This window comes from Monodelphis domestica, chromosome 4 (genome assembly GCF_027887165.1).
Source record: "Monodelphis domestica isolate mMonDom1 chromosome 4, mMonDom1.pri, whole genome shotgun sequence".
Classification (NCBI taxonomy): Eukaryota; Metazoa; Chordata; class Mammalia; order Didelphimorphia; family Didelphidae; genus Monodelphis; species Monodelphis domestica.
In genome coordinates this window covers 446,454,916-446,527,004 of record NC_077230.1, presented here as the reverse complement: position 1 = coordinate 446,527,004, position 72,089 = coordinate 446,454,916, and the positions used below count along the sequence as shown (strand labels likewise).

Below are 72,089 nucleotides of genomic sequence, written 5' to 3'. Positions count from 1 at the left end.
TAGTTTTGTTTGTACAAAAACTTATTAATTTGATGTAGTCAAAATTATTTATTTTATATTTTGTGACTCTTTCTAAGTCTTGCTTGGTTTTAAAGTCTTTCCCTTCCCAAACGTCTGACATGTATACTATTCTCTGTTCACCTAATTTATTTATGGTTTCCTTCTTTATGTTCAAGTCATTCACCCATTCTGAGTTTATCTTGGTGTAGGGTGTGAGGTGTTGATCCAAATCTAATCTCTCCCACACTATCTTCCAGTTTTCCCAGCAGTTTTTGTCAAATAGTGGATTTTTGTCCCCAAAGCTGGGGTCTTTGGGTTTGTCAGACTGTTTTGCTGGGCACTTACTCCAAGTCTATTCCACTGATCCTCTTTTATGTCTTTTTGCCAGTACCAAATTGTTTTGATGACCACTGCTTTATAGTATAGTTTGAGATCTGGGACTGCAAGGCCACCTTCCTTTGTGTTTTTTTTCATTATTTCCCTAGATATCCTTGTTTTTTCTAATTCAGTAAAAAAACTTTTTGGAAGTTCAATGGGTAAGGCACTAAATAGAATGATAAATTTGGGTAGAATGGTCATTTTTATTATATTGGTTCATCCTACCCATGAGCAGTTAATGTTTTTCCAATTGCTCAAGTCTAGTTTTAGTTGTGTGGAGAGTGTTTTGTAGTTGTGTTCATATAGTTCCTATGTTTGTCTCGGGAGATAGATTCCTAAGTATTTTATTTTGTCTAAGGTGATTTTGAATGGGATTTCTTTTTCTAATTCTTGCTGCTGAGATGTGTTGGAAATATATAGAAATGCTGATGACTTAAGTGGGTTTATTTTGTATCCTGCAACTTTGCTAAAGTTGTTGATTATTTTGACTAGCTTTTTGATTGATTATCTGGGGTTCTTTAAGTAGGCCATCATATCATCCACAAAGAGTGATAACTTGGTCTCCTCCTTGCCTATTTTAATGCCTTCAATTTCTTTTTCTTCTCTGATTGCTACTGCTAGTGTTTCTAGTACAATGTCAAATAATAGAGGTGATAATGGGCATCCTTGTTTCACTCCTGATCTTATTGGGAATGCATCTAGTTTATCCCCATTGAAGATGATGTTAGCTGATGGTTTTAGATATATACTGTTTATTATTTTTAGGAAAGATCCTTCTATTCCTATGCTTTCTAGTGTTTTAATAGGAATGGGTGTTGTATTTTATCAAAGGCTTTTTCTGTGTTTATTGAGATAATCATGTGATTTTTGTTGGTTTGCTTGTTGATATGGTCAATAATGTGGATGATTTTCCTAATATTGAATCATCCCTGCATTCCTGGTATGAATCCTACTTGATCATAGTGAATGACCCTACTGATCACTTGTTGAAGTCTTTTTGCTAGTATCCTGTTTAAGATTTTTCCATCTATATTCATTAGGGAGATTGGTCTGTAGTTTTCTTTCTCCGTTTTTGACCTGCCTGGCTTTGGAAATCAGTACCATGTTTGTGTCATAAAAGGAATTTGGTAGTACTCCCTCTTTGCTTATTATGTCATATAGTTTGTATAGTATTGGGATTAGGTGTTCTTTGAATGTTTGATAGAATTCACTTGTGAATCAATCAGACTGTGCAGATTTTTTCTTAGGGAGTTCTTTGATGGCATGTTGGATTTCTTTTTCTGATATGGGATTATTTAAGAATTCTATTTCTTCTTCTGTTAGTCTAGGCAATTTATATTTTTGTAAATATTCGTCCATATTGCCTAGATTGGCATATTTATTGACATATAGTTGGGCAAAGAAGTTTTTAAGAATTGCCTTAATTTTCTCTTCATTGGAGGTAAGGTCCCCCTTTTCATCTATGATACTGTTAATTTGCTTTTCTTCTCTCCTTTATTTAATTAGATTGGCCAGTACTTTGTCTATTTTGTTTGTTTTTTTCAAAGTACCAGATTTTTGTCTTATTTATTAGTTCAATAGTTCTATCACTTTCAATTTTATTAATTTCTCCCTTATTTTTTAGGATTTCTAATTTGGCTTTCTTCTGGGGGTTTTTAATTTGTTCCCTTTCAAGTTTTTTGATTTGCATGTCCAATTCATTGATCTCTGCCCTCCCTAATTTGTTAATATATGCACTCAGGGATAAGAATTTTCTTCTGAGTACTGCTTTAGCTGCATCCCATAAGGTTTGAAAGTATGTCTCACCATTGTCATTTTCTTCAATGAAATTATTGTTTCTATGATTTGTTCTCTAACTGATTTTACAGCATCATATTATTTAATTTCCAATTGATTTTTTATTTTGCTCTCCATATACCCTTACTGATCATTATTTGTATTGCCTTATGAGCTGAAAAGGTTGCATTAATTATTCCTGATTTTCTGCATTTGTATGCCATGATTTTATGACCTAGTGTATGGTCAATCTTTGTGAATGTGCGATGTGCTGCTGAAGAGAAGGTGTATTCCTTTTTATCCCTATTTATTTTTCTTCATATATATATCAACTCTAATTTTTCTAAGATTTCATTCACCTCTTTTTTATTTACTTTTTATTTGATTTATCTGAATTTGAGAGTGGTTGGTTCAGATCTCCCACTAGTATAGTTTTATTATCTATTTCCTCCTTCAATTCTCCTAGTTTCTCCATTAGAAATTTGGGTGCTATACCATTTGGTGCATACACATTGGTTAGTGATATTTCCTCATTGTCTATACTCCCTTTTATCAGGATGAATTTACCTTCCCTATCCCTTTTAATCAGGTCTATTTTTGATTTGGCTTTGTCAGATATCATAATTGCTACTCCCGCCTTCTTTCTGTCAGTTGAGCCCCAATACATCTTACTCCAACCTTTAATTCTGACCTTGTATCTACCCACCTCATGTGTGTTTCCTGAAGACAACGTATGGTAGGGTTTTGGATTCTAATCCATTCTGCTATTTGTAAACATTTTATGGGTGAGTTCATCCCATTCATGTTCAATGTTATGATTGTTATTTGTGAATTCCCCAGCATTTTGATATCCTCCTCTTATTCAGACCTTCTTTTGCTATAACCTTTTAAACCAGTGGTTTACTTTAAATCAGTCCCCCTTAGTCCCCTCCCTTGTTATGCTTCCCTTTCTGGCCCCTCCCTTTTTATTCCCTTCCCCTCCCCCCTCTCCTTCCCTCCCTTTTTGTGTTCCCTCCCCACCAGCCCCCCTTAGTTTTCCCTTCTCCCTTACCCTTTTGGATAAGATAGAATTAAATATCCCAATGGATCTAGATGCTCTTCCCTCTCAGAGTTGATTTCACTGAGAATAAGGTTTATGTAATACCAATTATCACTCTTTTCCTCTCCTTCCTAAAAGAGAATTCTTCCCCTCCCCTTCCTGTGTGTATCTTTGTGTGACAAAGATTGTTCTATTTAATTTATTTCTATTTCTTCAAGTATATCTTAGTACCATCATTGATTTCCCCCTCCCTTTTTCTTTCTGTTTTTTCCCTCCAAATCATGTTAATGCCCCAATCTTTCCCTATGAGTGATTCTTCTGATTACTCTATTAAAGCATACAATTTTTGAAAGTTACACATAACATTTCCCCCATATGTTAGTATATATAATTTGATCTAATTGTGGCCCTTATTGAAGAGAGTTTGAATAAAAGAAAAAAACACTTTTCTCCCTTTCCCTTTCTTTCATATTTACCTTTTCATGTTTCTTTTTCTCTTTGTGTTTGGATGTCAAAATTTCCACTGAGTTCTGCTCTTTTCTTTACAAACACTTGGAAATCTTCTATTTTGTTGAATTCCCATACTTTCCCCTGGAAGTATATAGTCAGTTTTGATGGGTAGCTGATTCTTGGTAGTTCTCTTGCATTTATGAATATCGTGTTCCAGGCTTTGGGGTCCCTAAGCATGGCCACTGCTAGGTCTTGTGTAATCCTTATTGGCACTCCTCTGTATCTGAAGTTTCTCTTTTTAGCTTCTTATAAGATTTTCTCCTTAGCATAGAAGATCTTGAATTTGGTGATTACATTCCTGGGGGTTGTCTTTGGGGGATTTAGGTAGAGGGTGTTCTATGAACTCTTTCGATTTCTATTTTGCCCCCTTGGTTGAGAAAATCAGGTCAATTCTCTTTGATGATTTCTTGTAGTATGGCATCGAGATTTTTGTTAATCTCTGGTTTTTCTGGCAGACCAATGATTCTCAAATTGTCTCTTCTTCCTCTGTTTTCCTGGTCTGTCACCTTGTTAGTTAGATATTTTATGTTTTCTTCTAATCCATTAATTTTTTGACTTTTCTTTATTAATTCTTGCTGTTTTGCAAGATCAATGTCTTCCAGTTGCTTAATTCTGGTCTTTAAGGACTGGTTTTGCTTTTCAGTTTGATCTACCCTTCTGTTTGAGGCTTCTAGCTGTTTCTCCAATTGGGAGTTCTTGTCTGTCAGGTTATTGACCTCTTTCTGAATTTTTCCCCATTTTTCTTGCCAGAACGTTTCCATCTTTTGGATAAGCTCCATTTTGAGTTCTTCCAGAGCTTGTGGATAATTTCCATTTGGGGGGGGGGCATGTTTTGATTTTGTTTGAATTTCATCCTCTTTTTCCTCTGTAGCCTGGGTTTTCCCTCCGTAAAATTTTTCAATAGTCACTTTTTTCCCTTTCTTTTTGGAGGGTTGATCTTGGGGAGTATGAGCCATCCCTTTGGTGGTTTTCTCTTTCCTTTTTATTCAGAAGTTTGAGTGAGATTGGCAGGTTTTCATGCTTTTGCCTCAGGCTGGTTCTTCTTCGGCAGCCTCCACAGTTTGTTAGTGCTCCCGCCCGCTTGGTCTGTGGTCTTTTCTCTCCCATGCACAGGAGTCTCCTGTAAAACCGCTCTGAGGGGTAGTTCCCTGGTAGACCTTGTCAGTTCCCAAGGACACTGGCATGCCCCTGCCACCCCTCACTACAGCAAGGAGTGGATCTTTTGCCCCAGGCAGGCTTTCATAGTTTGCAAGAGCCCCCGTGTTCTGTGCACTCTCCAGTGTGTAGGGGTCTCCTGTGAAACTGCTCTGAGGGGTAGTTCCCTGGCAGTCCTTGTTAGATCCCAAGGACCCTGGTGTGCCCCCCAGACAGAGATATTCCTCACTCACTTGCTGTCTGTGATGAGCATCCTGGTCCCTACTCTGGTTCCATAGGTGAGGTGGAGGAGGGTAGTTCAGCTCACGTTTGGGTACGTATGTTTTCTCCTTATAGTGTGGAAATGCTCAAACTACATGTACTTTCATTGCTATGCCCTACTTTAGAGTACCTCTGTTCTCCCAAAGATGACTTTTATGCTCTTTTGAGGTAGTCTATTTTGTTCTGTGCCGGGGTAGAGGAAGCAGTTTGCGTCTAGATTGCAGCCATGTTTACCCAAAAGTTCTGGTTTTGGTTTTAAAAGATTGTTGTGTTATAAAAATGAATAACATAGAAATAAGTTTTGAGTGATGATATAAGTATAATCTGGGGGAGGGAAGAGGGGAGGGAGACAACATGAATCTTGTAATTATGGAAAGAAATTTAAAAAAAAAATTTAAATTAAAAAAATAACCTAGAAAGATCTATATAAACAGATACAAGTGAAGTGAGCAGAACCAGGAGGATACTATACACCGTAACAGCAATATGGGATGATGATCAATTGTAAAAGACTCACTCTTCTCTGCAGTTCAATGAACCAAGAAACTTCTGAATGGCTTGTGATGAAAAATGCTATGGACCTTCAGAGAAAGAACAAATGGGGTCTCAATGCAAATCAACACAGACTGTTCTTCACTTTATTTTACTTCTATGTGTTCTTATTTTAGAACTTTAGCTTTATAGGAGTCTTCTCACACAAGATGACAATATGGAAATATATTTTGTATGATCATACATGTATAAGCATGTGATGGAGGAGAGGACACGGTTTGTGTAGGATTCCAGCATCAGTCTCTGATCTGAGTCACAAAAGGCTTAGCCCTGGACTGGTCTGACAACATTCCAATGTATAATTTATGAGCAGGCCATACAGTCTTTGTTCTGGGAGTTTGAAAAGAGTGGACTGTACTTACCACGCCTCTAGCTTGTACGTCAAGGATTTGTCAAGCCAATGTAAATCCTCTATATGTATTACCTGCCTCTGACGTCATTGCATCAATAAAAAGTTAGGAAGGACACGACCCTCCCCCTTTTCCTCTCTTCCTCTTTCTGTCTCTCACTCCTACCTGCCTGCTGGCCACATGGATCTCTCAAGTGATGGAGAGCCAGCGTACCTTTAAAGATTTTCCTCTTTATTCTCCTTCTTCCTTCTCACCTCACTCCTGATTCCTTATTCATGTATTCTGGTCAATTTCTGGTCAACAATCTTCCTGTATTGTGTGCACAGCAAAGGAAGATAGAAGGGAAGTCGCGTCCTTCCACAACAAGTTATGATCTGGTGTCTATCTCTATTCATCTACCTCTCCCCTCGATGAGTCTCTTCTCCTTAAAATCATAATTCCTTTAGTTATTCCTTTTCATATAGCAATTGCAGGTAAATTGCTTCAGTTTGGATCTCAAAACTTTAGAAAACATGTTATAAATGGTTATTACATTTAATTACAAAGATCTGGCAGCTTCCACACTAAAAGACCACAAGGCTTGGAATATGATATTCAGAAAAGCAAGAGAATTGGGTCAAATGGGGGTATGTAAAAATGGACTCGAATCCAGGACTTCAATCCCCAGAATTCCTTGCTCTACTTCCCCAGAATGCTTTGTAATCTCACTGAATTCTCACCTGGGCTGAGAGCAGGTTATGATTGAAAGGGTCTCCACCCATGGAAGGCTCTCTTCTCTTCCTGGCTCTGCTGGGAAACAGATGCGGCTCATGATGTGAGTGAAATTTGGGTGGGCCTCATATCCCACCTAGTACGTGCTTCTCTTGCTTGTACTTTCTTTAATCCTTGACCTTTAATAAACCTCATAAAAATAATACTCCTTGCAGAGAGAAACTAATTTCTACCTGTCTCAGTTTCCCTAAATTTTAATCTTTACAGTACAAGAAGTTGAGGGATTGCCTAAGGGAGACAGACCTGGGCTTCCAAGGCAAGCAGCTAGAAAGCATTCAGTTGTTGGTAATGTAAGAGAAAGAGGGATTTATACTTTCCAAGCCTCTGGAGAGAGACTCCAATCAGCAGCAGTAACAGCAGCAGCAGGAGGACAAGGAAGAGGAGAAGGAGGAGGAAGAGGATCAGGAACAAGAGGAGCAGGAACAGGCAGCTGGGACCACCCAGGGAGTTAGCAGCAGGAGTCTGTATCGGCAGCAATGAGGAGCACTGGCTCAAGAAGATGGCAGCAAGAAGCAGCTTATCCCTTCTCTGCCAAGAGCTCCGGACTAGGTCACTCAAACAAAAGCAGAAGCATATATGCTTAAATGGGGGGATATCTGCAACCTACATGATAAAAATGGGTAACAACTCAGAAACAACGGACTACCTCTTGGGCAGTCCTAAGAAAATTATAAAACTGTGATTAGTCCCCATTAAGTAGGGGTGTGTACTTTTCTGGTGATTAAATCTAAAAGTAGGCAGGGGAGAGTTAATCCCTCTTCACACATAGCATTCAGAGTTTAACCAATAAAAAAAAATATGAGGGCACTTCTCCAAGGGTATCATGGTTTATTAATGAGGGCATGAGATTTCCATGAACAGAAAATGAGCCTCCTTCATCAGCCCCCTGAGGAAGAAGCTTGTATCTTGCCTCTTGTTTTCAAGGGAGTTGTGTCCTGTGTCTGACTGATCTGACAGCTCAAACTTACGACCACTACTGTGAGTCCTCGTTGGTCCATCCTACCAGAGACCAAGTGGACTTGCAGAACTCAAATATTCTCTCATTACTTCATCACAGAAGGGCTGAACCTCAGCTCAGACCCATAAATCAGCCAGCTGCATTGTGAGACTCAGTCATTGCATAAAATGGACTGAGCAGCAGGGATCGGGGCCCCTGTCCATTCCATATCTTCCCCATATATTGTTATTTTGGTTGTTTGTAAAATCCTATGTCCCAGCAAACCTCAAAAAACAAAGCAAGTATCAATTCACTGGGGAACTGCTGAAGAAATTATAATAGATGAATGCCATGAAATAGTGAGGAAGCATGATGGCCCCTCTGTGTGAAAGCCTTTCCATGCTGTTTACATTGATAGTTTATTTTCATTGTGGATAATCTGATGTGTGGCAAGCTCAGAGTTCTGACTGAAGGCCATCCCATCTTTATTGCTCCCAGAAACCATTTCTAAAGGATTATTCTTTGGCTGTCTAATGAGGTCTGAATGCCACTCCATCTAGATTAACTTGAAACATGAGCATTTCAGGAGATATCCATAGGATATCCATCTCCAAATGAAATCATGAGGAGCTGTAAATGCCCCTTTGGGTGGGGCAGGACTGGACCAAGAGTTCCCCAGGTAAGGGTAAGGCAAAATAATAAGAGGAAAACAAAGGTTGAAGGACCTTGCCTATAGGTAAGGATGAGGGGAGAAGTTAAGAATCAAAGATAAGAGAGCGAGGTTGGAAGGGTCTCACCACTGGTGGCAAATGAGTACAAATTTATTGTAGGCTGTTAAAGGAAAAAACCACAGAAAGTAAAAACAATCATCTGTGAGAAAAATCCATGGAAAGGTGTAACAAGAATGAAGATAGGGCAGCTGGGTAAAAGATAATGATTCCAAGCATCATCCAGGTTCATGTAATGGTCAGCAATATTATTTTTTTTTCTGAATTCTTTTTTTTTCTTTTTTTATTTTTTTTTAATATTATTTTATTTGGTCGTTTTCATACATTATTCACTGGAAACAAAGATTGTTTTCTTTTCCTCCCCTCCCTTCCCCCCCCCCCCCGCCTTTCCCTCTCCCATAGCCGACGCATGATTCCACTGGTTGTCACATGTGTTCTTGACTCGAACCCATTTCCCTGTTGTTGGAGTTTGCATTATAGTGTTCATTTAGAGTCTCTCCTCAGTCTTATCTCCTCCAACCCTGTAGTCAAGCAGTTGCTTTTCAGCGGTGTTTTTACTCCCACAGTTTATCCTCTGCTTGTGGGTAGTATTTTTTTTTAGATCCCTGCAGATTGTTCAGGGATTGCATTGATACTAATGGAGAAGTCCATCACCTTCGATTGTACCACAATGTATCAGTCTCTGTGTACAGTGTTTTCCTGGTTCTGCTCCTCTCGCTCTGCATTACTTCCTGGAGGTTGTTCCAGTCTCCATGGAACTTCTCCACTTTATTATTCCTTTTAGCACAATAGTATTCCATCACCAACATATACCACAATTTGTTCAGCCATTCCCCAATTGAAGGGCATCCCCTCATTTTCCAATTTTTGGCCACCACAAAGAGTGCAGCTATGAATATTTTTGTACAAGTCTTTTTGTCCATTATCTCTTTGGGGTACAAGCCCAGCAGTGCTATGGCTGGATCAAAGGGCAGACAGTCTTTTATCGCCCTTTGGACATAGTTCCAAATTGCCCTCCAGAATGGTTGGATCAATTCACAACTCCACCAGCAATGAATCAATGTCCCCACTTTGCCACATCCCCTCCAGCATTCATTACTTTGCATAGCTGTCATGTTAGCCAATCTGCTAGGTGTGAGATGATACCTCAGAGTTGTTTTGATTTGCATCTCTCTGATTATAAGAGATGTAGAGCACTTTTTCATGTGCTTATTAATAGTTTTGATTTCTTTGGCTGAGAATTGCCTGTTCATGTCCCTTGCCCATTTGTCAATTGGAGAATGGCTTGATTTTTTGTACAATTGATTTAGTTCTTTATATATTTTAGTAATTAAACCCTTGTCAGAGGTTTTTATGAAGATTGTTTCCCAATTTGTTGCTACCCTTCTGATTTTGGTTACATTGGTTTTGTTTGTACAAAAACTTTTTAATTTGATGTAATCCAGATTATTTATTTTGCATTTTGTAACTCTTTCTAAGTCTTGCTTGGTTTTGAAGTATTTCCCTTCCCAAAGGTCTGACATGTATACTATTCTGTGTTCGCCTAATTTTCTTATAGTTTCCTTCTTTATGTTCAAGTCATTCATCCATTTTGAATTTATCTTGGTGTAGGGTGTGAGGTGTTGATCTAAGCCTAATCTTTCCCACACTGTCCTCCAATTTTCCCAACAGTTTTTATGAAATAGTGGATTTTTGTCCCAAAAGCTGGGATCTTTGGGTTTGTCATATACTGTCTTGCTGAGGTTGCTTGCCCCCAGTCTATTCCACTGATCCTCCTTTCTGTCTCTTAGCCAGTACCAAATTGTTTTGATGACCGCTGCTTTATAATATAGTCTGAGATCTGGGACTGCAAGACCCCCTTCCTTTGTGTTTTTTTTCATTAATTCCCTGGATATCCTTGATCTTTTGTTCTTCCAAATGAACTTTGTTATGTTTTTTTCTAAATCAGTAAAAAAAATTTTTGGAAGTTCCATGGGTATGGCACTAAATAGATAGATGAGTTTGGGTAGGATGGTCATTTTTATTATATTGGCTCGTCCTATCCATGAGCAGTTAATGTTCTTCCAATTGTTCAAGTCTAGTTTTAGTTGTGTGGAAAGTGTTTTGTAGTTGTGTTCATATAGATCCTGTGTTTGTCTCGGGAGATAGATTCCTAAGTATTTTATTTTGTCTTGGGTAATTTTGAATGGGATTTCTCTTTCTAGTTCTTGCTGCTGAGCTGTGTTGGAATTATATAGAAATGCTGATGACTTATGTGGGTTTATTTTGTATCCTGCAACTTTGCTAAAGTTGTTGATTATTTCAATTAGCTTTTTGGTTGAGTCTCTAGGATTCTTTAAGTAGACCATCATGTCATCTGCAAAGAGTGATAATTTGGTCTCCTCCTTGCCTATTTTGATGCCTTCAATTTCTTTTTCTTCTCTAATTGCTACTGCTACTGTTTCTAATACAATGTCAAATAATAGAGGTGATAATGGGCATCCTTGTTTCACTCCTGATCTTAATGGGAATGGGTTTAGTTTATCCCCATTGCAGATGATATTAGCTGATGGTTTTAGATATATACTGTTTATTATTTTTAGGAATGACCCTTCTATTCCTATGCTTTCTAGTGTTTTTAGTAGGAATGGGTGTTGTATTTTATCAAAGGCTTTTTCTGCATCTATTGAGATAATCATGTGATTCTTGTTGGTTTGCTTGTTGATGTGGTCAATTATGTGGATAGTTTTCCTAATGTTGAACCAGCCCTGCATCCCTGGTATGAATCCTACTTGATCATGGTGGATGACCCTTCTAATCACTTGCTGGAGTCTTTTTGCTAGTATCCTATTTAAGATTTTTGCATCTATATTCATTAGGGAGATTGGCCTATAGTTTTCTTTCTCTGTTTTTGGCCTGCCTGGCTTTGGAATTAGTACCATGCTTGTGTCATAAAAGGAGTTTGGTAGGACTCCCTCTTTGCTTATTATGTCAAATAGTTTGTGTAATATTGGGGTTAACTGTTCTCTGAATGTTTGATAGAATTCACTGGTGAATCCATCAGGCCCTGGGGATTTTTTCTTAGGCAGTTCTTTGGTGGCTTGATGGATTTCAATTTCTGATATGGGATTATTTAAGAAAACTATTTCTTCTTCTGTTAGTCTAGGCAATTTATATTTTTGTAAATATTCATCCATATCACCTAGGTTGGTATATTTATTGCCATATAGTTGGGCAAAGTAGTTTTTAATGATTGCCTTAATTTCCTCTTCATTTGAGGTGAGATCCCCCTTTTCATCCTTGATGCTATTGATTTGCCTTTCTTCTTTCCTTTTTTTAATTAAATTAACCAGTACTTTGTCTATTTTGTCTGTTTTTTCAAAGTACCAGCTTCTAGTCTTGTTTATTAGCTCAATAGTTCTGTCACTTTCTATTTTATTAATTTCTCCCTTAATTTTTAGGATCTCTAGTATGGTTTTCTTCTGGGGGTTTTTAATTTGTTCGTTCTCAAGTTTTTTTATTTGCATTTCCAATTCCTTGGTCTCTGTCCTCCCTAATTTGTTAATATATGCACTCAGGGATATGAATTTTCCTCTAAGTACTGCCTTGGCTGCATCCCATAAGGTTTGAAAGGATGTTTCGCCGTTGTCATTTTCTTCAACGAAATTGTTAATTGTTTCTATGATTTCTTCTCTAACTATCCGATTTTGGAGTATCATGTTATTTAATTTCCAATTAATTTTTGATTTGGGTCTCCATGTACCCTTGCCGATCAATATTTTAATTGCCTTGTGATCTGAAAAGGCTGCAGTTAATATTTCTGCTTTTCTGCATTTAAGTGCCATGTTTCTATGACCTAGTGTATGATCTATTTTTGTGAATGTGCCATGTGGTGCTGAAAAGAAGGTGTATTCTTTTTTGTCCCTATTTATTTTTCTCCATATGTCTATTAATTCTAATTTTTCTAAGATTTCATTCACCTCTTTTACCTCATTCTTATTTATTTTTTGATTTGATTTATCTAAATTTGATAGTGGTTGGTTCAAGTCTCCCACTAATATGGTTTTACTGTCTAATTCCTCCTTCAATTCTCCTAGTTTCTCTATTAAAAATTTGGATGCTCTACCATTTGGTGCATACATGTTGATTAGTGATATTTCCTCATTGTCTATATTTCCTTTTAGCAGAATATATTTACCTTCCCTGTCCCTTTTGATCAGGTCTATTTGTACTTTGGCTTTGTCAGATATCATGATTGCAACTCCTGCCTTCTTTCTATCGGTTGAGGCCCAAAAGGTCTTACTCCAACCTTTAATTCTAACCTTGTGAGTGTCAACCCGTCTCATATGTGTTTCTTGAAGACAACATATGGTAGGGTTTTGTGTTCTAATCCAATCTGCTATTTGTCTGCGTTTTATGGGTGAGTTCATCCCATTCACGTTCAAAGTTATGATTGTTATTTGTGGATTCGCTGGCATTTTGATGTCTTCCCCTAGTTCTGACCTTTCTTCTTTAGCTTTCTCCTTTTGAACCAGTGATTTACTTTAGGTCAGTCCCCCTAGTCCCCTCCCTTGAGATGCTTCCCTTTCTAGCCCCTCCCTTTTTATGCTCCCTTCCCCTCCCCCCTCTCCTTCCCTCCCTTTTTGTACTCCCTCCCCCCCCCTCCTTGATTTTCCTTTCTTTCTTGCCCTAATGGATAAGATAGAATTTAGGATCCCACTGGATCTAGATGTTCTTCCCTCTCAGATTTGATTTCACTGAGAGTAAGGTTTAAGTAATTCCACTTCACGCTCTCTTCCTCTCCTTCTCATATGAGAGTTCTTCCCCTCCCCTTCCCATGTGTATCTTTATATGGGAAAGTTTATTCTATTGATTCCCCCCCTATTTCTTGAAGTTAATCTTAGTATTATCACGGTTCCCCCCTCCCTTTTCCTTTTTTTGCCCCAACTTTCCCCAAATCTTCTTAATTCCCCAATCTTTCCCTATGCATGTTTCTTCTAACTACTCTTATGATGATACAATTTATAAGAGTTCCACAAAACATTTTCCCCACATATTAATATATATAATTAGATGTAAATGTAGTCCTTATAGAAGAGAGTTTGACTTAAAGAGAAAGATAAGATTTATCTCCTTTTCCCTTTCTTTCATATTTACCTTTTCATGTTTCTCTTGCTTTCTGTGCTTGGATATCGAACTTTCCACAGAGCTCTGGTCTTTTCTTAGCAAATGCTTGGAAATCTTCTATTTTGTTGAATGCCCATACTTTCCCCTGGAAGTATATAGTCAGCTTTGCTGGGTAGTTGATTCTTGGTTGGAGACCCAGCTCTCTTGCCTTTCTAAATATCGTGTTCCATGCTTTGCAGTCTCTTAGTGTATTAGCCGCTAAGTCGTGTGTGATTCTTATGGGAGCCCCCTTATATCTGAAGCTCTTCTTCTTGGCTTCTTGTAGGATTTTCTCCTTTACTTGGAAGCTCTTGAATTTGGCAATTACATTCCTAGGCGTTGTCTTTTGGGGATTTAGTATAGAAGGTGTTCTATGAATCCTTTCTATTTCTATTTTGCCCCCTTGCTCCAGAACGTGGGGGCAATTTTCTTTTATAATCTCCTCTAGAATAAAATCCAATTTGTTGTTTACCTCTGGTTTTTCTGGGAGACCGATGATATGGAGATTTTCTCGTCTTCCTCTGTTCTCCAGGTCCGTGACCTTCTCAGTGAGATATTTTCTGTTTTCTTCCAATTCATTAATTATTTGGGTTTGCTTTATTGATTCTTGCTGTTTTATCATCTCACTTTCTTCGAGGTCCTTAATTCTGGTCATTAGGGACTGGATTTGCTTTTCAGCCTTGTCTGCCCTTCTATTGGATGCTTCGAGTTCTTTTTCCAATTGAGCAGTCTTATCTGTCAGACAGCTGATCTCTTTCTCCCATTTTTCTTTCCAGAGGGTTTCCATCTTTTGGATAAGTTCCAGTTTGAGATCTTCCAGAGCTTGTTGATAGTTTCCATTTTGGGAGGCGTGTTCTGAATTTTTTTGGATTTCCTCCTCATTCTCCTCTTTTCCTTGGGTACTTCCACCATAAAAGTTTTCAATAGTCACTTTTTTCCCTTTCTTCCTGGAGGCTTGATTTTGGGCCATGTGAGCCATCCCTTTGGTGGTTTTATTTCCCTTTCCTTTTTGGTCTGGGGTCTGGGTTATAAGAGCGGTTTTTCTGTGAATTTAGGTTGCTTCAGACTAGTTCTTCCCAGCCTCCGAGCCCAGGTATTCAGCTCCGCCCAGATAATCAGCGCGCGTTGTTCAGCGCAGCCCACACCGAGTCCAGGTCCGCTGGATTTTCCAGTAAAAGCGCCCTGAGACGTTTTTTTCCTGGCAGTCCCCAGATCCCAAGGACCCTGGAGTGCCCCCCCAGACAGAGACGCTCCCCACTCACTCGCTGTCCTGGTGAGCGCTCAGGTAGCTCACTCTGGTTTAGTGGGGGAGGTGGGGTGGGGGAAGGGCGGCTCAGTTCACTTTTCTGTGCAAGCTTTTCCTTCTTGTTTTAGTGTGGAAATGTTCAAGCCCCACGTACCTTTGCCTCTGTGGGGTACTGGGGAGTCCTTCTGTTCCTCCAAAGGTGATTTTATGCTCCTTTGATGTAGTCTATTTCGTTCGGTGCTGGGGAGAGGAAGCGTGCCACGTCTAGATTGCAGCCATGATTACCCGGAAGTCCAGCAATATTATTATGAGAAGCCAAAAGAAGGTGAAGGAGAGGGCACTTGGACCTGTTCTCAGACAGACTCTGAGTTATCTACCTCTTGACAAGGGCACTCAGATCTTTATCCAAGATGGACTCTGAGTATATCAACCTCTGACATCTCCTCCTTCTCTATTTATTTTAAATGTAGTTTTAGACTGCGAACTGTAGATCAAGATACCCTTGAATCTGATGGATGATGGAGAATACTACAATATCAGAGGATATGATCAGGATTAATAATTTTAAGAAATAATTGATAATAAGTATGCATCTTAACAAATGACTGATAATAAGCATGAGTATATAATATCAAAATGAGTATTGTCAGATATACTGTTTGAAATACAAAACAATCAAAAGCAAGCTATAATCTATGTTATACATTACAATAAGCACAGGGCAGAACATTGACATTATCTGCAAGTAGCAGGAATTAAATATCTTCGATCATACCTGCCTTTTTTCCAACTCCAAAGCTTAAGACTTCCTTTTGAATTACTCCACTTTTCTCAGTGGAATAGTCACTTTCAAATCTAGTTCTTAAATTTGAAATAAAATGAAATGAAATTTTGTATAAAGCAAGGTTTTTGTTACCTTCACTCCTTAGTTTCTGGCCATCCTTGGGATTTCTGGGGTTAATTCTTGCTACCTAAGCCCATTCTTGCTACATTTCTTCAACACTTCTTTCTTGAGATCCTCACCTATAGAGACTCCCTCCCTCATATCTGTCTCTGCTCCCAATTTAGGGACTCAATTCCATTCACAGCTAGTTTTTCTATTCTGTTCTTCTGCCCTAGTTTCCTCTATAATTTTTTCTTCTTATTCAAAGATATTTTACTTTCTCAATTATATGTAATAACAATTTTCAGCATATATTTTCTGAATTTATATGTTCCAAATTCCCTCCATTCCCTTCCCCCCTACCCCAGAGATGGTAGGCAATTTTATATGAGTTATTTATGTGTTGTCATGCAAAATATAATTCCATATAGGTCATTGTAAGAGAATACTCCTATACAACCAAAACCCCAATTAAAACTGTAAATAAACTAATGTGAAAAAGAATATGTTTTTGTTGGGAGTCATCAAAGTCTCTGACTGACAAAGTCACAGTTTGGGAAATGGGGGCTTCAGGGCAGCCCCCAGAAAATGAGGTCCCCACTGATCCCCTTCTGTGAATTCTCTCTTTAACTTCCCTCACTAATGAATGATTATTGTTCTCTCTCCAAAACAAAAGAAATGATATAACGGCAAAGACTTATAGAATAAACATATATCCCACTTTAATCCCCCCGGATTATTATTGCATGTTTTGATATGCATCTGACTCTAGCAGTTCTTTCTCTTGAGGTGGATAACATTCTTTATTATAAATACTTCAGAATTATCCTGGATCATTGTATTGCTGAGAGAAGCTAAGTATCTCTCAGTTAATCATCATAGAATGTCGCTGTTAATGTGTACAATGTTCTCTTGGTTCTAATTATTCCACTCTGCATCATTTCATTTAGGTATTTCCAGCTCTTTCTGAAACAATCCTGCTCATCATTTTTAATACTACAAGAGTATTCCATCACCAATGTAAACCACAATTTGTTCAACCATTCCCCAATTGAAAGACATTTCCTCAATTTCCATTCCTTTCTACCACAAAAAAATAAACATTTTTGTACTAGTAGGTTCTTTATCCCTTTTGTGATCTTTTTTATAATTCTTTAAGCATAGTTCCAAATTGCCCTTTAGAATGGTTGGATCAGTTCACAACTCCAATAACAATGCATTAGTGTTCCAGATTTGTCACATTCCCTTCCAGCATTTATCATTTTCCTTTACTTGTCATATTGGCAATTCTGATAGGTGTGAGGTGATACCTTAGAGTTATTTTAGAATAGAACAACAATTTGTCAGCTCTTTAAGAAATCAAATTTATAAAATGTTACCAGATAAGATGAGGAAATATCTGTACTCTTTGGAAATTTCCATTTCTATCATGGAAGAACACAAAACTGTAATTTTCATCCAATTGGAGCAATAAAGCCTTCATTTTCTGTAACCTACTAAATGCCTAATATAGACCACAATAAAAACCTTGGTTTTAATAAAATAGAGTGAAAAAGCTTTTGGATGTTTTCAATTTCATTTAGATAAGAGGAGATTTACAAGCCTGAAAATTTATAAACTCAACCTGTAGAAATTCTTGTTTCCTCCTCAGAAAGTTAGAGCTACTTTTGATTTTCATTACTGGATAGTGATCTCTCATTGCAATCCAAGAATTGGTAGATACATGATTTTTCCATTTAAGATAAATCAAGAAATATGTTCTACTAGATTAATATAATTTGACTAGCCCGAAGGTTTTTGTGTCTATGTTTTAAGTCCATGGTACTGTCTTATGTGAGTATTATACTTATTTCTCCTATAGCAATTTTGAGAAATCATTTTATAAGAAATGTTGCTATTCTATATCTAGAGATCTTTGTAGAGGGCCCTTCTAGTTAAAAGGTATGTTTTCTATTCAAGTAGGGATAATCTAGTTGGTCAAAGCTAAGTTGTTACTTTGAGAAATCTCATTGGACTTTGCATTGTCTATGGGACTTTTGCTACCCTCAGAACTCTGATCATGCTAAAATTTTCTTTGTGGAAAAAAGGAGGAGGAGAATGACTTGGATACGGTTCTCTATATGAGAGCCTCTTGTGAGTTCCAACCTGAGATTAATCTATTATTCAATGATAATTCAGTTTGCATAGAATCTCTCAGAGTTAGGACACCTGGGACCATCTAGTTTATTTTAGATTGAGACAAGAATTACCTCTATACTTCCCCCCACCCCCATGGTCATCCAGCATTTGCATGAACTCCAAGCAGAAGGAACCCTCTACCACCTGAAGCAAACCACTACAATTTTGGATAATTCTGATGCCACCCCCTTAATGAAGCATCAATTGGCTTCTTTATAACTTCTACCAATTTGTCCTAATTCAACTATTTTGTGGCCAACAAGAATCAATTGAATTCTTCAGTCATGTGGTTTCCTTTCAAATACTTGTATTGAAAAGCTATATCCACCCAATTCCTCTCCAGCCTTAATTTCCCCAATTTGGACAATTGGTCCTCATAAGGTCTGTGTTCCTTCCAGGCAGCTGGATGGGTGAGCTTGGACCTTGCCCAAGTACACTATTCATGTATGGGCCTTGGCGAGGGGCTTCCATAGTCCCTAAAGTTGGAAAACATGCTGCCCACCTCATAGAAGGTTAATGACTGGGTCCAGGAGGCTAGCTGCCCCGCTGATATTGGCTCATTCTCATTCCTTATCTATGAATCTGGGCTGATGATACGTGATCCAACCCACAACCCACTCTGAGTCCTGGCAGTTCTACTGGGACTGCTGCATACAAGTTTCCAAGATTCAGCAAATGTCCTTGAGGCAACAGGTTTGTCTGTTTCCTTTGGGTCTTTTCTGGGAAGAGGGAGAATGATTTCCTGACATATTTTTCTTTGGGTTTCCCTGAGATGCAGGTGCAGAACCCCAGGCAAGGATGCTCCCAAGAGCTCCTCCATGACACATGCACCTTTACCACCTAGGGACCATTCCTCTTCCCAGCTTTCCCAGGATCATAAATAGAACATAATTCCTGCAGCTTGGCTCCTGCACTAGTGTCAGGAATAGACCAGTGGCTGGGATTGGCACTCTGTCCAGAGAAGGCAGCTATCAGAGAAAGAATAATTTTCCCTTTGAAGCATGAATCAAGTCATGGATGTGGAAATCTTAGACACTCCCATGCTCAGAGTTTGAGGCATTGCTTAGGATGCAGGTCCCCTTGCTCCTTCTGCCAGTCCTCTTCTTGCTCCAGCGCATCCTGTCTACTTTAGCCAGGAAAGAAAATTTCCCCTGCTTTGAGCAAATCAAACCGCGAGACCACAGAGAGGGAGACCTGATCATTGGTGGGTTCTTCCCTTTGTACTTAATGGCGGTGAAGAGTTTCCCAGGAACTGAGCATCCACACAAGGAATGCAATTCACACCAGTAAGTGGCTACATGCCAAACTTTCCTCTTAGGCACTAGATGAACAAGCCTGAGTATTCAACCCCAGCTCCTGGGTACTTTCTCCACACTCTTGTCTGTGACTCTTTTGGTAACATTCTTATTTCTTGGTCAATTCTTAAGCTATCCATACAAAATAATCTGTTCTCATTTAGGATGCAGTGGGGGCCACCATATTGCTATTTGCATCTTCCCTGTGGTCACTGAAGTCCAAAAAGGAGGAAGACCCTGTCCTTTATCCAATGGCCTGGGACGAGGCTATTGTGTGTCCCTGACTCTGACCGCCATGCTACCAATGTTGAAGGGAATGAAGAAGGTCCTTAGATATGGGGAAAGCAAAGCAGGATGTTAGCTGGTCCTAAAAGTAACAGCAGCATGTTCTTGAATGCTGGACTCAGAATAAAGAAATTCTGAGTTTAAATACAGCCTCAGACAACTATTACAACAGAATAAGAGTATTGATGACCATAATAATAATAGCCTTTAAATAGCGCTTTTAAGTTTCACAATGAATCATATATTCCTTTAATTTTGCGGAGGTTCAGTTTCCTCATATGGAAATGGGAACAATAATAGCCCCTATTCCTGAGGGGATTTTAAACATCAAAGGTTTTAATGCATATAAAGCTTTTTGGTCATTCTAATTCTCTGCCATGTCCGTCTGTGTCATATAAATAGCATAAAAGATGTATTGATTTTAACTTAAAAATTCTTTTTTCATTCTGAGGAGAAATATTTCATATGGATACTAATTCCAGGGAATAAACACTTTTGCCACATCATTGGACGTAGCCAAGCTGAAGGGACTCTTTATTTTCCTGGTCGCATCTATTTCCCAGCAATAAACCTCTCTAGAAAAGTCAACAGGCCAGAACTGCTCGTGTGTGTGAGTGTGTGACAGACAGACAGACAGACAGACAGGTAGACAGACAGACAGGCAGACAATGTTAAGCATTCCCTGTGAGGTGGGGAAAGTGTTTTTTTTATTATATATATTTTGCAGATGAGGAAACTGAGGCTCCAAGAGAGCCCTCTCAGATAGAGCTTCTGATACTGAGACCAGGGTCCTTTGGAGTATTCTGGACTGATTTACAAATATTGAATAAATGCTTTGAATAACAGGTGATTGTGAAGTAGAGGGGAGTCATGTGCCTACCTTCGTTTAATAAGCCGAGATGATGGAGGCTTCCCTTGCAAATCATCAGAGGCTACAGTCTCAACTGGTGAGGGTGGATGGACTGACCCAGCAGACTCTTCTTTGTGACCAATGGAGCTTATAATTAGGGCTGTGATAACACAGCCAGGGGAACTAGGCACCTGCACTAGTCTTCTTGTCATTGGTGCTCTCTAAATGAGTTTCTGAAATAGTTTTATCCCCAAGAGTCCTCCCTGAGCCACAGCAACTAGGAGCACCAGGAATAGATGGATGGACTCTATTCTGGGGAGCCACACTTGGCCAGAAATCAGAGGATGTGGCTGCTTCAAATCCTGCCTCTGATATTGATTACTTGGATAACTTTCAACAAATCACTCAAGCTTGCTGAGCCTCAGTTTCTTCACCAGAAAGGAAGAGGTCTAGTGAGCAGTGGTCTAGTGGTCAGGAGGCTAGACTTTTAGCCAGGAATACTTGAAAACAAATCTTGCTTTAGATACTTAGGAGTTGGGTTACCCATGGCATATCATTAAGATTTTCTCCAGTCTCAATTTCCTCACCTGTAAAATGGGGATAACAGTGCTGAACTCCCAGGAATGTTACATGGATTAAATGAGAAATTCTGCTCAAAATGGTAAAAGGACCACGTACATTCTAGCTATTATGACTAAAATGAGGGGGTCAATCTACATGGCCTTATTATAGCTTCATAATCTTGTTTCAGGAATCTGAACTTAGAATTTTCAGAGGCATCAAGAGCTCTGTGCTTTCTCTTTGTGTGACTTACAACTTGGCACAGAACCATCTCATGTGCCTTTAGCTAGGCTGGTTGTCGGCTGCCTGACTTTTTCTCTGCATCTTTTCATACTTTGTCCTCAAGTGGCTGGAAGCTTTGTGTTAGAAGAGAGCAGGACTTGGTCTGCTCTGCCTCTGATGGCAAAACTCAGGATGACACGCAGGGACCGAACTTCTATCACAACAGATTGCAGTGATCAATCACTAGACATTCTCTCAGTAGGAGGCATGTGAGTTAAGAAGGTCCTGGGTCCCTCCCTGGGTAACTCTGCCCCTGCCGGTCTCACCATCAGGTCACTGAAGACTAATGGTACTAGGACTTGACTTTATGTGCTCTCTCCCCCCGCCCCCTCTCTCTCTGTCTCTCTCTGTCTGTCTGTCTCTCTCTGTGTCTCTGTCTCTCTCTCTGTCTCTCTCTGTCTCTGTCTCTGTCTCTGTCTCTCTCTCTCTCTCTCTCTCTCTCTCTCTGTCTGTCTCTCTCTGTCTCTCTCTCTCTGTCTCTGTCTCTCTGTCTGTCTCTGTCTCTGTCTGTGTGTGTGTGTGTGTTTGTGTGTTTTCAGAGGAATCAGGCTTCATTGGGAAATAATAAATCCTTGAATTGGCATGGGATTTCAATGAAATAAGGAGCTCCTAGTCAGGAATCCTCCTCAACTGATGCTAAGCAGCAACAACTCTGTAATTAGTAGGTTGCTTGGGACTCTGCAAAGTTCTGTTCCAGTGGAAAAAACTCAAAAATGTGTCTGCGTAGCATCAAGCAGCATAGTGGACAGAGCTGAGGAAGTCAGGAATTCACAATGATGAAATCATAGTCCCATAACTCCAATATCTCCTGGTTCCTGTCTGTCACTTACTGTTCCCTAATCTTTCCTATAAGTCCAACAATGCACCTTTTCTTTGATAGATGGGAAGAGAAAAAACATGGCATGGCAAAGTGTCCCAAGTGGGTCACTCTTCCTATCTTAGTGGTCAGTATGCTCAGATTCATTCCCTAGTTCCAGATGTGGAATGCATGTGGAAACAAAGCAAAAGGCTCTGGGTTTGGAAATCTTTGTAACAAAAGGTTGCTTCTTTGAAAGACCAGGATCTATAGTCAGTTCTAGGGAAGTGCTCAAGACCAGTGGATCATGAAAGTCTCCACCAATTGTCCCAATTATATGTTTCGGCCCTGTGTTTCTGGAATCTTCTAAAAGGAGAGTCTTTCTGGATCTGAGTTTAGAACTATAATTTGTCTGTGGACTAAGACTGGTTATGTGTGACATAGACTGGGAAAGTTTAGCACCTGCAGTGGTCATGGTGATGACACGAAAGCCTGGGAAGCCTTTGGATCATCAAGTATGTACCAGAATGAGTGGAAAAATTCTATATACATTGAAAAGTTAAATGGAACATGCAGGGAAGGATGAATCTCCTTCTATTGAGTTTATCTGGTGGTCAATAAAACCTGGCAAGTGCTTGATACATAAAGGGGTTGAGCTGCCTTGCACAGAAAACTTTACTCTCTCTAGTGCCTCTTGAGAGGTAGAGGTGAGGAGGTGAGGTTAGTGCCTTCTCACAATGATGTCCTCTTAGCCATTAAATGTCTAGGATGTGACCATTTACAAAATCTCAGTGGCTAACTGGAGATCTGGGTTTCACCTTTGTATAAAAGTATGCCTCCATGTTCCCATTTCTCTAGGCTCAGTTAACAACACATAGGATATTTCAGTGGCTCTTCCCTGGAGCAGGAAAGAAAGGGAAGGTCTCAGACCACAATTTCTCCCTTGTAAATGCTATAGTAAAGACTAACCTGGCCTGATTAAGCCAAAGGCAGTAGGAATCTCTCTTTCTTTTATGAAGAGCCAGAAATAAAGATTGCCTTGGTCAAACCAAGGGTCCACTCTCCTAATACAAATACAGAGTAAACACTAACCAGAGGCAGAACCCAGAAAAAGTTGGGCATTGGACTGGGAATGGGCTCTTAAAGAGTAATACAAGAAAAGATGATGTGTTAAACAATAACTTAAGGAACTAAGGCTCCAGATAGATTGAAGAGCACACTAAGAAGGCCAAACTTTTTTTTAAAGAATTTAATTAATTGATTAATTAAGAATATTTTCCCATGGTTACATGATTCATATGTTTTCCCTCCCTTCTTCTTCCCCCCACCCTCATAGTCAATAAACAATTTCCCTGGGTTTTACATGTTTCATTGATCAAGATCTATTTCCATATTATTAATATTTGTACTAGGGTGATTGTTTAGAGTCTACATTCCCAATCACATATCCATTGACCCATGTGATCAAGCAGTTGTTTTTCTTCTATATTTCTACTCCCACAGTGTCACAGGCCGGGTCCAGCCTCACTTGTGACTCCAGTCACAAGGTTTCCCCACAGGTGGCAAATGGTCAGTCAAAAAAATAACAAATGGAAGACAGCTTAATCATTATGGCCATGGGACTGCTTTGCATCTGATAGCTGCTCCACCATTCCCAGGCCTGGTATTTATTTTTATACCCATTTTCTTGGCACATAGAAACATTACCCAATACACATGTCTGAATGGAGATAATTGGAAAAGTGATACATTAACTTTTAACAAATCACTTGATTAACATTCTATATTCTTATATTGTGATTACAGACAGCATATAAGATAAATGATTTTGTCACAGGTGGTTTAATTTTCTCATTACTCTGTGAGAATTTTTGAGTTTACAAACAATCAAGGAAAATTACTTATTGCTTTTAATAAAATGGAATAATTAATCATCAGTTCTTAAAAGACAATTCCACAATCTTACCATTGTGGTTGAGGGGTACTGGGAACACAATTCAGATTTAATATTAGACTGGTCATTTTTCAGGGTTTTTACTAGGGAGTTTCTGACTGGTGAGTTACTGGTTTGTGAAGTCAAGTCACGGAGGCATATTAAAGCTTGATGAACTTGTACTTATTGTATGGGCATTTATGATTGATTTGTGTGTTGGCTGCTCAGGGAGGAGTAATATCTTTGGTATGGAGGGCTTGTCGTGCCCTCCTAGGGCAGCTCTCCAGCCTCTGACCCTCACCTGACACCCAGCTCTCACTTGTGGCTCCCAGTAGCTGCTAGCATGCGGCAGCGGCCACACCCCAGGCAACGGCTTCCACGGGCCGGCTAAACCTTGTGAGGGTAGCCATCGGGTCGTCGTGGACCCCTGGTGAACTAGGGCTTTGCTCACCCAGCATGTGAAGACTGCTTCGGCTGAACAGATGGAAGAAACCAATAAGAAGGTTCAATGGCTGAGATGGCGACGCAGCAAGGCACTGTGGAGTGCTTCAGGCATGTTGGAGCACAAAAGACAACACGGCCATCCAATGCAGCTGAGGAAGTCTCCAGGTGTAACGACTTTTCGTGCCAGTGGACCCAGGCTTTCAATGCCAAGAGAGTGGGACTGTCTCTGTGCATCAACTTTTCCACTTAAATCTTCATGCACAAGTGTCTTTGTGCACAAAAACGCACAAAGACAATAGTCATCCTCGGTTACCGAGAGACTACTACTACTACTATCTGTGTGTTGGCTTCATGAGAATAGGTTTCTGTGAGTGGGAAAGTTTTGGGCTTGGCCTGTGGTTTCACTGGGAATTATGTATGTAAGTAAAAGTAAAAGTTTTGATAGTCTTTGGGGATTGGATTTGAGGGTCTGATCTTTTGGTGATGTTTTAGGGAATTAGGGTACAGGTGTTTTGCTCTTGCATTATTCCTTCTGAGATTAGGGGGAATAGTAATCATGTCAATTCCAAAGGTAAGGGATATTGATAAGAAAGGTCATTCAAGGGGGACTGAGTGGGAAATCACTCAGGCCCAGTAGAATTCTGAAGAAATTGTCTCTCCAGAGCCCATAACCTACATTTGAGGAGGGTCAGTAATGCAGGAATCCTATGAAAAAGAACTGTGGTGATCCAAAACCAGGCTGCCTTAGTGATCTGGTCTTGGCATGGCTGCGGGGGTTGGTGGAGGGTCTCCTTGAAGCCTATGAGCCCTCCAGGATTTACTAGCCTCTGATCTCCCCACTCCCTGCAGGTGGCTACACAAAAATTACCAGCAGGTTCTGGCCCTGATGTTTGCTGTGGAGGAAATCAACAGAGACCCCAGCCTCCTCCCTAATACTACCCTAGGATTTCACATCTACAACAGCTACCACAGTGACGCCAGGACCTTGGAGAGCTCCCTGAGATGGCTCTCAGGACAGGGCCAGACCATCCCAAATTATAGTTGTGAGAGGCAAGACAAGTCCCTGGCTGTTATTGGAGGAGCCACTTCTGCTCTTTCTGTCCAGATGGGGACCCTTCTGGAGCTCTACAGATTCCCACAGGTAGGGAGTCCTGGACCTGCCATCTCTTGCTCCTTTCTTTGAAGTGAAGTGACTTGCCCTTGGTCACACAGGACAGAAGGGAGAACAAAACAAATATTTACTTAGTGCCTATTCTGTGCCACTCATCTTGTTAAATTCTTTACCAATAGGATGTCATTTGACCCTTACATTCACCCTGAGCAGTAGATGCTATTATTAATCCCCATTTTACAGTTGAGGAAATTGAGGGAGGCATAAATTAAGTGCTTTGCCTGGGGTCACCCAGCTAGTAACTGACTGAGGCTCTAGTTGAACTTGGCTTCCTGACTCTAGGCCCAACAATTATCTACTGTGCCACCAAGATATAACTGAGTATTGAGACAGGATTTGAACTGAGGCCTTTCTGACTTCAACTCCAGCTCACTATCTGAGATAGGGCAGCCAGAATGGAAGACATATCTCCATAGATCTGGAAAGTCATTGGCCTAATAGGCAGTGCCTCAGTCAACCACCACACCACATATTAGTGTCACTTATGATCAAGGGTTGTTATCAAGAAAATTTCTTACCCATTTAAGGGTTAAAATAAAAGGATTGGACTAAATATGTGAGAAATGTGGTCGCCAAAAATTATTACTCAAGTCAGAATGACTTTTTATGGTAGTTTATATACAAAAGGAAAAAGAGTAAAAGAAAGGAAATCAGAGAGAGGTAATAACTATGGTCTGGTCTGAACCAGGCAGGACTTTAGAGGCTATAGCAAAGGGGGACCCAGAGGTAAATTAAACAAAGGTTTTAGCCACAAGGCCTCCTCCAAGATGAGTGGCCTCTGCAGAGGCTAGTACCTCCAGAAAAAAACCAGGGAAAGGGAGTCAGCCTTTTTCCCTCACCCACATGGTAGTTCTAAGGGAAAATGGAAGTACAGTTCAAGGTCCCAAGCCAGAGCTCTTTCATGGTCAAGTTCCAAGGTGAAAGAGCTAGTCAAAGGAAGCTCTTGTCACTTTTAAAGACCCTTCCTTTCCTCACTTCCTGTGCCTTCTTTCCACTTTATGTGGACCAATTACAGTTTTTACTTTTGTTTAGCACTGCCAAGGCAGGGAGTCCATTCTGATTCATTACCCACTATCACATATGTGGGTCACAGACCTCCCCACATTAAGGATATGTGGGGGTGTATATGCTACTGATGATTAAGTCTAAAAATGAGCAGGGGAAGAGTTAATCCCATCTTCACACCCAGTGGCCATCTTTCTGGTAGTATCTGTTCCAGTTTCAGTCTTGTCTTTTTAATTTGTTGTCATGTTCTTGATAGCTTCAAGGTTGCCATCCCCATAAGACATGGGGAAAAGACTCTAGTCTGTTTATAGACCATATTATAGTCACTGACTTGTTAGCTCTGGAAGAGATTCAAGTAACCTGATTTTCTCATTTAAAAAATAACATCAGGGAATTTAAATGGCTTGTGTGAGCTGTTACTTTTAGTAGTAAAGCTTGGGTTATTCATTGCTTTTTACTGACTCTTAGAGGAATGTTTGAGCCAGCTATTCTTTTTATATTATCTCACTAAATAATTCTTTCTTTTTTTTTAAACTTTGACCTTCTGTCTTGGAATCAATACTGTGTATTGGTTCCAAGAGAGAAGAGTGGTAAGGGCTAGGCAATAGCAGTTAAGTGACTTTCCCAGTCAAACAGCTAAGAAGTGTCTAAGGACCGATTTGAACCCAGGAACTCCCATGAAATGAAACTAGGAAAATTGGGTAATACATTGAGTTGGTATGCACCAGTACCACTTTCATATGTCCTAATGATACCCATATTTCTTTCCCATCCAGGTAAGCTATGGCCCATTTGATCCTGCCCTGAGTAACAAGGTCCAGTTTCCATCTCTCTACCAGATTTCCCCTCAGGATTCCTCCCTGCATCTAGGAATTATCCAGCTGCTATTGTATTTCAGCTGGACCTGGGTGGGGCTGGTTGTCCCAGATGACATGAGAAGTGAGAAGTTCCTCTGGGACATGGGAGAAGAGATGAGAAGGAATAAAGCCTGTGTGGCCTTCACAGAGAAGATCCCTGTGAGTGAGAGATGCCATGAAGAATCCCAGGTGGCTTTCATGCCCAGGATCATGGCATCATCAGCCAAAGTGATCATCATTCATGGTGATACAGACTCCCTGATGATCCTCAGATATTCTCAGCCACCTACAATTTCACTTTGGAAGATCTGGATTATTACATCGCACTGGGATGTCACTATGAGACCTCACAATCATGACGGTGATACTTTTCTTGGGGCTCTAATATTTTCACATCAGACAAGTGAGATTCCTGGTTTCAAAGCATTTCTCAAGGCAGTCACTCTTGCCAAATACCCAGGAGACATTTTCCTTAAGAGTTTCTGGGTCTCAGCATTTGAGTGTCCAGATGAGCCAGATAAACTAGAGCGAGAGGACTGTCCCCTGAATGCTTCCTTAGAGATGCTGCCTTTGCATTACTTTGACATGACCATGTTGAGCCTCAGTTACTATGTCTACAGTGCTGTCTATGCTGTGGCTTGGGCTCTTCATGAAATGCTACAGACCAGACCAGAAGTGGAATCTGAGAGAGATGAAAGGTTCCTGGCACCTCAACACTGGCAGGTAAGCAGTTCTCCTCTTGAAGTGAATGCCCATTTGCATCCTCAGGCTCACAGATGGACATTCCTGGGTTTGCTTAGTTTCCTTAGTTTGGTTTCCCTATGAAGTCTTCAGAGTTTGTTCACAAATAGTTTTATGAATACATCATCATATTGAAGACTTAGCATAGTACTGATTCCTTTCTTCTGGAACAGTTGAGTCTTCCCCTCAGAACTATGGGAAGATTTTCTGAATTCTTGTTCCTAGGAGGGTACTCTGAATAATATAGAACTCATGTCAAAGTGGTTATTAAAAATAGTGACCCAATTGTTAGATGTAGGAAAATGATGACACCTAACTGTCCTCCCTATAAAGCACTAATTACAAATTCTTAGACTAATTCTCCTTTTTTTCTCATTCAATTTGGATGGGGCCTTATACAGAATCCTTTCTCAGTAACACCTCATTGATGGACATGAACCACACCTTTGTAAGAAGTAATGGCAGCCTCAACATTAATCACATGGAGAATTAGGGTTCTTATTTTATAGCATGAGTTTTTTACCTGGTTTCTACTGATATGCACTGCCCCTCTCCCAAGGACACCAAAGATAGATTTCAGAGGAACTGTACACTTGGGTAGAAAAAAAAATTATATTTGTATTTTCATTAATTTTTAATTAAAATGTAGAATTTCTATTACAAATTAAAAACAACAAACCAAATTTTCTGAGAAGGGGTGCAGAGGTTTCATCAATCTATAGAGAAGACTATGATATAAAAAAGTTTATAAATCATGTTTTAGAAGAACTTCATTCACTTCCTCAATCCTAATCTGAGGACTCATTGAAGTTTGGTGTGACTCTCACTTTAAAAAAACACTTCACTGTCATTCTCTTTTAAAAAATTAATGAAACTTTAAAAAACATAAACTTCCTATCCTAATGACTTATTAGAACTATTTACTAGGGAAGTCTAATAGAATAATATTGCCTTGTTAGAAAATAAAATCATATTTAATCCATATATAGGGACACATTTGATCACATGCCTGCTATCCTCCCTTTAGTCCAACACCACTCTTATAGGAGAAGGGTGGTAGTATTGACTATCATAAATGGAACTTGGGAGCTCTAGGCTCTATTCTACAAAAAATCCTCCTTGAATCACTGGATGAGCACCTTTTTCATGTATACCAACCATGAATAAATATTTATAGCTTGAATGATTGCTTATTAGTGTCTCTTGGACATCATAAGTTGAATGAACTCAGAAGCACACACTTCACAGCACTGGGAGACAGGACCACTAGACCTTATTTGATGTAGGAATGGGAATGGGAGAATAGAGATGATCAAGAACTTATAATGGGAAAAGTTCAACCAGGTTCCCCTTTGGCCATCCTGAACCCCATCAATATTGGTAAATGCACAGATTGATTCCTTCTGGGATGTATATTTATTTAACCATTAATTTAACCACACTTAAAAATAATAGTAGTAGTAGAAAACATTTTTATAGTTCTTTAAGGTTTGCATAGGTTATCTCACAAAACTCCTTAGTGAGCATTTAGTGTGTTCAAGGCTTTATGAGAGGAGTGGTAGCAACTCCATTCTTTACCAATCTTTGAGTTTCCCTCTTACATGAATAGACATAACTCAAACTTCCATATCTACAATGCTTCACTGTCTAGAGGATGTACTAAAAAATATTTGTCACATTAATGAATAAATGAACAAATGAGACTATGTTTCTTGCCTGGCCCGTTGGATCTTGTGGTTGCTCAAAGTCTACGGATGGGAGGCATGACTAAATTCTCTTCCCATTTAGCTTCATTCATCCCTGAGGAACACTGACTTTAACAATACTGCTGAGGCCCATGTAGTTTTGGATGAGGAAAAGAATCCTGTGGCTAAATATGATATCCTGAACTTTGCATTGAAATCTAATTATGATGAAGTTCTGGTGAAAGTGGGGCAATTTGTTCCTCAGGACCCACTTGGTCATGATTTCACCATTTGTGAGAAGAACATATATAGTAACTGGCTTGACTTGAAGGTTAGTACAAGAACTAAATGCCATTTTATGTTTCCAAAAACCTTAACCCTATTTAAATCATCGTTCATTCATTTACTCCACTCTACCCCACGCTGAGCTGTTTATCTCTTTGCCTACACAGTAAGTTCTGGGAAGACATATACTAATATTGGTAATGCAAAGGGCTAAATTTTTGGCAGTAGTTTGACAAAGGTGAGGAGAGAACTTTGGTAAAACACAAAAGACTTAGTTTATTTAGGGAAGAAGTTCAGATAGGACATAGGAAAGAGGAAGGTGCGATTACTCTTTATATATCTTATATCTATACCAAAAATCCTAATCCTAACTAAAATTCCTAAAAAAACATTTTCTAACTGCCTTCAAGGGCAGGTTCTTCTGCCTGAGTTAAACTCAGGCCTAACTTCTCTACACTGTCTACTGTGAAAGAGAATTCTTTACTCTACTGTCTGTCTTGAGTTAACATTAACTTAAGTACCCCTATTTAGTAGCTCACTAGACTGAAAACAGGATTAACCCTCCTTTGTCTACTTTTAAAATGAATCAACAAAAGATTGAACACCCTACTTGGTTTAGTAGTAGTCTCTTGGTAACTGAGAATGGCGATTGTCTTTGTGTAGCACAAAGACACTTGTGCGTGAAGGAGATTTAAGTGGAAAAGTCGATGCACAGAGACAGTCCCACTCTCTCGGCGTTGGAAGCCTGTGTCCAGTGGCATGAAAAATCTTTACACCTGGAGACTTCCTCAGCTGCATTGGATATCCATGTTGTCTTTTGTGCTCCAACACTCCCTAAGCACTCCACAGTGCTTTGTTGCGTTGCCATCTCAGCCGTTGAACCTTCCTATTGGTTTCTTCCATCTGTTCAGCCAAAGCAGTCTTCACATGCTGGGTGAGCAAAACCCTGGTTCACCAGCAGTCTATGAATGGATGGCTACCCTCACAAGGTTTAGCCGAACTGTCGAAGCCGTTGTCCAGGGTGTGGCCGCTGCTGCATGCTAGCAGCTACTGGGAGCCACAAGTGAGAGCTGGGTGTCAGGTGGGGGTCAGAGGCTGGAGAGCCGTCCTAGAAGGGCACGATAAGCCCTCCATACCAGAGATATTATCCCTCCCTGTGCACCCCATACACCCCACCCTACTTAGTACCTTGTTGACTTCTCACCCTACTTAGTACTAGGTGAGAAGTCAGCAAAGTACTTAGAGAATTCACAAGTCACTTACTTAGAGAGCTCTACCCTTTTAACTCCTCCCAAACTTTTTAATCCTATGATCAGAGTTGACACCTTCAGAGGCCTATGATAAGAGATGACACCTTCAGAGGATGAGAGGTGTGAATCCCACAGACACTGTCCCCTGGGCTAGACAATTTGGAAACTGTGATTAGCCCCTGTATAAAGGAAAAGGTACAAGAAGTCATCACAAAAGGAAGCCCCAAACTCCCTCGGGGCAGATTGTCTTTGAGAAGATAGTCTGAAGAGATTATCTTCTGGAGATAGTTGTGTGGCTGGACAGGGTCTTCTAGGGAGCTTTGCTGGACACTTTGGCTTGGATTGAGGGCTTGGAGCTCAGCTTCAACTTGGACTCTGACTCCTGGACTACTTTGTTGGGTGAGTGAAAGGCTGACTCCTTTCCTAGTTTACTAAGAGACTAGCTTCCATCTTGGAGGATGCCTTGTGTTTACTCACTACCAGCCTTCATGGTTGAGAGCTAATTAATCTCTGCCTGGATTAAGAAGACCCAGAGTAAAATTTAGGTTGATAGGACAGATAAATTCTAACCTCTTCATTTATCTACTTTATTGTTTCCTCTCCATTTTGTAAATATTTGTAAATAAATTTCTGACTTGAGATATACTAAATATTGGTGACCACATAATTTCATAAAATTATTGTCCAACCATCAAATTTAATCCTTACACTACCTAAAATTATATTTTGATTACTACCTAACTAAGCTAATCAACAAACCTTAATCACCAACAACCTCCTTAAATCTGGTTTCCTATCCCAACTGTCAGTAGAAAAACTGCCTTTCACAGAAACACAGAAAGAGCTCCTGCTCTCCAGCGGATCCTGAGAAAAGAGTCCCTAAATTCTTAATGGTGATCCTGATATTCTTTCTTTGTCTCCTAGGTAACAGAATCTTCAGTACTCTCCTGCTATTACTCAGACATTTTTCTGTCTTTTAAAGAGATAGAGGGAGAGATTATATAAGTTCCTTTAACAGCAATAATAATAGCTATTACTACCTTTATTTGGCATTATGGTACTATACTTAGAACCTGAAAAGAAAGTTTTGTTAAAGACATAATTAGATAAAAATTTGGTCTTTAATGTATTCCATGTAGAATGCCAAAAGTATAAAATGAATGATTTCCTTATAGGATTGGAAATGAATTTATTTCATCTGACTGGCAATAAGGTTTTTTTTCATGTTTTAAATACATGGAATAGTATATATTATTGCATTTCTCAATTTTTTCTTGAATTGTGAATTTTGGGAAACCATTATATCAGAAATGATGTTAACTTGAAAAATGGTACTCAGAGAGTATTATAATTAATTATTAGATAAATAACTTCTCTTTTAATCAGGATACTGTTAGATTATGAATTGAGATATGAAGGAATGTGGTAAAAATGCTTGTAAATTGTTAAATACTTAATTGTTTATATTTTGTTTTAAAATGAATAATAATAATAATTTTTTTTGGAAAAATATCAAGCACCTCTTAAGTTGAGTAACCTCTCATGTATGCGTTATTATGTTTGAAACTCCAAATTGTGATTATCCTTAATTTATAAAAGAAAGACAAATGAAATGTCCTCATAAGGACAGTTGTTCACTATTATTGCAACATGAGTGGTAGCAGTATTCTAACTTTAAGGTATGATTAGTGTAATTTTGCTAGTTGAGGCAAAATCTCGGGACTGTAATTTGATGTTCTCAGTTTTTATTTCAGATATAATTGTCTAAATTGTCATTAAGACTATGTCAAGGAAACTCATCCCCTCTCCCTCCTGAGTAGCTTGACCTGTCCATCAAACATTCCTGAAATAACACAGTTTCACCAGGTTTGCTTCCCTCAATGTGCTGTACATTAATAAAAGTCAAGGCTTTGGGATTGTGAGGGGAAGAACTGAGAAGAGAGAGAAGGAAGAAGTCAGGAACAGAGCCGGCAGGTGAGAGTGATGGAGGAAGAGACATGCAGGCTAGGGACTGTAATAGATAATATTGGAGGGGGTATGTTTGATGGATACTAGATAACTAATAGATCAGGCAGTTATTTTCCCTTTTGCCAACCCTCCTCCCCCTTCTTCCCTTTCTTCCTCTTCCTCCCTCTTCTTCTACTCCCCCTTTCTTCTTCAGTCTTCTTCTAAGTCACTCAGGGTGAGTTATGATGTTTCAGAGGAAATACTCTTCTCTTCTTTATCTCAAGTAAATGTTTATTGGGGGAAAACAGGAAAATATGGAGGATGAAGTTAAGAGGGTTGGGGTTTCCCCTATTATCTACCAGGAGTCTTATGTTGGAGGATATTGAGAGAAATGGCAATTCAGTCACAACCATGAGACAGAGCAAGTCAGAAAGAGATATATGGACTATTGTCCTTCTTCTTCTGCCTTCAAATCAGCCAGGCCACCTCCAGCTTGATTATCCCAAGTCCCAGAGATAAACCCAGTTTTTTCTTCAAAGTCACTACCATCAGCCAAGAAGCCCAGAAATCAAGTCAGCAGTTGACTCTTGCCTTCAACTGTTTCCCGGTCACATTCCAAATGGAATCTTCCTTTGATTGACAACTGATCAATCTCCAGCTTCTTGTCTTGCTGCATGTCTTGTAATTTCTCTCTTCTCCATAGGACCATGTGGTCAGATTACTTATGGGAATGATTGTCTACCCTTTCCAATAAACTTTATAAAATATATATCTGGGTAGAAATATTATTTCAATTCTTACAAGGCAAAATAGTTCACTGTTTAAGGGAATACCATATGCTGCTCAAAGCAATTACAGTCTACTGTAATTGTAATTATGTATTTATATAATTATGTAAATTATGTATCTGGATATGTTGAGGGGATGGATGACCTTGTATAACCTAGTGTAGGAACATCTTGACTCATTTTTCCATTGTGCTATTTCCTTTCTAAATAGGATAATTTTGCCCCTTGTGTATTCTGAGCCTGGTTATGAGACCCTGTGAATAATGTGGAACTCTGCTATATGACTAGCTATTAACTGTGGCTCTTTCCTGCAAACAAGAGAGTTTTTTTTCCTCTTTTATGTTTTATGTGAGATCAGTCTGTGCCCTTGAAGTGACAGTGTTGATACTGCCATAGTCATATTCCTCCCTCTTCATTTCCTAAAGTTCTATAATCAGGGCAAGTGAATGGTTGAAGTTTTGTTGTTGAAATAATAAATCTATTCATTAAAAGATTAGTGCTAAAGCATCTGAGTTACAATAATAGTGTGAAAGTATGAGATATTTTACCATTTTAATCTGAATTTGTGGTCATTGCCATATTCTGAGCAATGAAGTAAATGTGTTCTTATGTTTACCATCTCTTTGCTAATAGTTACATATTCTTATATAAGAGTAGATTGTGGAAGTATTTTAATCTTCCAGAATAATGAGGATAATATGTATTCTCAAAAGAGAATAATAGGATAAAAATGTTAAAAGCTTAAAAAATTGAATGGAATAGTAAATACTGAAAAAACAAGAAGATCAGAGTGTTAGAAATCAAAGGATTAGCATATATATAAATGATCAGTTTCCAAATGTTTCTATTTGGAAATATAACCTTCAAGTGTATTTTACTAATAAGTTAAAAATTAGATGAAAATTTTACATATAAACTGCATTAGTAATTATAAAGAAAAATTTCATTTAACATAAAAATTTCCAAATTACATGTAATAACAATTGTTAACACTTATTTTCTAAAATTTTGAGTTCGAAATCCTCTCTCCTCACATTTCCTTATTTTTCCTGAGATAGCAAGCAATTTGATCTAGGCTCTACATGTATGAAAATGCAAAACTTATCTCAACATTGGCCATACTATCGAAGAAGACTTATATAAGCCAAAACCAAAACCAAAACCCCTAAAATATAAAATGAAAAATACTATGCTTTGATTTGTATTCATACTTCATCATTTCCTTCTCTGCAGGTGGATAGTATTTTTCATAATGAGTCCTTTGGAATTGTCTTGGATCATTGTATTGCTGAAAATAGCTTTCATTCATAGTCGATCACTGTACAGTATTGTTGTTACTATTTACAATTTTTTCCTGGTTGTGCTCACTTCATTTTGCATCAGGTTATGCAGGCCTTTCCATATTTTTCTGAAAGCATTCAGTCCTCATTTGTTATAGCACAATAGTATTCCTTGCAATCATCTGCCACAACTTGTTCAGCCATTCTCCAACTGATGGACATTCTTTCAGCTTCCAGTTCTTTGTCACCACAAAAAAAAAAAGCTGCTATAAATATTTTTATACAAAAATACTTTCCTCCTTTTGGGGAGATTTCTTTGGGATACAGACCTAGTAGTGACATTTTTGTGACATGCACAGTTTTGTAGTCCTTTAAACACAGCTCTAAATTGCTCTCCAGAATGATTGGGTCAATTCATGGCTCCACCAACAGCATATTAGTGACCCAGTTTTCCCACATCTTCTCCAACATTTACCATTTTCCTTTTACGTCAGAGGGTCCAATCTGATAAGTGTGAGGTAGTATCTCAAAGTTGTTTGTATGTGTATTTCTCTCAGCAATACTGATTTAGAACATTTTTAATATGATTTTTGATGACTGATTTTTTCACCTGAAAATTGCCTATCCACATAATGTGGCCACTTATCAATGAGGAATATATTCTTATAAATTTGACTCAGTTCTCTCTACATATGAGAAATAGACTGTTATCATATTAACCAGAACTAAATGGGAAATCTGATATGTAAGAATGAGAAGAAACATAACAAGATAACATGAAAGACCAATTTGAAAGAATTTATTAAGGTCAAAATGTTTACTTATTTTATGGGAAAATGGTATGTTTATACCTTAAGAATGATATAATTAATTAGATGGCTTGAATGAGCATATGTAAATTGGAGCTTTGAGGTAAAATTGAATATAATATTATGAGCTAAAAGATAAAATAAAATTGAATGAGATGGGATGAATTTGAATAATCATCTAAAAAAAGAGGTATGCATGAAAAGAATGTTACAATTAAAGGAAGAAGAGGATGGAAGGATAGTAGTACTAATACTTTATTCTCAATTAGATTTGGGGGAAAGAGGGATTAATAGATACATATAGAAGATTAATTTTTTCTCAATTTATAGAGAGAAGAGGGCAAGAGATGAAGATTAAGAGAGGAAATACAAGGCCTATAGAATAAGAAAAAAGAGCACAAAGGGATTAGATAAGGGAGGGAATTATAGAGGTCATTTATATGAACAAATGAGGATAAAAGGGATAAAGTACATAGATTACCTACTAGAAGAGTAAATAGATGAACAACTAGGAATAAATAGATTAGAACAAGTAAATCAATGAACAACTAGGAGAGTTAAGGGAAGGAGAAAAGGAAGGCAATGTTAGAAATGTGGGGAAGGAAAATAAAGGGGGTACTGAAGAAGAGATGGTTCTTAGGGAGGGGTGGTTAGAGGAAAATCAGTTTTCTGAGGAGGAATCAGATAAAAAGAGAGACAAAAAAGGGAAAACAGTGAGGAAAAATAGAATGGAGGGAAATACACAGCTTTGAATGTGAATAGAATGAAATCACCCATCAAATGGAAACAAATAGAAGAATGGATTAAAACCCAAAGCCCAGCAATATGTTGTTTACAAGAAACATTTAAAAATGAGAAATAGAGAGTAAATATAGAGGGATAGAGTAGAATTTATTATGTTTTAGCTGACCAAAAAAGCAGGAGTAGCAATAAATATCTCAGAAAATGTTAAAGCTAAAATAAATCTAATTAAAAGAGATAAACAAGGACACTATATTATGTTAAAAGGTCCCATAAAAATGATAATCAGTACTAAATATATATGTGCCAAATATTATCACATCCAAATTTTTAACAAAAATACTAACAGAGTAACAGATGGAAATAGATAACAAAACTATAATAGTGGAAGATTTAATGCCTCCCTCCCAAACTAGATGAATGTGACCAAAAATAAATAAGAAAGAAGTTAAGGAAATAAATAAATTAATAAATAAGATAGATATCAAAGTACAAATATTTTGTAATTAAATGCAGGAAAGTAGAAATACTAAATTATCATTTTCAGCTCATAATGCAATAGAATATATTTCATAAGGAACCGTGAAAACAGAATAAAAGTTAAATGGAGACTAAATAACTTAATCTTAAAGAATGAGTAGGTTAAGAAACAAGTCAAAGAAACAATAAATAATTTATTAAAGAAAATGATAATAATGAGACAATACACCAAATTTGTGGGATATAGCAAAAGCAGTAACGGAGAAAAATTTGTCTCTCTCAATGACTATATCAACAAATTAGAGAAAAAGCAGATCAGTCAACTGGGTATAAAATTTAAAAATTAGAAGAAGAACAAACTTAAAATAATCAGTTAAATACTGAATCTGAAGTCCTAAAATTAAAGGTGAGACTAACAAAATTGAATGAAAGTAAATTGTTGAATTAATAAATAAAACTGTTTTTATGAAAAAAATAGATAAGTCATTTTAAACATGTTTTTAAAAAGGGGGAAAGAAAGTCAAATCTCCAGCATCAAAATGAAAAGGGTGAATTCACCACTAATGAAAACATCAAAACAATTATTAGGAGTTTTTAAGTGAGGATGGATATTTTTAAAAATATAAATTTACTAAGAATAGGAAATAGAATATTTCAATGAATCTATTTTAGAAAAAAAAATTGAATATACTATAAAAGAACTTAAAGAAAAATGCATCCAGACCAGATGAATTTATAAGTAAATTTTACCAGGTATTTAAATATAATATAATTCCAATATTAAATGAATTATTTAGAACAATTGGTAAAGGAGTACTATCAAATTGCTCTTATGAAACAAATATGGTGCTGATCCCTAAACCAGGAAGAGTAAAAAATAGAGAAAAACATATAGGTCATATATAATAGAAAAATATAGAAAAAATAGAGAGAGAGAGAGCACTCTGGCTTTCTCTGATACCAGTAAGAAATTCTAAGCCCCAACCAGAGGAAAAGAGTCTAAAGATGGACCTTTCTAGGAGGCTTCATGCCTCCAGAAAGGCAGGGTCACTAAGTCAGCCTTTCACTCACCAACGGTGACCATCTAAAAGGAAAGCAGTCTGAGGTCTCCTGCACAAGTTCCTCCAGGGGTCCAGTTCCACAGCCAAGTATCTTCACTCCAAGTTTGAGTGTCTTGTCTTCCAGTTGCTCCTCTGAGTGACTCTTTTTTACTCCAAGTTCAAGAAACTTATCCTCCAGTCCTACTCCGAGTCAGAGATGTCAATTCCTTCAGTGGTCCTCTTTTTAAAGATCTTTTTCTCTTGTGTTACCTCCCCTAAATTTCACATCTACCAGTCACAGAAGACACTCCTCTCCAGGACTGCCGACTCATCTACACATAGGTCACAGACCTCCCAATCAATGCATGAAATGGGTGTTCACACCTTTTTGTGGTTAGTTATACCTTTTGTGGTTAGTTAACACCTTTTTTGGTTAGTTCACCTTTTGAGTATTAAAATCTAAAAATAAATTGTGGATTACAATTCAATTTTCCCAATACAGAAAGAACTTAGTACCTTCATTGTTACAATCAGGGTATTACAATTTAATCTTCACAATAAAGGAAGAGCTAAGTATATTCATTGTTACAATCAGGAAATAGCTAAATCCAATCTTCATAGGCTTCAGACCAAATCTCATTTTTTTTTGAGATTTTCCGTGCTGCCTTTTTGATTTCCTTGTCTTTCCTGTTTCAACAATAATCTTCTATTGTTAAGATTAAAATCTATTTCTTGAATTGTCTTTTTATATCAAATTTGAGCTCTGTTTCCAGGATGGAGGGGACACTTTCCTAAACTTCAAGTTTTTCTTATTGTATCTTCAGAGCTAGTTTTCCGTATCTGTAAGTGTTAATTCTTCCAGTGAAGTCTGATATAATGACAGGTGTGGTTCATACTCTCCTGGATCATTATAGAAATCTCTTACCCAGAAAGGAAATAGGAGGGAAAGGGGATAAGAGAGGGCGTGATAGAAGAGAGGGCTGTGTTTGAGTAGGAATAGGATAAAAGTGGCAAATTATTGTTGTTATTAAATCATATCTGACTCACTATAACTCCATGTGATGTTTTCTTGTCAAAGACACCAGAGTGGTTTTTCATTTCCTTCTCCAGCTATTTTTACAGAGGAGCAAATGCAAAAAAATAGTTTAAATGACTTCTCAGTGTCACACAACTTTTAAGTGGTAGAGGCCAGATCTGAACTCATAAAGTGAGTCTTCTCAATTCCAAGCCCAGTCATCTTATTGTGGGAGAAATGCACCCCAGTTTGTAGCAGCATGGGAGACTCAAACTCCATTCAGTCTAGAAGAAAGAAAGGAATTTTATTTGAAGAAGAGGTGGTTTGTGTTGGTATAATAACTGGTGGAATAGTCTGGGGGCTATTCAGGTAGCCATAGAGCTGATAGCAGAGCCCAAGGGCTAGTAGGTTAGCCTCTTTGGAGCTGATAGTATGGAATCACAGCTCTGCTGTAGGGTCACAGTTTCCTCTGAGGAGTGAAGCTTTCTTCATGGAGTGGCAGCTTGCAACATGGAGTGGCAGCTTCCAACATGGGGTGGCAGCTTCCACATTCTATGGATCAGGGTTAGTATATTTGTTGGGGTCTAGCAGCTGAGCATCTCCCTTTCCAAACTCAGGTGGAGGTATGTCATAGGGAACAAGGAGTTTGCACAAGATTAGAGGTTTCAGTGTTCTTCCATTGTCCACTTTTGTCATCATTTGTCAGGGAGAGGTCTTGATGCCCGTCCAGAGAGATAACATGGGAAGGAATATGGTACGTTGGCAGACCACTATAGGTGATTATTTCTAAGAACAATATAAATAATTAATAAAACAGAATGGGAACAAAGTTGTTGTCCAGCACAGAATGTTACTGATCTGGTACACAGAGTAAAGCCCTGAACAATCTACAATTTATGTTTGATTAATGCTGAAACTATAGGTGTTGCAGGTGACATTTAACTAGTGTTAACTAGTGATAAATGCAAGATTTTAGAGTATGAGGTTCCCATTCCTATTACTAGCCCTTACTGCCCACTGCCAGCCCATATCAATCTATCCACTGTACCACCTACAGACCCAACAAAAGCCACAAGGGTAAAAATAAATAGAAAGACAAATGGGGAAAAAGGGATGAATGAAAATACATCAGTTAGTAACCATAATGGTGAATATTAATAGGATTAACTGACCCACAAAAAGGAAATAGATAGGAGAATAGATAAGAAAAAAGAATCCAAAAATATGTTGTTTACAAGAAACACATTTGAAACAGAGAGACAGACACTCACAAAGTAAAGACATTTTAGCTGAGGTGAAAAAAAGGCAGAGATAACAGACATGATGGATGAAGCAAAAGAAAAAAATATATCTAATGAAAAAGAGATTAGCAGGGAAAATGCATTTTACTTAAAGATATCATAGACAGTGGAGAAATATAAATACTGAACAGGCATGTTCTAAATTGCATAGCACCCAAATTCTTAAAGGGAAAGTTAAATGACCTTTAGGAAGAAATGGACAGTAAAACTAGAAAAATGGGAGATTTCAACTTTCTTCTTTCAGAACTAGATAAATCAAAACAAAAAATAAATAAGACATAAGTTAGGGAGATGGATAGAAAATTAGATGGGAATAAAAAGTAACTAACAAATAAAAGGTGGTCTGGTCAGAGTTATAATCATTTATTAATAAAATGAGAGAATGAAGAGAGAGAGAGAGAGAGAGAGAGAGAGAGAGAGAGAGAGAGAGAGAGAGAGAGAGAGAGAGAGAGGTAAGATCAAGTCCCATATTTTAGCCAGTGTGGTCACCTCCATGCTGCATTTCTCCTTGTCAAGTGCCAGCCCAGGGAGTCATTCTATTCAAGAGCAGAAGTAAAGAAATCTCTCCTTCCCACCCATGCATTTGAAGCCCCATAATTTTCTCCCTCCGTGGCTACATTGCATGGTGACAGCTCCCTTGTGAGTAACCATAAACACTTCTCCACTCTAGAGCTGTGACCCAGGGTCTGTGTACCCTTGTGACTATACTCCAGGCTGACCCCCAAACCAGTAATATCACTGACCTCTTCTGGCAACCTTTTAAATCAACTTGGAGAGAAAAAAGCCTTATCCCAAACTTTTGCTGGCTCTTTTCTGTCAGAATTGGATCTGAGGCATTATTTTAAAGGTTGGAGGAAAATATTGGGAAAACTCAGCTGAGTTGTTGTCTGTACTTTGCTGTCTTGGTTCTTCAGTAAATGTTTGTTGACTGAGGACTTGTGCATATCCCTGTGGTAGGCACCAAGGATACAGCTACATAAAAAAAAATCTTCATCATAAAAAAACAGGCTTCGAGTGATGAATAAAGACCAGTTTCCATAAGAATCATTTCAGGAACATCTTTCCAATTCAAAACTAGTGCTTTTAATTCTCATACAATAGCAAAACTTCCATTCTGCAGGACAGAACTAGGCTCTGATGCACTCTTCGCTTGTTACTGCTTAGACCCTCCAGGCTGTGTGCACGGAGCACTGTGGCTCTGGATTCAGGAAAGTTGCCCAGGAGGGAAAGCCTGTCTGCTGCTTTGACTGTGTCCAGTGCCCAGAGGGAGAGATATCAAACCAGAGGGGTAAGTGTTTGAGCATAACCCTGAATTTGCAATTGTTGGGGACTGCAGGATTGGTGTAGTCCATAATAGAAACAGGTTTTGTCAATGAGGTGTGTTAAATTTATTATGGTTGGACTTAATATTTAATAAGTGATGGCCAGGGATTTAATTTATAAAGCCCAAAATGAATTACTAAAATAAATATAATTTATGGTAGTTTATTTACAATAGAGGGAAGATATTAAGGAAGAGATAAAAGGGGAGAGAGAGAGAGGGAGAGAGAGCACTGGCTTCCTCAGAGACAGGTAGAAATTCTAAGCCCCAGTCAGGGGACTCAAGTCTCAAGATGATGGGCCTTCCTTGAAGGTTCACACCTCCAGAAAGGGCAAGGAAAGAAGTAATCCTTTTCACTCACCATGGTGACCATCTAAAAGAAAAGCAGTCTGAGGTCTCCTGCATGAGCTCCTCCTAAGGTCCAGTTCCACAGCCAAGTGTCTTCACTCCAAGTCTGAGCGACTGTCATCCAGTCTCTCCTCAAGTGTCTGTATTCCAGTCTCTCCTCAAGTGTCTGTCTTGCAGTCTAACTCCGAGTGACTGATATTCCAGTCTCTCCTCCAAGTGACTGAATCCTTCACTCCAAACCTGGGTGACTGATCCTCTTCAGTCTTTGTTTCTTTTATTTAAAGACGTTTTTCTCTTGTTTCACCTCCCCTAAATTTCATGTCTACCAATCACAGCAGATGCTCCTCTCCAGGGCTGCCCATTCAATGTATAAAATGGATGTTCACACCTTTTTGGGTTAGATCACACCTTTTTTGGTTAGACCACACCATTTTTGTTAGATCACACCTTTTGTAGTTAGTTCACACCTTTAGTAGTTAGTTACTTTTTGTAGTTAAAATGGGTAGATCTACTTTAAATACTGAGTTGACACTTTGGGGATTAAAATCTAAAAATAGACTGGGGATTACAATTTAATCTTCACAATAAGGAAGAGCTAAGTACTTTCATCGTTACAGTCAGGGGAGAGTTAAATCCAATCTTCACACGTATTTCACTTTTTCCTTAATTTTTTCATTCTTTTGATTTTGTTTTATAGACTCTTGCTGAGTTGTGAAGTCATTTGCTTCTAGTTGTTGGATTCTAATTTTTAAAGACTGAATTTCATCCCTGGCTTTTTGGTCATCCTTCTCCTTCTGATCTGATTTTCTTTGTAAATCATCTTTTACCTTTTTTGCCTTGTTTTCAAGCTAGTCAATTCTGGCTTTCAAGACACTGTTTTCTGTTTCCAGATGACTTATTTTGCTTTTAAAGTCCTTTTCCCAATTGTCATCAGCCTCTCTTAATTGTTTTTTGAATTATGTTTTGAGTTCTTCCAAAGCCTTTGTCCAATTTGCTGAAGTTTCTGTGTTTTTGCATGATGTTCCTTGTTCCTCCTCTGTTCCATTTGCTCTCTGTTCATTTTTTGGATAGAAGCTGTTGATTATAATTTCTTTTTTCTTTTTCTGTTGTTTACCCATATTTTTTTCCTTCTTTCCCCCCATCATTGGTTGTAATCTTGCTTCTCTGATTATTTACTGGATCTGTGGGTTTGAGCTATTCTATCCTGAAGGGGCTTCTTCTCTGCTCTGCTGATTGACTAGGTTAGACTGATGGTATTAATGAGCCCCGAGGTCAGATCTTCCCCAGCTGGCAGCAGAAGCCCCATACTAGAAACAGAAAAGATCATGAGAGTAGTGGATTTTGGTGTGAGGTAGAATTTTAGAGTTGCTCTGATTTATACTTCCAGTATTATTGGTGCTGATGTGGCACATTTCACTTAATCTGTTGGTAGGTTTGATTTCTTCTTTGAATTAGTTGTTCTATCCTTTAAGCACAGATTGACTAGGGAATAATTTTCCCTTTCTGTCAGCTCCTTTTGCTCTAACAGAAAGGCCCTAGTTTAACTCATCCTTAAAAAACAACATACTTTCACATGACCCTGCTTATCCTCTCAAGCTATCTTTCTATATCTCTTTTTATTGACAGACTGATGCCTCTAATTTCTCCAATTAATTCATTCCCCAAATAATTAATTAATTCTCATCAGGCTCATCTCTCATATTTTAAAAAGTGTTTTCTCCAAGATCAGCAATGATTTTTCTGGCCACTTTCAGTGGTCTCTCCTCTGTGAGAATTAAAATTAATATACAATAACTCAAGTATTATATTTATAAGATTTACTAATAACAACATGAAATAAAAAGCTAGAGTAAAACCTGCCTAACTCAACCGCAAGAGAAGAAGATAAAGGAGGACCTATAGAAACTTGTAAACAATAATGTGAAGATCCAGGTAAATGAAGGGGAAAAGATGCTGGGAAATACAAAAGGAATTCTGTGGAATGTAGTCCTGGGATTCAAGATTTCCACTAATACATCTCTTTTCTCTAAAGTCCTATTTCTTGAGTTTTCTGTTGTTTTTGATGGTTGACTTCTCCCCCAATCCTTCTAGAAGATTATCACTTCCTTTGTCTTCAGTGACATTGCTTTCTAATAATTTACCTCTCGTCTCTTTAACTACTGTCCAACTATTTTTCTGAGGACAAGTCAGTTTAACTAGAAGTTACTGAGTATCTAAGATATACTAGTGACTGTGTTAATACCGGCAAACATAGTTACTGGACTCAAGTGCCTAATGATTTGCCATCCATCTCCTATTTCACCAGTCCAGGGTTCCCTAATAATTCTCTTCTGACCTATCTTTTCTTTCAATACTCTCTCCCTTGGGTCTCTCATTAGCTCCAATAACCTCCAAAACCATCTCTATTCACAAGATTTTCATATCTCTTAATTTATTCCTAATTACTCCGCTGAAGTCTAATTCTTCATTGCGACCTATCTGTAAGATATCTCTTCCCTTTGTTGTCTCCAAGTTAGCATGTTCACAATGAATTGTTCTTTCCTTGACGGTAGATAGCTTGTTATAAGCCTCTCAGAAAAGTCCTGGGTCATTGTGTTGCTGAGAGTAAGTTTACCACAAATGATCATTTGTAAGGATTAAAATTAATATTCAATAACTAAGTATTATATTATACAAATTTTATTAATAACAACTAAAGTAAAAGCTACCTAAACCAGACTGGTAATGAGAGAAGAGAGAAAGGGGGAGGAGCTACAGAGATGCTAAACAATAATGTGAAGACACAAATGTGCACAAAGGGAAAAGGATTCTAACTAATACAGAAATGAATTTTGGGTAATGTAGTTTTAGGAGTTCAAGAATTTCTAACTCTACATTCCCTGCTGTGATCTTTTTGGGGAGATGTCTCCCCAAAAGGATCATGGAAACATAACTAACTTATAAATTACAATAATTTGTGGATAAAAGGAAAAGAGAAAAAGAACAAAAGCAGTAATTGCTACAGTGACAAAAAGCCAATTAGGGGGCAGTCCCCTTTGGGATGAGTATACATTCAAAACAAATACATTGAATTCCCCCGAACTTCAAATTTGCCATATCTCAAAATTCACTCTGTATCTTCTGGTGCAGCATGTGGTTTCTACAGGCATCTTTGTGGCACTTTCTCCAAAAGATTAGCCTTCTGGATTCTGGGAGGTAGTTTCTTGTTCTAAATTAGGCTCAAATTCAAGTCAAAGTTCACAACAATAACATAGTCTCCCCTGCATATAATAATAACAAACACAGGGATCACTCAGGGATGCATGACTGAGTTATGAGTTTAATGAATCAATTTGCAAAAGAAATAAAAAAATAAAAAAATCCAAATAATAAAAGAGAAAAAAATAACTTGTGGTGGGAATACAATATGTCTATTATGTCTAAAAATTTTCAAGTAAAGGAATATTGGCCCTATTAAAATAATTTAAGCAATTATGCACTTACCCAACCAGCAGCTAACACTACAGAAAGTTTGCCACACTATGAAAGACAGAAAAGGGAGCCAGAATGGTAACCAAAGTGAGGTGCTTGTTAGGGTTCAGAGGAAGTCCTGCCTCTGACATATGTCAAAATAGCTGTAACCTTGAACCCCATACAAGTCCAAATACTCTTGTATTAGCTAAATATTACATTAATACCCCTGGGATAAGTTTCTTTGACCTTTGTGCTCTCTAGGCACTATGCAGATTAACTTTGTGCTTCTTTTGAACTCTGCAATGGCTTTTTTGTATTCCCTTTTTCTGGAATCAGACAGAATCACTAAGTAAAGTCCCATAATTTTTAAGCAATCAATGGCATCATTTTAATAGTCTAAAGCTTGGGGGGGTTGCATTGACATAAGAACAAATATATTTTAAAATTATATTACTGCAAAATCAAAAACAAGTTAAAGAAATCTTCTCCATACTGGTTGGCATGTGCTTCAAATACAAAAAAGGAGAGAAAAAATAAAACTCAAATACTATATTGCACATGCAAGAAAGAATAATAAAAACTTTTAAAAATAAAAAATATATAGCTGACAATCAATGACACACTGTGTAAGCCAAGGAGAGGTAAAATACAAAGATTTCTCACCAAAAAAATGAGATCCATTTCCTTTTTTTTTTTAACCCTTACCTTCCATCTTGGAGTCAATACTTTGTATTGTCTCCAAGACAGAAGAGTGGTAAGGGCTAGGCAATGGGGGTCAAGTGACTTGCCCAGGGTCACACAGCTGGGAAGTGTCTGAGGCCAGATTTGAACCTAGGACCTCCCGTCTCTAGGCCTGGCTCTCAATCCACTGAGCTACCCAGCTTCCCCCTCATTTCCTTTTTAATTGGACTATGAACCACTGTGTAAGTGCAAATGATTTTCAGAATAAAAGAGTAATACAATAGTACAGTAGGTAATGCATATTCAAAGATGTACCAAAGTCCTCAAAATTCACAACTCAGTTAGTTATAATAGCAAATAACCCCACTATTATATTTCACATGAGTTGCTGTGTGACATTTTAAAAAATCTATGAAATTATGGATATTTGTCACAATTTTTACAGATGTAGCAATTCTTTCAACTTTGGCAAAGATATTTTTAAACAAAGTCTATTACTGCCATTATTCCAAAATTTGGCAAAAGAGTCTAGAAAAAACACAAACTTCTGTATTGTTGAGGAAAATCAATTTGGAGTCTATAACATCACAAAGAAATCTAGATTGCTCTGGTTGAAGTCAATTAAGCTGAAGAGTTATGTATAAGCTCTTTTTGGCTGTTTGCTATATAAACACTTTTGGCAGGAACTTCTATTTGGTTCTCTACCTTTAATACAACATTTTAATAATGTTTATATATATTTACATTTATATATATACACATATATATTTATTTTTAAAAACCATCCATTCAGAAACTACTAGTTATCAAAAAATCATTTCTGAAGACCTCTTAAAATTACAATTTAAATTCTTAAGTCATTATATTTTCCAAAAGCTGTATACAATTGTAACCAGTTTTGATGAAGTCCATCCACCATCATCTACATGACAATTAACAAAGGCAAAAAGACAGAAAAGACTTTTAAAGCAACATGTGATTTTGATGGATCTAATGACAAGGTTTGGTCAAGATGTTCATGGGCTTATACAATGATATTTTGTTCTTCAGCAAAGTTACAAAATAAAGATTCATGTAAGAAAATAGTATTGATTAGATCAATAGTATATGAACTAAAAACAAAATTAAATTTTAAAACAATCAGGAAATATAAAAAGGGTGACATTGAACAGGCAGTGCAATAAAAATATTCTTTAGTCCAATCTGAATAGACTTCTTTACTATCTTGAGGAGAAATGAAACTCAAAAGGTTAACATCACTAAACTTCCAGATCTCTTTTAAGTTTTTTTTTGCCTTCCCCAGTATTTTCATACATTTAAGTTTCCTTTATTGGAGCTCTGAAGTTTCTCATATACCCATTGGGCAGAATCTCCACTCTGCATGATGAGAGTATTTAAGACTTTCAAAAATTTGTCAAAATATTTCAGTTTGGTCTCCAATTTAAGTGGTTTATCCTGTTGCATATTCTTTTTTTTTAAACCCTTACCTTCCATCTTGGAGTCAATACTGTGTATTGACAATACTGTTGTACATTCTTGAGGGGAAGTAAACAGAATGGTAAATAGCCAATGAAAATACAAACTGCTAGTCAAAAATTCGAGCAGAGTCAATATGTACCTGCTAGCACAAGTAATTCAAACTGTTCCCCAAGAGCTTAAAGCATGCTTTGCAATAGCATTTTCCCCGAAAAAGACACTGAATGGGGTTTGTTTACAGAGGAAACAGAAAGAAGGGCAAAACTACTAGGGAGGACAAAAGGGTATTTGTATATGAAGTGGAGGACTGGCTACCCCTGGTGTTTTGAGTTGGAAGGAAAGGGGAAAAGCAGACTTATACCCCAAAACTTTGTCTTTAAATATACTGACTTGAACTGACTGCCCACCTTGTGAAAAACCTTTAGTATCAGCCTTCTAAATTAGGAGTCCATGATCAGCTTAGGAAATCTGCTTAGAAACTAGAAGGAGGTGGGACTGAATAGCACTGGTTTACTTCTCCATGCTGAAAAATGGCTAGGGCAGGCTTGAAAATACACATGAATTTGGGTAGGGTGGCCAAAGGGATTGGAGAATCTCACCCTCTGAGCAGAGACTTGAATCAAAGATAGTTCTGGGAGGCTGTAGCAGAGCAGCACACTGGGCAGGTGTGTGTGAGGGTGACAGGAACAGCAGGGTTAGGAGGCAGAAAACAGGAAAATAGCTGCAGCAGTGGTAGCAACTATAGTGGGCGGAGCACTGACTCAAGCAGATGGCCAGAAAATAGGTGGGTAGGCAGGAGAGTAGGGAGATCTGGCCACTAGGCCCTCATGATGAGCTGAGACCAGGCAAACTTATTATCTTTACTGCAAGGCTATCTGTTCAAAAATTTTGATAATTCATTTCCTGAAATCATCACCCATAAATATAAAGATTAAAATTAATATTTGATAACTAAATATTATATTTTAAAAGTTTTATTAATAGCAAATAGAGTAAAAGCTACCTAAACAAGCCTGGTCACAAGAGAAGATGGGGGGGGGAGCTACAGAGCTTATAAACAATTACGTGAACATGCAAACATGTGCAAAGGGGAAAGGATTCTAGGTCAAACAAAAAGGAATTTGGGGTAATATAGTTTTAAGGGTTCAAGAATTTCTAACTATATACATTCCACAATACTGTTGTTACAGTGTACAATTTTGTCCTCATTCTGTTTATTTCACTCTACATCCATTCATGTAGGTCTTTCCAGTTTTTTATGAAGTCATTCTATTTATCATTTCTTACAGCATAATAGTATTCCATTACCAAAATACACCACAATTTGTCCAGCCATTCCCCAATTGATGGACATCCCTTCAATTTCCAACTCTTTGCCACCACAAAAAGAGCTGCTATAAATATTTTTGTACAGGTAGGTCCTTCCCTCTTTTTTTCCATCTCTTTGGAGTACAGATCTAGTAGTGTTATTACTGGAGCAAAGGGTATGCATTGTTTAATAGACCGTGGGGCACAATTCCAAATTGTGTAGCTAAAATTCTAACTCAGGCTTTTCTTACTTTTTACTTGGTCTTGGTAATATGTCCTAATTGGTCTTTCTATTCTCTCCTTCAAGTTCACCCTCTCCAAAGCTGCTAAACTAATCTTCCTAAGTCACAATTTTCATTATGTCATTTATTTCCTGATCAACATTTCATTATTAGGTCTAGGATAAACTCTTAGTTTAACATCCAAAGTTCTTGTACAATTCACATCCAAACTGCTCTGAAGGCATATCATAGTGGACTTATTCATGGGATCACTTTTCCATCTAAACAGGATGTACTCCACATTTCACATTCTATCCCTTGCTTCTGTGACGTTCCCAAGGCTGTCCTCATGCTTGGAACACAAAACCTCCCATTTTCCCCTTTTGATATTCTTATATGCCTTCAAGGTACATGTAATCTTCCTTTCACTAAACCTTCCCCATTTGCTTCTTTTTCCCTCATCAAATCACTTGAGTTGGCTCATTTGGATATATGTTGCATATCAGAAGTAAAGTAAACATATGATCCTGGTGGGCAGGGAATGTCACATTTAAAAATTTTATTTTATGTCTCCACTGTCTTGTATAGGGTCTTGAATGCAGTTAATAATTTGCTCATTGGTTACTAAATTGCAGATATGGACAGTTGTATGAAGTGCCCAGAAGATCAGTATCCAAACAGAGGGAAAGATCGGTGCCTCCCAAAGGCAGTGACCTTCCTCAGTGTAGAAGAACCTTTGGGATGGACACTGACCTGCATGGCTCTTTCCTTTTCTCTCCTCACACTTCTGATCCTCATCCTCTTTGTAAAGCATCAAGATACTCCCATTGTCAAAGCCAACAACAGGGTTCTCAGCTACACTCTCCTCATCTCTCTCATCTTTTGCTTCCTCTGTTCTTTGCTTTTCATTGGCCGTCCCACCACAGTAACCTGTCTTCTTCGGCAGACAACATTTGGAATTGTGTTCACAGTGGCAGTTTCCTCTATTTTGGCCAAAACCATGATGGTGGTTCTGGCTTTCAAGGCCACAAGACCAGGGAGCAGGATCAGGATGTGGGTGCAGCCTAGCGTGGCCAATTCTCTTGTCCTCATATGCTCTGGGATCCAAGTGATTCTCTGTGGGATCTGGCTGGGAATTTTGCCCCCATTCCTAGGTACAGACCCACACTCCGAACCTGGTCACATCATCATTGAATGTAAGGAAGGCTCTTCAATTGCTTTCTATTGTGTCCTGGGCTACATGGGTGTCCTGGCCTTGGCCAGCTTCATAGTGGCTTTTTTAGTCAGGAACCTTCCTGACACCTTCAATGAAGCCAAGTTCATCACGTTCAGCATGTTGGTCTTCTGCAGTGTGTGGGTCTGCTTCCTCCCCACATATCAGGGTTCCAAGGGGAAAGCTATGGTAGCCATGGAGGTTTTTGCCATCTTGGCCTCCAGTGTTGGGTTACTGGGCTGCATCTTTATTCCCAAGTGCTATGTGATCCTGATAAGACCAGACAAGAAAGCTCTGGAAGGGTTAAGAAATAAAGCAGTTCCCAGAGCCAAGAACTTTGCCACAGAGGCTCTTCCAAGGGTATGAGAAATACTGGACAAAACATCGACATTAGCTGTAAATAGCAGTAATTAAATATCTTGTATCATACCTGCCCTTTTGCCAACTCCATGGGTTAACAATTCCTTTTGAATTTCTCCACTTGTCTCAGTGGAATAGTGACTTTCAAATCTAGTTCTTAAATTTGAAATAAAATGAAATGAAAATTTGTTTAAAGCAAAGTTTTTATTCCCTTTACTCCCTAGTTTCTGGCCTTCCTTAGGATTTTCTGGGGTTAATTCTTGCTACCTAAGCCTATTCTTGCTACATTTCTTCAACACTTCTTTCTTGAGTTCCTCACCTATAGAGACTGCCTCCCTCATAACTGCCTCTGCTCCCATTTTAAGGACTCAATTCCATTCACAGCTAGTTTTTCTATTCTGTTCCCCTGCTCTAGTTGCCTCTATATTTTCTTTCTTTTTTTCTTATTCAAAGATATTCTATTCTCCCAATTATATGTAACAACAATTTTCAACATACATTTTCTGAAATTATGAGATCCAAATTCCCTCCCTCCCCTTTTTCCCTTCCCCCTCTCAGAGATGGTAGGCAATTTGATATTGGTTATCAAGTATCTCTCCTCAATATGTTTTGAGGTCAGTTGTTTTTCTGATTAGATATTTCACATTTTTTCCATTTTTTTCATTCTTTTATCTTTGTTTTAATGTTTGTTGATATCTCATGGAGAGAGTAGCTTCTACATGCCCAATTCAGATTTCATTTTCTTCAATGAGATTTTATATTTCAGCATTTGGGGCCTCTTTTATGAAGTTGTAAATTTCTTTTCCTAATATTCTTTTAATATTTTTTAACATTTAGTCTTCTATCACTTTGATTAGGAAAATATGTTATCTCTTGGGCTTCTGGCCAAGTTAAAGATACACACACACACACACACACACACACACACACACACACACATTTCCTTTAAGTCTTTCCTTGCAGCTATTTTTTACTTCATTTTTTCTCCTGAGTTTGTGCCTTTATATTCCTTGTCACTGTAGCAAATATTTATTGTTGGATTCTTTTTTTGTCATTTCCTCATTTCCCCAGTTTGATCCCCTTCATTTTGATCATTAGGTTAAAGATTGTATTTTTTTGCATTGCTATTTTCAGAGGTAGTTGTAGGAAATTTTTGGTCCATCCAAGATGATATAATCACTGGGCCTTTGCTTCATTGCTGGAACAAATGATATTACTCCTCAGGCACCCCACTACCCCTGGATGACAAGCATTACTTCTCCTCAGAATCCCCGCTCCCTTGGGACCAACTAGTCCTCTCCAACATTAAACTCTAACCCAGAAGTGAGTATAGTCAAGAGAGTTTCCATACAGTGTCTGTACCTGTGCCAAGTACTAGAATATATGTCCTCTGTAATCCCCTTCTGACCAGTTGTCTAATCCCTTTGCTTGTTTCTGGCTTAAAAAGCTCTCTTGGTTGCTACTATTACTGATGGTTCAGCACCACATCCCATCCATGTGATTTTCAGGATAAGCCCTACCTATCTTTCCAAATTTTCATTCTATTTCCATTATACATTCAAAGTGATTTAGGCAATGAGAATATTCCTAAAATGCAAAGTCTTTTAATTCTCTTTACACTTTATTTCATGAAATGGGAACATTTGTTACAGCAGCAGACCACATGATTGAAATCTGAGAGAAATTCCATTAACAGATTTTATAGTGATTGTAACATTATCTGCTATTTTTTTTAAAAACCCTCACCTTCCATTTTGGAATAAATACTGTGTATTGGTTTCAAGGCAGAAGAGTGGTAAAGGCTAAGCAATGGGGGTTAAGTGACTTTCCCAGGGTCACCAAGCTAGGAAGTATCCAAGGTCATATTTCAATCCAGAATCTCTGGGCCTGGCTCTCAATCCACGGAGCCACCCAGCTGCCCTGTTATCTACTATTTATAGTAGAATCCTTCAATTTGTCTTAAACATGTAAAAATTAAATTAAGATCTCAATGATGAAAATATTATCATTTAAAGATTTATTTTTTATTTTTATTATTTTTTATTTTCTTTAATTAGATGATTTAGAATAATTTTCTATGGTTACAAGACTCACATTCCTTCCCTCCCCTACCCCTACCACCCCTCCCATATATGACGCACAATTCCACTGGGTTTAACATGTGCCATCGATCAAGACCCATTTCCTTATTGTTAGTATTTGCACTAGGGTGATCTTTTATAGTCTACTTTCCCAGTCATAGTAACACTGATCAAATGGTTGGTTTTCTTCTGTTTCTTTTCCCACACTTCTTCCTCTGGATGTGGATAGCGTTCTTTCTCATATATCCTTCCAAATAGTTCTGGATCATTGCATTGCTACTAGTAGAGAAGTCCATTACATTTGAATTTACCACAGTGCATCAGTCTCTGTGTACAAAGTTTTCCTGGTTCTGCTCTTTCACCCTTCTTCAAATCCTGGGGGTCATTCCAGTGCACATGGAATTCCTCCAGTTCATTATTCCTTTGAGCACAATAGTATACTATCACCAACAGATACCATAATTTGTTCAGCCATTCTCCAACTGAAGGGCATTCCCTCATTTTCCATTTTTTGCCACCATAAACTGCATGGCTATGAATATTATTATACAAGTCATTTTCCTTATTCTCTCTTTGGGGTACAAGCTTTTTGGACATAGTTCCAAGTTGCCTTCCAGAATGGTTGGATCAGTTTACAACTCCACCAGCAATGCATTAATGTCCCAATTTTACCAAATCCCCTCCAACATTCATTACTTTCCTTTGCTGTCATGTTGGCCAATCTGCTAGGTATGAGGTGATACCTCAGAGTTGTTTTGATTTGCATTTCTCTGATTATAAGAGATTTAGAACATTTTTCATGTGCTTATTAACAGTTTTTATTTCTTTATCTGGAAATTGCCTATTCATATCCCTTGCCCATTTATCAACTGGGGAATGGCTTGATTTTTTTTTGTGCAATTGATTTAGTTCCTTATAAATTTGGGTGATTAGACCTTTGTCAGAGATTTTTGTTATGAAGATTGTTTCCCAATTTGTTGCTTCCCTTCTAATTTTGGTTACATTGGTTTTGTTTGTACAAAACCTTTTTAATTTGATGTAATCAAAATTATTTCTTTTACATTTTGTAACTTTTTCTAGTTCTTGCTTGGTTTTAAAATCTTTCCTTTCCCAAAGGTCTGACATGTATACTATTCTGTGCTCACATAATTACTTATAGTTTCCTTCTTTATGTTCAAGTCATTCACCCATTCTGAGTTTATCTTGATGTAGGATGTAAGATGTTGATCCAAACCTAATCTCTCCCACACTGTCTTCCAATTTTCCCAGCAGTTTTTATCAAATAGTGGATTTTTGTCCCCAAAGCTGGGATCTTTGGGTTTATCATAGACTGTATTACTGAGGTCACTTACCCCAAATCTCTTCCACTGATCCTCCCTTCTGTCTCTTAGCCAATACCATATGGTTTTGATGATCACTGCTTTATAGTACAGTTTAAGATCTGGTACTGTTAGGCCACCTTCCTTCACATTTTTTTCATTATTTCCCTTGATATTCTTGATCTTTTCTTCTTTCAAATAAACTTTGTTATTGTTTTTTCTAATTCTGTAAAAAAAAGGTTTTTTGTAGTTTGATAGGTATGGCCCCAAATAAGTAAATTAGTTTGGGTAGGATTGTCATTTTTATTATGTTAGCTTGTGTGAGATTTAAAATAGTGAAGACCTTAAACTGTAACAGTTAAAAGACTGATGTTGTAAACTGTAGTGAGTTAAAATGGTGGAAGATATAAATTGTGATAGATATAAGAGAGGGTAAGTAAATTATGACCTCAGAAAATATGTTTCACTACAGTGTTTTGGTTTTTAAATCAAATATAAGGTGGTTGCCAGGGAAATATTCCCAATTATTCAAATACCCAAGTCAACTGAGTTTTATGGAGAATTTTAATTAATAATATAATGAGGAATTAGAGAAAGAGAGAAAGAGTAGGAAAGGAATAATTATGAAGGGTCTCAAGCCAATATGGCCTAGACCTGAGTCTTAAGAGAGAGAATCAGTCAGTCTTTTAACACTCACCACAAGATCTGTCTAAGCAAGGATTCTAGTGACACCAGGCCAGCATCATCTCAGCTGCTTTCACCAGCTCCCTCCTCCATCTGAATGTTCAGAATCAGTCCTTCCTCAATCTGAATGTTTCAGAATGAGTCCTCCTCAATTTGAATGTTTCAGAATGACTTCCAGCTCTTCTCTGAGCTCCTTATTTTTAAGGGGCAAAATCTCCTATGTCACCTCCTCTAAGTTCTTCCATCTACCAATCACTGTAGATGTTTTCCAAAAGACAGCCCATTTTGAATTCACAGCTGAGTAGATTAATCTCTTTAGTAAGTCAGAAAAAAATGCTACTGTGTCGACTAATTTCATTAAGAGAAAACCTCTGAGTAAAGTTTCACCTTTTAGGTCTAAGTAGTTTACAAGTTGCCCCACCTTTATAGGCACCTAGCATCCCATTGTATCAATTCCAAAAACAGGCATAGCTCAAAGAACTCCTTTCCTTTATAACTATGGTTTTCAATTACTTTCATTGTTTAGCAAGGAGTTTTCTGCCCTAAAACAGTCTTAAGTACAGGTGGAATTGAGGTCCTCCCATAGCAAGGAGTTTTCTCCCCTAAAGCAGTCTTAAGTAGGGGTGGAGTAGGGATACTCCCATAGCAAGGAGTTTTCACATTCAAGTAGAGTTCTCACTATCTGGTAGGGAATTATTTCAAGTAGGGAATTTGAGGAGTCCTCAATGTGGAGTAAAATTTTTAACATTCATAAGTCTGTGAAATTTTAAGGTTTACACTTGTCCTACCCATGAACAATTAATGTTTTTCCAATTATTTAGATCTAGTTTTAATTGTGTGGAGTTTAAAGATTTATTAATGTCATTAGAAATTGAGGAATAAAGAGGATACAAAATAAAGACCACGTGCTCAAGACTGATCAGCCAGTTCAAATGCCTGCCTTACCACCACCAAGTTTGGGACAGGAAATAAAGAGGCCCACTCAATTTACCCCTGTCTACAGGAAGTACATAATGACAGGGAGTCAGTGGGCTCCCAGAAAATATAGTTCTTTTTGAAGGTCAGATTTTCTATTATACATCCCCCCTCCCCCGAGATCCGTGGAAGACTGGTCTCTCCAATGGATCCTGTAAACATAACCAACTTTTAAATTACAATAATTTGGAGATAAAAGGGAAAAAGAACAAAACCAATAGTTTCTAGGCACATTGACAAAAAGCCAGTAGTAGTCCCCTTTGGCATAAGAGTATACATACAAAACAAATGCCTTTCAACCCCACACAATTCAAATAATCACATTCCAAATTTCACTCTGGATCTTTTGGTGCCATGTGTGGTCTATGGAGGCATCTTCATGGTACCTTCTACAAACAGTTCACTTTCTGGTTTCAAAGAGGTATCATGTTTCTTAACCTAAAATTACTCTTGAAAAGAATTTAAATTTTGCAATTTAGAATAATAATCTGTGAGAGCTGAGTCAGTGGTCTCTCAGAGGGTAGGGTTACTCTGTCTAGGTATAGAGGTTTAGTTGAATAATGGATGAGAGATGCTGAGTGCTCAATCCTATGTGCATAGGCATCACACAGCACTCTGCCATGGAATGAGGTTTCATTTATTATATATGTTCAGTGAGTACTTATTTTTCTGGCATATAATCAATTTTCTACCTACATGATCTTATGCATTTAATTGGATATGTCACACATTGAGAAATCACTTAATCAACATTCTGTGATAATTTACCATGTTGCTACAACAGAGAAATTTATGATGGATATAAAGGACATAGATAGGGTAATCTGGAGGTTAGTTCCTCTTGACCTGCTGAGAAAATCATTGTTGCTTTTGATCAGCTTTCACAATCAATCACAATTACTTAGGAGATGGGTAACAAAACATTTCATAGCTAGGTACAGGGTTAAAGGGTAACTTAAAGCAAACCAGAATTGGGGTTTTCCTCAATTTACAAGTTCTACTTTTCTTGTGTTACTTTAAAGTACCTTGCAATGTTGCCTTGTTTCTGTCTACAAACAGATTCAGTGGAGTGAGACCTGGGCTTGAAGGTAATTGATGTTCTTGGATTGCCTAGCTTATAATGGGAGTGAATGTAACTCTGTAGAGAGGGAAAGGAGAGGGGTAATCGGTAATGATCTTTAGATTTAAATTCTGTGAATTTAATCTTTTAGGGTAATAACCTGGGAGGACTAAGGTGGGATACATATTTATTCCATAAGTCTTTGCCTTTATATCATTTCTTTCATATTGGAGAGAGAGAACAATAACCATCCATTAATTATTTTGAAAATGTTATTTAGTCAATTTAGAACATTATTCCTTGGTTGCAAGAATCATATTCTTTCCCTCCCTCCCCCCTTCCCATAGCCGACATGCAATTCCACTGAATTTTACATGTGTCCTTGATCAGAATCTTTTTCCATGTTGTTGATGTTTGCACTAGAATGATCATTTGGAGTCTACATCCCCATCCATATCCCCCTCAACCCATGTAATCAAGAAGATGTTTTTCTTCATTGTTTCTACTCCCACAGTTTTTCCTCTGGATGTGGATAATGTTTTTTCTCATAAATCCCTCTCAGTTGAATAACCATTCATTATTGAGGGAAGTTCAAGAGAGAGAAATCAAGAGAAAGAGGATCAGTGGGGGCCTCATTTTCTGAGGGCTGCCTTGCAACCTCCATTTCCCAAACTGTGACCTTATCAGCCAGTGGGGGTGGAATGGCCTCCAGCAATCTGTTGATTGCTTTGATTTCTTTTTCTGTCAACTTGTTGCTCATATCCTCTAACAAGGGCTCTACTGGGGAGTAATCTCCCTTTTCTGTCAGTTCCTCTGCTATGTGTGTAGTATTATAATGATGCAAAAATCTTACAGTTCATGTCCATGATCAGTCTGCCTGCCTCTTCTGTGTGTTGGTCTGTTGTGCAATGTCTTTGTTACCACGTCACCATCCAATCGGTTGTTTTTCTACTCTCCAATTCTGCTGTGTTGTCTTTTCTTTGTCTTGATCTTGAACTTTCTCTCCTTATTCCTCTTCTTGAAAAATCTTCTCTAATACAATCTTTCTGCCTGTAGACATTGCCTGATGATATTCTCTCATCTATCTCATCTTCTTCTGGAACTTTTTTCACATGTGAGCAATGTAACCATGATTACTTTTCTAACACATGAATTGCTAAAGATGTTGTGAGGATAACTTTTAAAGGCCCTATCCATGATTCTTGTGTGGCATTTGTTTCACTAAATTTTTAATATAAACTGAATCAACTGGTTTTATCTTATGGAGTGCATAATCTAGAGGACCCCCTTGTGTTAAAATCCCCATGTTTTACAATTCTCTAATTCTGTTCTGCAATCTGTAAGTCTTCCCCAACCATAGAAACAAAAGCAGTTTTAAAACTTTTTGCCTGCAATGGTGCATGTCCAAAATTCATTTCATATGGGGATATGTGCAGATCCACTCTGGGGCGTGTTCTAGTGTAAAAAAGAGCTAAAGATAAGATGTCTGGCCATTTTAAGTGTGTCTCTGTGCATAGCTTTCCAATCATTGTTTTAATTTCTCTGTTAAGATGCTCAACCTGTCCCAAGCTCTGTGGATAGTATGGAACATAAAATTTTGGACTGATACCTAGATTTTCATAAACTTGTTTCAAAATGGATTCTGTAAAATGGGACCGTTGATCCAAATCAACTCTAATAGGAACAGCAAATCTTGGAATGGTTTCTATCAAGATCTTAACTACAAAGCTCAAAGTATTTTTGCTAGATGGAAAAGCTTCTGGCCATCTAGTTAGTTGGTCCACTATTAGCAGACAAAATTTAACTTCCATGCTTTCAGCATATTGATAAAATTGATATGTAAGTGTTTGAATGGAGTATAAACTAGAGGCTTGCCACCAAAGCCTTCTGCTTAAAAATATTTTGATTGAATTTCTGACAGACTGAGCAAACAGAACAAACCTTATTGTCAAATGTGCTCATTTCTGGGGCTATCGAAATGCTTTTGGTGATATCTATCACTGTATGTATCCCAAAATGACCCTTGTTATTAATTGTTTGGCTGATGTGAGAGTAAAATGATTTTGGAAGGATTGGTTTTCCCACTGAAGCTATCCAGATCCAATTTTCATTTCTGGCTCCAAAATTTTGCTTCCACTTCTGAATCTCTATGTCATTATAAGATTTTCCCATATCTATTGGTTCTATAACAGAGAGATTCATAATGCAATCTGGAGCATTCTGAGCTGCATAGCATGTTCATAGCAATTTCCACTCTTCTAGTACAGAACCATAGTCACATTGTTATTAGACACAGTATCTGTCTACTCCTTATCTCCATATCCCACAGTGGTCATCCCTTAATATCCCTCCATTCCTACAGCCTACACCTTAGGTCATCCCTTTTTTTTACCTTTCACAAGATCCATTGTAATAGCCTCATTGTTCACTGCTTCCAGAATCAGGATGAGAAAGATCTAGGTATCTGCTAAGGCATCCCTGAATTTTAAAGCTGGAGGTCTATGGAAAGGCCAGCTCCCAATGAAATGGACAGTTCACCAAAGAAGCATATTCCTCTTTCACAAAAGTTAAAAACTACTGAACAAAAGACGAAAAAGGCTGAAGAGAAGATGACTGAGACAAGGGAGTATGAATGATCTCTCCAAAAAGAACCCTCTAAACAAATTCTCAAATGTGCCAAATAAAATTCTGAGCAAGAGAACCAACAAAATCTCACTGTGAGTCATTTCACCATCCCAGATATCTGGAATACAGAAAGAGTTCTGCAGATCAGGTGGGAGCTGTCTATCCCTATAATGTGGTGGCAGCAGCAAGAGCTATGGGGCTGAGAGATTGTGGAAACAGCATTGACAGTGGCAATAGGAATAATCCACATTTGGGAATGGTAAAAGGACTAAACATTTGGTCAGAAAGGGATTGTAAGGATTAGGACCAGATACCCTTTGGAAGTCCCTTTGCCCATTATCTAGTTTGGGGTCTCAGTTCCAGGATGAAGAGGAGCATTGGTAGTTTGTGGTTATATAGGAGAAGAGGCCCTACCTGAGTAAGAACCAGAATCTACATCAGGAAGACAAGGACCAGGACTCTATCCAGATCACACAATCTAAAAGCATTGTAAGCACAAGTCCCTAAATCAGGTTATAGAACCTCAGGTTACCTAATCCACTTTCATGCCTGAAGCAAGGAGAACCCAACTCTATCATAAAGTCCAAAGTCAAGAAATAGTCTGGAAAATGAGCAAAATTCAAAAAAAAAAAGAACCTGAATGTAAAAGTTTCTGTGGTAATAGGGAGGCTCAAGATATAACCTCAGGAAAAGTCAATGATGTGAAAATATCTATAAGAAAAAACTAAAAGAAAAATTGCACCCCAATAAGCCTTTTTTAAAAATTTAAAATATTTTTCCATGTTCACATAATTAATTTTCTTTTCCTCCCCACTCCCAGAGCCAACAAGCAATTCCATTGGGTTTTACAAATGTTATCACTTGATACCTATTTCCATATTATTCATTTTTTGCAATAGAGCAATATTTTTAACCAAATCCCAGAATCATATATCCATATAAACAAGTGATAAGTCATATGTTTTTCTTCTGTGTTTCTATTCCCATAATTCTTTCTCTCAATGTAGATAGCATTAGTTCTTATAAGTACCTTGGGATTGCCCTGGACCGTTGCATTGCTACTAGGAGTAAAGTCCATTACATTGGATCATTCCACAATGTTTCACTTTCTGTATACAATGTTTTCTTGGTTCTGCTCTGCTCATTTCACCATCATGTATCACAATTAATTTTGTCATTCCCCAATCAAGGAACACTCTCTTGTTTTCCAATTTTTTGTCATCACAAAGAGTGTGGCTCTGAATATTTTTATGCAACCCCTTTTATTACCTATTTGGGTAATATAGTAGTAGACTTGTGCTCTAACTTCTTTTCTGTACCTATACATGAAGAATCTAGACATATTTTTGCCTTCACATGGAAGGGCTCTCAGTAGATATAGACTCATCTGCCTCAAGGTTACATGGAAAGTCCAGGACTTTTTCCTCAAATCTTGAGCCAAGACACTGACATTATAAAATTTTAAAATACCAAATTAATAAAATATGTAGATGATCTACTCTTGGCTTCAACAAATACTGAAGCATGCCAAGAGTATACTAAGAACCTCCTCATAGAACTACATAAATGAGGGCACAAGATCTCAAAGGAAAAGTTTCAGTGGTGTCTCCCCAAAGTGGAATACTTTGGATTCATTCTAACTGCTGGTGCTGATGTAATTTCTCCTAAGCACATTGAAAATATCCAAAAATTAAGTGCTCCTACCACTAAAAAGCAATTGAGGGCAATTCTTGAAGTAACAGGATTTTGTCAGCAGTGGATGCCTTGTGATGGGGAAATCACTAAGCCCCTCATATCACTTATGAAAAACTCAGTCCTTGAACCATTTAAATTAGAAATGGAACACCTAACAGCTCTTTCAAATTTAAAACAAGCTATCCTATCTGTGCCTGCACTACACATCCCAGATTATGATAAACCATTTACTCTATACATACATGAACAAAAAGGGGTTGCTTCAGATGTTCCAACTTAATTTTTGGGAACTGTTCAATGCCCAGTAGCCTATTATTCAACCAAGCTGGACCTAGTAGCTGCCAGAGCACCACTATGCCTGAGAGGAGTAGCTGCCATAGATTTAAGAGTAACCAAATCAGCTGATCTGGTATTGGGATGCCCTTTGATCATAATGTGCCCACACAAGGTTGAGGCATTATTATTAAGACATTAGACACAAGCATTTACTGACCAAAGGATTACTAGGTATGAGATAACCCTACTAAACAGTGAACACATCACACTAAAATGCTGTGGATCACTTAATCCTGCAACCTTGCTTCCCAATTTGCCAACTTCCAGAGAACCTTTACACAATAGTACATCTTTAGTGTTGTGACAAGGAAATCACTTTTAAAAGACTGATATATATTAATTTAAGGTCGCCAAGGAATTCAGCTATGTAATTCCTAAATGAAAACTCAAGTCAGCCGTCAACCTTTTATAGAGTTTAATTACAGACAGGAGGAAGAAAGGAATTAGAGATAGAGAGAGAGAGGGAGAGAGAAAGAGAGAGAAGGGAATAGGGCTTAAATACCCCTTCTGTTTAGGCTGGGCCAAAGGGCCCAAGCCCTTAGATAGCTGGGGCAAAGAAAAGAGATCAGTCCCTATTACTCACGTGACCAAAATGGAGAAACAGTCTCAGGGACCTCCACCTTCAGCTTCCTTCAGAGCAAGCTTCTCAGAGCACCTCTCCAACCACTCAGAGCCAAAACTCTCCAACCCACCCCCAGTCCTCAGACCCCTTTCTCTTTAAGGAAACCATCCAAGTTCCCTCCCCTCAGTTCTCACATCTACCAATCACTGTCCATCATTTTCCCTGTGCCAATGGTGGCTCTAGCTTTACCCAGGACCGCCCAGAGGTCTGGGCTTTGCACATGTCTGTTGGAGGTCATATTCTCAAATAATTAAATTTTGATCTATGCTGCAGCCCTTCCTAAATCCTGTTAGGACTGAATGGGGTGGAAATTGTATTTTCCAAGACCTGATTCTGTCATTCCAAGTATCTCTATTGTATCAATTCTAAAATCAATCATGACTCAAAGAAATTCCTGTTCTGTGCTTAAGCATAGGTCAAAACCTTTCCATTGTTCAGCAAAAGGTTTCTGTCCTAAAGTAATCTTAAGAAGGGAGGAGAAGGAACCTCCCATGCCAATGGGGTTCACATTCCAATACACTATCAGTAAGAAATTTTCCAAGTATGAAATTTCCCAATGGTGAAATTTCCAACATTTATAAGTCTAAGAAATTTTAAGGTTTACAGTGTACATTGCTGATAAACTTTTAATAATTTACTGGACACCCCATTGGATGGTTTGGATTTAATATTATTTACAGATGGTTCTTCATTTATAAGAGATGGCTTATGCTATACAGGAGATGCAGTAGTTACCAAATTTGATACCCTCTGGTCAGCTTCCTTACCCTCAAATGCACAAGGCTCAGAACTTACAGCACTGAAACATGCCTGTATCATTGCAAAGGATAAGAGTCACAATTTACACAAACTTCCACTACACCTTTGGTATACATCACATTGTGGGCATGCTATGACTCCAAAGAGGATTTTTAACCTCTTCTGGAAAATCTATAGCTAATGCATAAATTATTAATGAAGTTCTTTCTGCCATCCAGTTGCCTGAAACTATAGCAATAGTTCACTGCTCTGCACACACAGGTGGTAATGACCCTGTCTTGAGGGAAAATAGTCAATCACATATCACAGCCAAACCAGCAGCCTTAGAATGACCTGAATTAATTTTGCCACTAACAATTACTGATGGTTTGGATCTATCCCTTTCCTATAATGACAAGGAAGTAGGAAAATGGAAGCAAAATTTTAAAGCAAAACAGATTAATAGAGTATGGGTGTCATCTGAAGGAAACCCCCTGTTCCCTAGAAGTTTTTATCAACAAATTTGCTCCACCTAATATCCCCTATTTACAGGAAGTATGTAATGACAGGAAGTCAGTGGACTCCTGGGAAATTTAGTTCTTTTTTAGGGTAACAGATTTTCAATTATACAGAGCAAAATGCTTGCACACTATTCCTCCAAAATATCACCAAAAGATCAGACTCACAAAACCAGACCCAAAAGACTATCATGGGTTAACTTTCGCTTAGGTATATAATTCCTAACAAAATCTCTGCCCAGAAATCCCCCACTCCCATGCTCAGAAACAAATTCTTCCGAGCCAGTACATAAGTCATCGTAGGGAGAGGCTTGTACAATATGCCTTAGTACACTATGCCTCAGTGATTCAATTTACCAACCATCTAAGAAACTCCTCAATGAAACTCTGATAAATCATTAGTGTAATACTAAATCTGAATTGTGTTCCTAGCAACCTTTTGATCTCTCAACTTGACTACTATGATTGTTGATTATCTCTAGAACTTATGACTGATTATCTATTTTTATTAAAGGAAACAAATTATTTTCTTTGACTGTCCATAAGCCAAGCACCCCACTGGTTAATGAGAAAAACTAACCTCCAGCTACTCCACCTGTGACGAAATCATTTATCTTGTGAAAAATCTTTGTGAATCCTGTCAGAAGCTATAGTTACAATAAAAGTGTATTGAATGTCCACAGAATGTTAATCAAACAATTTGTCAAAAATTAATGTATCACTCAATTATCTGCATTTGAACATGTATATTGAATCTGTATTCTTTGGCGGTATAAAAATGAACCAAATCTGGGCCTAGTGAAGTGAGTAATTCCATGCAGAGCCTTACCCAGAGCTGACACACACACAGCTATCTTCCATCATTCATTTCCACTTTTTCAACCCCACCTAACTGAAGACCCTTGACGCCGAGAACAAGGCTAGCCCTAAACTCACTGCAAATAAAGTAACTCCTAAAAATCACATTGGTCAAAAGGTACAAAAACTCACTGAGAAAATAATTCCTTAAGGAATTACAATTGGCCAAGTTGGAGCTTATGATTCCATTAAACATCAAGAAACAATAAATTAAATTCAGGAGACTGAAAAAATAAAAGAATTAAATGTTCTGTAGGAAAACCAACTGACCTAGAAAATAGACAGGGAAATAATTTAATAATTAGCAGATAAACTTAAGGCTATGATAAAAAATAACCTAAATATTATATTTCAAGAAATTACAAAGAAAAACTTCCCAGATATCTTACAATTAGAGGACAAAGTAGAAATAGAAAGAATACTCTCTTTATCTCCTGAAAGAGATCTCAAAGTGAAAACTCCCAGGAATATTAGAGTCAACTTCTAGAGCCCTCAAGTCAAGGAAAAATATTTAAGCAGACAGAAACAATGCAAATATCAAGGAGCCACACTCAGAATAAGATAAGATAAAGCAATTTCTATATTAAAGAATGCAGGAGCCTGTAATATGGTGTTTCAGAGGACAATGAAGCTAGCATTAAAACTTGGAATCATCTAACAGCAAAACCAAATTGAATCCTTTAGAGAAAAATAGATATTCAATGAAATAGAGGTCTTTCAAGCATTCTTGAGGAAAAGAACAGTGCTTAGTAGAAAATATGATGATCATAACAAGAATAGAGAAGCATCAAAAAGTAAACAAGAAAGAAAATTCATGAAGAACTTTTAAAGTTAAACTATTTATATCCCTTCAGGAGAATATGATACACATAACACCACAGAACTTATCATTATTAGGGCATATAGAAAGACTCAACTTAATGTTTGATTAATTAAGATGAACTGAGCAACAATTATCTGAGCAGGAATAATTTCTTAGTGAGGCTGGCAGTAAGCAATAAATTGGATCAATGGTCTCTCTCAGGGACCAAAGACACCATCCTTAATATACTTTTTGGGAGCACATAGTTAGATGATAGAGGAGGCAATGTGATTTTTCACTTGTTTATGAGTATATGATTTGGGGGTTGGTTTTAAAAGACTACACTATTACAAAAATGAATAATACGGAAATGGGTTTTGAGTGATAATACATGTATAACCCAGTGGAATTGCTTAGCAGCTCCAGGATGGAGGAAGGAAGAGGGGAGAGAGACAACATGATGATGTAACCATAGGAGAAAAAATTTTTTAAATAAAGGAGGAATTTGATAACAAAAGTATGTGATATCAAAATTAAAAGCATCAATAAAACAAACTTTAAAAAACTAAAAATAATAACCATAGACAGCATAAGAAACTTGGTACTCTACTTGCCAAAACACCCATAGGGTCAATATGAACACAATTACAAAACACTCTTCCCATAAATAAATCAATTAAATGTCCAAATATTATTTGGGAATTGTGGGAAAGAGCCAAGATAGAGGCTTAGTAGCAGCAAAAACTAAAACCTCTCTGACAGTCCTTCCAAATCAATTTTTAAAATGGCACCTTAAAATGACAGGAGTCAAAAAGTAACAGCAAGACCAGGTGAGCTCTGTTAGTGCTCTCATTAAACACAACTGGAAAGTTAGGCAGAGAAAGTCTATTTTCAAGGGGTAAGGGGGAACTGGAAATAAAGCTTTATACAAAGGAATGCTGGCTGACCACTCCCCTGCCCCCCAACTACTGTTCCAGGTTCTGAGAGTATGAGTAGGGCAACTTCAAGATTCTAGGACCTTGCCTAAAATATAAATGACAGAGCACCACAGACCACAGACCCACCCCCTTGAAGTCCCAGGCATTGGCACCAGCCCATAGTGAAGTCCAGAAGTCCTTAGCACTTGGTCCTTTCTTTTTTTTTAATTGTATAATATTTTATTTGATCATTTCCATACATTATTCATTAAAGACAAAGATCATTTTCTTTTCCTCCCCCCCACCCCCCGTAGCCGACGCATGATTCCACTGGGTATCACATGTGTTCTTGATTCGAACCCATTGCCATATTGTTAATATTTGCATTAGAGTGTTCTTTTAGAGTCTCTCCTCTGTCATGTCCCCTCAACCACTGTAGTCAGGCAGTTGCTTTTCCTCGGTGTTTCTACTGCCACAGTTTGTCCTCTGCTTATGAATAGTGTTTTTTCTCCTAGATCCCTGCAGATTGTTCAGGGAAATTACACTGCCACTAATGGAGAAGTCCATTACGTTTGATTATACCACAGTGTATTAGTCTCTGTTACAATGTTCTCCTGGTTCTGCTCCTCTCACTCTGCATCACTTCCTGGAGGTCATTCCAGTCTCCATGGAACTTCTCCACTTTATTATTCCTTTTTACACAATAGTATTCCATCACCAACATATACCACAATTTGTTCAGCCATTCCCCAATTGATGGGCATCCCCTCATTTTCCAATTTTTGGCCACCACAAAGAGCGCAGCTATGAATATTCTTGTACAAGTCTTTTTCTCCATTATCTCTTTGGGGTACAGACGCAGCAGTGCTATGGCTGGATCAAAGGGTAGACATTCTTTTATCGCCCTTTGGGCATAGTTCCAAATTGCCCTCCAGAATGGTTTGATCAGTTCACAACTCCACCAGCAATGAATTAATGTCCCTACTTTGCCACATTCCCTCCAGCATTCATTACTTTCCTTTGCTATCATGTTAGCCAATCTGCTAGGTGTGAGGTGATACCTCAGAGTTGTTTTGATTTGCATCTCTCTGATTATAAGAGATTTAGAACACCTTTTCATGTGCTTATTAATAGTTTTGATTTCTTTATCTGAAAACTGCCTATCCATGTCCTTTGCCCATTTATCAATTGGAGAATGGCTTGGTTTTTTGTACAATTGATTTAGCTCTTTATAAATTTGAGTAATTAAACCTTTGTCAGAGGTTTTTATGAAGATTTTTTTCCCAATTTGTTGTTTTCCTTCTGATTTTAGTTACATTGGTTTTGTTTGTACAAAAGCTTTTTAATTTGATGTAGTTGAAATTATTTATTTTACATTTTGTGATTCTTTCTATGTCTTGCTTGGTTTTAAAGTCTTTCCCCTCCCAAACGTCTGACATGTATACTATTCTGTGTTTACCCAATTTACTTATGGTTTCCTTCTTTATGTTTAAGTCATTCACCCATTTTGAATTTATCTTGGTGTAGGGTGTGAGGTGTTGACCAATTCCTAATCTCTCCCACACTGTCTTCCAATTTTCCCAGCAGTTTTTTAATAGTATTTTATTTGATCATTTCCATGCATTATTCATTAAAGACAAAGATCATTTTCTTTTCCTCCCTCCCACCCCCCCCCCCCGTAGCCGATGCGTGATTCCACTGGGTATCACATGTGTTCTTGATTCAAACCCATTGCCATGTTGTTAGTATTTGCATTAGAGTGTTCGTTTAGAGTCTCTCCTCTGTCATGTCCCCTCAACCACTGTAGTCAGGCAGTTGCTTTTCCTCGGTGTTTCTATTCCCTCAGTTTGTCCTCTGTTTATGGATAGCGTTCTTATCGAATAGTGGATTTTTGTCCCAAAAGCTGGGATCTTTGGGTTTATCGTATACTGTTTTGCTGAGGTCGCTTGCCCCCATTCCACTGATCCTCATTTCCTTGATCTTTTGTTCTTCCAAATGAATTTTGTTATGGTTTTTTCTAAATCAGTAAAGAAATTTTTTGGGAGTTCAATGGGTATGGCACTAAATAGATAAATAAGTTTGGGTAGGATGGTCATTTTTATTATATTGGCTTGTCCTATCCATGAGCAGTTAATGTTTTTCCAATTGTTCAAGTCTAGTTTTAGTTGTGTGGAGAGTGTTTTGTAGTTGTGTTCATATAGTTCCTGTGTTTGTCTTGGGAGATAGATTCCTAGATATTTTATTTTGTCTAAGGTGATTTTGAATGGGATGTCTCTTTCTAGTTTTTGCTGCTGAGTTGTGTTGGAGATATATAGAAATGCTGATGACTTATGTGGGTTTATTTTGTATCCTGCAACTTTGCTAAAGTTGTTGATTATTTCAATTAGCTTTTTGGTTGAATCTCTAGGATTCTTTAAGTAGACCATCATGTCATCTGCAAAGAGTGATAACTTGGTCTCCTCCTTGCCTATTTTAATGTCTTCAATTTCTTTTTCTTCTCTAATTGCTACTGCTAGTGTTTCTAGTACAATGTCAAATAGTCGAGGTGCTAATGGGCATCCTTGTTTCACTCCTGATCTTATTGGGAATGCATCTAGTTTATCCCCATTGCAGATGATGTTAGCTGATGGTTTTAGATATATACTGTTTATTATTTTTAGGAACGACCCTTCTATTCCTATGCTTTCTAGTGTTTTTAATAGGAATGGGTGTTGTATTTTATCAAAGGCTTTTTCTGCGTCTATTGAGATAATCATGTGGTTCTTGTTGGTTTGCTTGTTAATGTGGTCAATTATGTAGATGGTTTTCCTAATATTGAACCAGCCCTGCATCCCTGGTATAAATCCTACTTGATCATGGTGGATGACCCTTCTGATCACTTGCTGGAGTCTTTTTGCTAGTATCCTATTTAAGATTTTTGCATCTATATTCATTAGGGAGATTGGTCTATAGTTTTCTTTTTCTGTTTTTGACCTGCCTGGTTTTGGAATCAGTACCATGTTTGTGTTGTAAAAGGAGTTTGGTAGAACTCCCTCTTTGCTTATTATGTCAAATAGTTTGTATAGTATTGGGATTAACTGTTCTCTGAATGTTTGATAGAATTCACAGGTGAATCCATCAGGCCCTGGGGATTTTTTCTTAGGAAGTTCTTTGATGGCTTGTTGGATTTCATTTTCTGATATGGGATTATTTAAGAGTTCTATTTCTTCTTCTGTTAGTCTAGGCAGTTTGTATTTTTGTATATATTCATTCATATCACCTAAATTGATGTATTTATTGCCAAATAATTGGGCAAAGTAATTTTTAATGATTGCCTTAATTTCCTCTTCATCAGAGGTGATGTCCCCCTTTTCATCTTTGATGCTGTTAATTTGCTTTTCTTCCTTCCTTTTTTTAATTAGATTGACCAGTACTTTGTCTATTTTGTTTGTTTTTTCAAAGTACCAGCTTCTTGTCTTATTTATTAAATCAATAGTTCTATCACTTCCAATTTTATTAATTTCTCCCTTAATTTTTAGGATTTCTAGTTTGGTTTTCTGCTGGGGGGTTTTAATTTGGTCCCTTTTGAGTTTTTTTATTTGAATTTCCAATTGATTGATCTCTGCTCTCTCTAGTTTGTTAATATATGCACTCAGGGATATGAATTTACCTCTGATTACTGCTTTGGCTGTATCCCAAAAGGTTTGAAAGGATGTCTCACCATTGTCATTTTCCTCGATGAAATTATTATTGTTTCTATGATTTCTTCTCTAACTAAATGATTTTGGAGTATCATTATTTAATTTCCAATTAGTTTTTGATTTGGTTTTCCATGTACCATTACTGATCATTATTTTTATTCGTCTATGTTTAATGGGTGAGTTCATCCCATTCACATTCAAAGTTATGACTGTCACTTGTGGACTCCTTGGCATTTTGATATCCTTCCCTAATTCTAACCTTTCTTCTTCTGCTCTACCTTTTAGTCCAGTGATTTACTTTAAATCAGTCCCCCTTGTACTTCCCTTTCTACCCCCCCTCCCTTCTTATTCCCTCCCTTATTTTCCCCTGTAGTCTTTTTAAAATCCCCCCCACCCTCTCCCTCCCTTGTATGGCTTCCCTCCCTACCAGTCTGTTTTTTACCCTTCTACTCCCCTATAGGGCGCAAATCTATTCTCTTCCCCAATGGATTGGATTGTTCTTCCCTCTTTGGGTCAGTTTCAATGTACATAAGAGTTGAGTATTTTCTATCTCCAACCTCTTTACCCTTCCAGTGTATCGATGTTCTCCCCCCTCCCACCATGAGCTTCTTTGTGACATATAAATTTACCCCCATTTGTTTCTTTTCCCATTTCTTTTGGTCATAACCTCTTTTTTTTTAGCTTTAGTCATGTGTGTGTATATATATATACATATATATATATGTATATATACATTTATATGTATTTATGCATGCATATATCTATATACTTATTTATGTCTTGTCCTTTCATCCTATACATTTTGTCACTGTTCCCTCTGAGTGTAGTTCTTCTAGCTGCTCAGGTGATAGCAACAGTTTTTAAGAGTTGCCAATGACCTCTTTTCTTATAGGGATACATATCATTTTAACTTATTGAGTCTCTTAAAAAAATTTGTTGTTGTTGTTTTTTTCCCCTCTTTTTAAATTACCTTTTGATGATTCTCTTGAGTTCTGTGGTTGGACTTCAAATTTTCTGTTCAGGTCTGGTCTTTTATTTATGAATGCTTGGAACTCTTCTGTTGTGTTAAATGACCACACTTTCCCCTTTAAGAATATAGTCAGTTTTGATGGGTATTTTATTCGTGGCTGTAGACCTAGTTCCCTTGCTTTTCAGAATATTCAGAATTTCAGAATTCCATGCCTTTTGGTCCTTCAGTGTGGATGCAGACAGATCCTGTGTTATCCTCACCATGTTTCCATGGTATCTGAATGGCTTCTTCTTGGCAGCTTATAATATCTGTTCTTTCATCTGATTGTTTTTTAATTTGGCTATAACATTTCTTGGTGTTGTCTTGTCAGTTGGGGATTAAATACAGGAGGTGATCTGTGGATTCTTTCAATCTCTACTTTCCCCTCTTGTTCTAGGATATCGGGACAGTTTTCCTGGATAATTTCCTCTAGTATTATGTCCAGGCTTTTTCTTTTGTCGTGGTCTTCTGGTAGTCCAATTATTCTTAAATTGTCTCTTGAAAGATTTTCTAAATCGTCTGTTTTGTGAATGAGATGCTTCACATTTTCCTCAATTTTTTCATTCTTTTTGTTTTGTTTTATAGTGTCCTGCTGCCTTGTGAGGTCACTTGATTCTAGTTGTTTTACTCTGGTTCTTAAAGATTGGATATCATCTCTGGCTTTTTGGTCGTCTTTTTCCTTCTCATCTGATTTTCTTTGAAGATCATCTTTCATCCTCTTTACCTCGTCTTTCATCTCCTTTGCCTCATCTTTCATCTCCTTTGTCTCATTTTCCAGCTGGATGATTTTGGCTTTCAGGACACTATTTTCTTGTTTTAGTTCAAGTGCCTCTGTTTCCAGAAGACTTCTCTTAATTTTTAAGTTCTTTTCCCAATTGTCTTCAGCCTCTCTTAGTTGTGTTTTGAGTTCTTCCACAGCCTGTATCCAATTCGCTGGGATTTCTGGTTTATCGTTTGCTGATCTCTCCTCCTCTGTTCCATTTGCTGAGTAGTAGCTGTCTATTGTAGTTTCTTTCTTCTGTTTCTGTTGTTTGTTCAA

The 72,089-nt window shown here is 37.8% G+C and overlaps 1 pseudogene; it reads left to right on the top strand.

Moving 5' to 3' along the window:
* Window positions 18,978–51,107, top strand: VN2R612P (vomeronasal 2 receptor 612 pseudogene; annotated as a pseudogene).